This window comes from Echiichthys vipera (assembly GCF_963691815.1).
Source record: "Echiichthys vipera genome assembly, chromosome: X".
NCBI lineage: Eukaryota > Metazoa > Chordata > Actinopteri > Perciformes > Trachinidae > Echiichthys > Echiichthys vipera.
Genome location: NC_139825.1, coordinates 45,099,481 through 45,171,569, shown reverse-complemented (window position 1 = coordinate 45,171,569; position 72,089 = coordinate 45,099,481). Strand labels below are relative to the sequence as shown.

Sequence of the window (72,089 nt, the reverse complement as noted above, 5' to 3'; positions counted from 1 at the left end):
CAGTCTCTCAGTGGCAGCTCAGCCTGGTCTCACCAAAAGGCGTGTGAATGACACGCTATTTCTCTCAAGCCATCTCGCGTATAATTACAACGCATTTCATGATCTTTGCGTGTCATTTCACGCCATTTAGTCTCAATTGACTTGTATTGTGCAGAGATGGCGTTGTCATTTGACGCACAAATGTCATTGAGGGAAAACCCATGTGTCCAAGTGGTGGAGCTTTCTGTCAGAGGGTTGTTTTTAAATCAATATTTCATGTGAAGGATGGCTGAAATGACGGGCGTTAAATGACACGCGAAAAGCTTAATATGCGTAGACATGCACGCGAAAAGTCATTAAAAGTGGCGTGCTATTTATACGCCCTCCCATGAGACCACGTAGGGCAGCTTGTGGATTTGAATGCTAAATTTGTAAAACCTTTCATTTATTGATGCAATTTGCAGGATGCAAAATAAACTACACTGTGTAAGAATGGTGAATAATAAAAGTTCATGTCACAGCGAAGTAGTGTGGTGCATTAATGTGTTTTCAATATTTTTTGAACAACAGTAGAGCTCTGTGGCACAAAGGAAAATGATATATGAGGCTGCACAAACGGGGCCTCAAGATCATCAAGAGCCCCTTGCTGCCGTCTGGAAAATGGTACCGGGGCATCAGAAAAAGATCCTCCAGACTTGATAAGCGACAGCCTCATTCCCCTAAGTTGACTCCTTTATACCCTCAGGCTCAAGCGCAGACTCATGGACCCAATTATATTTAAATACTACAACATTTCAAATGAAAATACTTAAGCTGAGGTCCCTGAAATTGAAACCCATGTCTAGACCACAGGTATCTCAGAAGTTTTTTTTTTCACTTGCTCATCTCACGCAATAGATTGACTCTTAGTTAATCAATTCAGGTGTCTGCACCAGCTCCGACAGGCTCACGTCTCGTCTGCAATTCATGGCGGTAAACACGACCCTAAGCATTTACGGTTCAAGTTAATTTTTCCGACAAAATGAGCGTAAACACAAGGTGGATGCCCTGTTGTTGAAATTTTAGAGTCTGTATATGTAGTATAAAAGCGCTAAACTCCACATAGGGAGGTGGGTTTGGGTGGTGGATGGATGGACGTTCACTCTGGGAACCGGTGTTCATATCCTGGCAGTGTCCCAGAAGTATTAAGCCACACCAACACATTTTTGCTAATCCTAACCAAGTCATTTTGATTCCTAACCCTAACGTCTTTTGTCGCATAGACTTAACCATCACAATCCACTTCTGGTCTTTCATTTAATCAACGTCCGGTCACCAATTCCTGGCATTAAACAGAAAGTTTGTAAGATATCATACAAACCTGTTGATGAAAATACATTGACTGTTAATCTAGAATGGTGAACAGACACTTTCACTACTTAGTAGGTGTCCTATATCCTGGTTTAATGGACAACCTGCAGCCAATCAGAATTGAGTATTCAACCATCCTATGGTATAACCTTGGTCACAGTAGTGGCACTTGATACGCAATGTAATACGTTTAAGAATCATTGCACTATATGTTTGTTTTTGTTGCACTTTGTTTGAACCTTGTCTTGTATCTTGCTCTGTACTCACTTTTGTATTTTTGTTGTTTGCACCACATGTGTAGCCTTTTTGTCTCATCCGTTTACCACACACAATACTGTACTTAATCATTTCAGTGTTGGCTTCGGTTCTTACGTGGGATTTGTTAACGATAAGAAAAATACAGAGTATCACAAGACTTTGTCTGTTTTCATGAGAGTATAAATGATTAATCTACCATAAATCGCTCTTGAGTACCAAAAAGTCAACCACTGGAAAGTCAGATCTTTGCTCCTTTATATAGCAATGCGAGCATCAAGGCGTCCGCGGAAATCCATCAAAAACAGGTGAGTATTTACACAAAAGAAGCAAATAAATCATAGGGGAAAATCAGTCAAATTTGGATAAGACTGTGGCTGAAGAGACATGGCAGAGACACGACTGTAAACTCTTCAGCCAGAGCTGGGAGTCGCTGAGTGAGGTGAATTGGCTCCGACCTAAAACCTGATGAAGTGGAAGAAAGAAGAAAAATGTGTTTTTGCTTAGTGTTGAATGCTTGACCTTAACTGATGATGTATGAGCAGAATTTGATCTGGCTGTTTCCACATTCATCTACTGAAGGGAGGAAGTTTTCCTGTGATCACCTTAAATGCACCTGTTTCAAATGTTATTGTAGATCATAGTTTGGGTTAAAATACATTAAAAATGTTCGTGGCCTTTATTAAGAATGTGACGCAAGGTACCTGACATAAGAAAGTTAACTAATGTAGCATACCGCATTTTTTAAAAGTCCTTATGGGCAGTGACACCGCGAGTTTAAAGGCACATCATGAGCCAATATGTGCAACCTACACAAGTGTAATGTGGAAACTTCCTGCCTTCATGAGACCAGGGGGGAGGGAGACCAGGAGGGAGACCAGGAGGAAGGGAGACCAGGAGGGAGGGTGACCAGGAAGGAGACCAGGAGGAAGGGAGGGAGACCAGGAGGGAGGGAGAGAGGGAGACCAGGAGGGAGGGAGGGAGACCAGGAGGGAGGGAGACCGGGAGGGAGGGAGACCAGGAGGGAGACCAGGAGGAAGGGAGACCAGGAGGGAGGGTGACCAGGAGGGAGACCAGGAGGGAGGGAGAGAGGGAGACCAGGAGGGAGGGAGGGAGACCGAGAGGGAGGGAGGGAGACAGGGGGGAGGGAGACCGGGAGGGAGGGAGACCAGGAGGGAGGGAGACCGGGAGGGAGACCAGGAGGGAGGGAGGGAGACCAGGAGGGAGAGAGGGAGACAGGGGGGAGGGAGACCAGGAGGGACGGAGGGAGACCAGGAGGGAGGGAGACCGGGAGGGAGGGAGGGAGAGAGGGAGACAGGGGGGAGGGAGACCAGGAGAGAGGGAGACAGGGAGGGAGGGAGACCGGGAGGGAGGGAGAGAGGGAGGGAGACCAGGAGGGAGGGAGGGAGGGAGGGAGACAAGGAGGGAGACCAGGAGGGAGACCGGGGGGGAGGGAGACCAGGAGGGAGACCTGGAGGGAGTGAGGGAGACCAGGAGGGAGGGAGGGAGACCAGGAGGGAGACCAGGAGGGAGGGAGGGAGAGAGGGAGACAGGGGAGAGGGAGACCAGGAGGGAGGGAGACCGGGAGGGAGGGAGACCGGGAGAGAGGGAGGGAGACCAGGAGGGAGGGAGACCAGGAGGGAGGGAGACCAGGAGGGAGGGAGGGAGACCAGGAGGGAGGGAGGGAGACCGGAAAGGGAGGGAGACCAGGAGGGAGGGAGGGAGACCGGGAGGGAGGGAGACAAGGAGGGAGACCAGGAGGGAGGGAGGGAGACCAGGAGGGAGGGAGGGAGACCAGGAGGGAGACCGGGGGGGAGGGAGACCAGGAGGGAGGGAGACCAGGAGCAAGACGAGGAGGGAGGGAGGGAGACCGGGGGGGAGGGAGACCAGGAGGGAGACCAGGAGGGAGGGAGGGAGACCAGGAGGGAGGGAGACCAGGAGGTAGACCAGGAGGGAGGGAGGGAGACAATTCAACTTTACTTCTCTTGCTGAGAAGTAAAGTTGCTCTTGAAAACAATTGGTGTTGACTGGTTTACAACAATATAACACTAGTGTATATGATTTTATCTTCCACTGCCACCACCAGCTGATCCATGCTAACACGGACATCAGTCACAACAGCGAAATTAGAATAATCAGCCCAGCATTTGTATTGTATTGTTAGCTCCATGATAGAGAGGACACATGTTGCCTCACATGTTGCAGCAGAAAAGATAAATATGAGTTGCTCCTTGGGGGATAATGCTGGATACTGTCTACTTTAAAAAGCCTCCATCATCTTCAAAACCTTTGGGCCACAGCTTTGGTAGCATACTTGCTTTCAACAATCAATTTGGTCCAGCAATGAGTGCACCTGTAAACACATAAACTTAAAATCTAAAACACTTTTTTGCTTATTTAAAAAAATATATATTAAGGCTTCATACCATTACCTTTACATCCTTACATAATTTACCTTTTAGACCGAGTGAATGTGAGAAGTAAGTGCTTTAGAAGCTTATTGCAGCGTTTTGTTGATGCATTAGCTAAATAGAAGAAGAAGAATTACTTTATTTATCCCACAACGGGGAAATTAAATTTTTTACTCTTATTATTAATCATGTTACACACACAGGCCCAAAATACACACATGCAGAGACAGGATCTATATACATGCAATTAATGAGAGATGTTAGAGCGAGGGGGCTGCCAGTGACCGGCGCCCTGAGTAGTTGCAGTGCCCAGGAGATGAACTGGCACCTCTCCGGCCACCAGTCCACACTCCATTCATGGTCCACACAGGTACTTGAACCAGTGACCCTACGGTTCCCAGCCAAGTCACCTATGGACTGAGTTACTACCGCCCGAGGCAGGACCTGAACTTGTAACCTTGGCACCTGTACACACTTAATATCTTTCAAAACGTACTTGAAACGTGGGAAACGTGGATTCCATCACAATGGGGACCAAGTTACCAACACTGATAACTGAAGCACATAGTAAGGTGTTTTAGACTTTTCAAAGTTTTAAAAGATGGCTAAAAACACATTAACAATAACCCCAACATAAATTAACCAAACTTCAAATTTGATGTGTTGTAATATGTATGTTTTACTTGTCTTAATGTTTTTATTGTGTTGTATGTTGTGATTTCTATGTTTTGTAGTGTGTGTGGACCGCAGGAAGAGTAACTAATGGAGATCCAAATAAAGAATAAATCACCAGGTTCAACCAAAAGCTGTTTGGAGAGCATTGAACAAAACAAAGTAGTTGATCAGGGTAGAGTAGTGGAGCTGAGGAAGTTTACTAAAACTAATATTTTCTCACAAATAGTTTTAATTCTTACCTGGAATAGTTTGGGATATGTCCAGTGTTTAAACTTGTCACGGCTGGACAAAGAGGACCTTTTCAGAGTGCAACTTAGCTGACAGAAAAGGATGCATTTTTCTCATTGCTTTTGCATTGCTGTGGCTTAGTGGTAGGGTGGGTCGTCCTCCATTCGAGAGATTGGCAGTTCGATCCCTAGCTCCCCCGGTCCACATGTCGAAGTGTCCTTGGGCAAGACACTGAACCCTGAATTGCTCCCCTGTGCATAGGTGTGTAAATGTGGTGTGAATGATTAGATTAGATGGTTTGTAGATGTCCACTGCCATCAGTGTGAATGTCTGTGTGTCCATTTGCTAGCGTTTTTTTCCAGCTCTATGCACCTTGCATTTTTGCAGGAGCCCCCGGGATACATGAAATTGACAAAACTTCTGCTTAGAGTGGAGAAGTGCCCAACATCATTTAACTTCACAGCAACTTTGGTGGTTGCCTGGTAACAAGAATGACAAAAAGACACAGCTGGCAACACTGTCTGGGGGCTTAAATCATCATTTGATAAAGATGAAGTAGTAAGAGCAGTCACGTCACCTGTTTCAACGGCCAATCAGCTCGTAGCAAAGTCCGCACATCATGTCACTTATCAACTGTCAACTGGTAATAGGGAAGGTTTTCGTTGCCACCGTACTCTACGGGGGAATTGTTGGGTCTATGTTTATCATAGAGTGTGGTCTTAACCTAGTCTGTAAAGTGTCCTAAGAAAACTTTTGTTATGATTTGGCAATATAAATAAAATTGGATTGAAAATCGAATTGAATTGAATTGGTCAAAAAGGCAGTTTTGGACAGAGGCTCAATGAGCATGCCAGAGAGGAAGACAATAAGAGAGAGGGTCGCACAGAATACACTTAATTACTAGAAGGAGTGCCGTAATCTAGAACAAAGCAGTGAATCAGGGAAATAAAATGGTATTTTTGCTGTTTCATCACTATTAGAAATGCAGCTATGGCAAGTCTCTCACTATCACTGTCCTAATTGTATTTTATGATGCTACAAATTATATCCAGCTTTGAAAAAAGGCTGAAAAGTCAGAAGTTAGAAAGGAAAGTAGAGAGAGTCATGGCTATGGAGATGATACATCGTCTTGTCTCATCTAATTTGTCTGAGCTGTTGGGTTTCAGAACGTTGCAGACCTTGCACATTGCAAGTAGTTGCCGGCTTCAACTTGTCTCGTTGAGAATCTTTGGTCTGAACTGGGCTAAAAACATAATAGGTAACGTATCAAATGTCTCAGAGGTAAAATATCTTTAGTTCAGTTCAGTTCAGTTTATTTTCCGACATTTCAGACAAAGACATTTCATAACAAACACAAAAATAAATGTATATGGTCTGAAAAAAGGGAATAGGCAGAAGCTAAAGCTTATAACGCCGACCCTTTAAAATACATAAACTTAGATAGCTGCTGCTACACACAGGTCAAAATAAAATGTCTGATAATGAATTTATTGCTGCTGTCAGCAAACACAATCAACACATGTGTGAATAATGTTCCTCTTGAGAACAGTTTTAAAGTAAATTAATGTTCTGCAGTCTTTTAAATCTACGGCCAAATCATCCAAACATTCACTCCAACAACAGAAACACAATGATTTTTGCATTTGTTCTAACACTGGGCTTTTTTAGTTAGTTAGTTAGTTAACTCTTTATTGTCCACGGTGTGGAGATTCGTCTTTGGTCTCAACCAGCAGGACAACAACAGCGACAACAACAACAACAACAACAACAACAACAACAACAACAACAACATTTACACACAGACATTTTCAGGGCAAGAAGCAGGGCAGCAGTGACAGTATACACATCAGCGGGATGTGGTGTTCAGTACCCCAATCGCTTTCGGAATGAAGGAATTTTTAAAAATGTTACGATTTGCCCTTGGCACTTTGTAACGTCTACCCGAGGGAAGATGTTCAAGCTCCCTATGCAGTGGATGGGACGGATCGTTTGCTATTTTGACAGCTTTTTTCCTTAGCACTTCCTCGTACATACAACTTAATTGTTTCTGTTTTGTCCCTTTGATTTAGCACATCTTGCCCTCTCAGCAGAAAGGTACTTTCCCTTTCCTGAAACAGGTTCTGGATCAAAATGGGGAATTGAATATTCTTTATTTTAAACATAAATTGTGCCGTTCGAAAGTAAACTAAGTCCTTGAACTTCAAGGCTTTTGTTCGGATGAAAAGTGTATTTGTGTGTTCCCTATATCCAGCTTTATTTATAAGTCGCATTGCCCTTTTTTGGATCAAACTGATTGGTTTTGGTGTTAGTTTGGTATCTTTGCCTTCTATTAGGGCGTACTCACACTGTCCTTCTGGCCGGGGCCAAAACCGTTTTTTCAGCTAAAGCCTAGTACCTTTAAGCAGCGGCCACGGCCCGCTTGAAAGAGGTGGGCTTTAGCGAAGCCGTTTGCACATGTACGAGCACGAGCGTGCGCACGTGTGCGAGCACGAGCACGAGCCCTACGGCAGTAGCGTTATGTGCGCCTGTTCGGACATGTAAATAGAAGGACGGACCATGCACGGACATTTAACAACAACAACAATGGCGGTGAAAGGTTCACGTTGGTGTGATGCGGAGGTGGAGTGTTTACTGCAGATTTGGTCGGATGAAAATATTTAAAAACAGTCGACAAGACGCACAAAAACTCAGAGGTCTGTGGAAAGATTTGTAAAAAAAAGCCACACCCACGCGATCAATGCGTGTGACGCGTTACGGCGTGATGTCGTATGGACAGCAAGAAGCATTTGCGTGAGGCTCTGGCAGTGTGAGTACAAACGGGGCTGGTGCGCGGGGGGGAGAGGGAGGGGGGACAAGTACCCTAAAGTCCGGGTCACAGTACGGAAGGACAGTGTGAGTGCGCCCTTTGATTCCCAAAAATAATGCACACTGAAATGATGAGCAAGATTGCAAAAGTAAACGTATTTAGTCTTAGTAGAGACTGCCTTCAGTACTTATTTCATGTTGCAAGTAGTTTCCTTATGATCTTTTTCGTTTGGATCATTTTAAGCCATTTTTTGCTCACTCATCTATAAATGCCTACATGAGGAGGCTCCCCAGGTGCTTAGAGAACTTGTGGTTCCACTCAGAGCTTTGGGATCTGTAACATGTGGAGCATCCATCCAAGAATTGGTAGGTGCCCCCACGTAATTCCTCATTCTGACAAACAGCTTTTGTGTTTGGGGGATCAACATGTGGAATTCCTTACCTACAGAGTTTAAACTGGATCCAAAAGGGATTATTTTAAGCTGAAAAATAAACTGTTTTTAAAGAGAGACCAGTCCTTTAGCCAAGAATTTTCTGCTTTATTGTATTAGTTTATGCAGTGTAGTGTTTTATCTTTATTTTCTTGTTGAGTTCTGAGGCTTGTGGTTTTTAATGCATGTACTGTTACGACCATCTTGTGGTCGCAATGAAGGAGGGAGATGCAAACCAAACTATACGCTAAATGAAATGTATTCAATTAAATTAGAAATTATAATTACAATGAGCTCACAGCAAGAAGGTTCCAGGTTTGCATCCCAGCTGGGGCCTTTCTGTGTGGAGTTTGCATGTTCTCCCCGTGTCTGCGTCGGTTTTCTCCGGGTTCTCCGGTTTCCTCCCACAGTCCAAAGACGTGCATGTGTTAGGTTAATTGATGACTCTAAAATTGCCCGTAAGTGTGAATGGTTGTCTGTCTCTGTTCGTCTCTATGTGCCCTGCGATAGACTGGCGTCCTGTCCAGGGTGTACCCCGCCTCACGCCCGATGTCAGCTGGGATCGGCTCCAGCACCCCCCGCGACCCCGACCCCGGGATAAGCGGCTGAAGATGAATGAATGAAATACAATGAGGTGCAAAAGTCAGAATCAGTGATGCATGAGGTAGTATGAATGCAGTGGTAAATATGAGGTGCCTATCATCAGTGTAAAGCAAAAGACAGCAATGCAAGAAGTAACAGAAGGGCCCGGTGAAAGGGAAGGAGACTGATGCACTGGTGTCTAGGCAGGCATGTTTAAATCATTCAGAAATACTATCCAGGTGCTCCAAAGTTAGGGCAATCAGGGCAATGGCAATCACACCCAAACTCCACCCAGCCAGCACACACATACCAACACAGTCTCACACCTAACACCTCAAAAACTGACGCTTGGTTAGGGGCCTTTGGCGTTAGTTACTGACTAAAAACACATACCAAAGCAACAGGACTCTCTGGGGCTGTCTGTACCTTTTGCTGAGTTTGTGTTTTGTACTGTCTCTTATGTAAATGTCTTGGGTTGAAGTCTATGTATTAAATTTAACTTAGTCTATACTGTATATGCTGTGATGTGTGGCATTGTTTTCTGTTACATATATTGTCCCTATGTAAATAAACATTGAATAAAATGTTCCAGCTGTATTCTCCCCTAGCGTGCACGACTGTGGCGTCATCGACTGAATGGAAGATTCATCTTTTGAAGCAAAAAATATTTAATTCATTATACAATAGAGGATGGCACAATAAAATGCAGCTGTAGCTCCAATCACACTTTACCTGTTTGTGTAAAGATGTACAATATGTGCAATATAAGTCAATCAATCAATCCTTTATTTGGTAGGGACAGTGCACATTAATGAACAACGATAACAACATATCACTGTAAAAGTGCCGGATTATAGCAAAGATGCTAATTTGCATCCGTAGTCCCTGCTAAAAAATACAAATACTACTAAATAAATAGATAAAATACAAATAGAAGAGACAAGACCCACCGCACAATACATTACATACTCAGGAGGACACCAGAGCAAGTGCAAAATTAAAGTAATAGCACAAGAAAAATTAGGTTGAAGGTAGTTTGAGGGTGGGGTAAAAGTGATTGTTTGGTAAAGGCGATGTGCATACCAGCATAACAGCGTACAAGATGTAGTGTTGCAGTTTATGAGGAGAATTTATTGACTTTGGTGTGCAGAAGATAAGGTGGAGCTGAGGAGCCTTGCAGTCTGTGGCTATGGTAAGTATTGTCTTTTTAGTACTCTGGGTTCTTGGTTGTTCCCTTGACTACAAGTGATCATATCTGTGCAGTTATGCTTTTGAACTTGAGAACATCTGTTTCCCACTCAGCCTTTTTAACTGTTTGCACCTGCTGTTCTTCACAGCTAGCGTGTGGCTCATTCCACCTTCCATGGCAGCTACCATCAGATAAAATAAATATGACAAAGATGTCACAGTTATGGTTTGACTACTGCAAGCTGTGTTGTACATATAATTCAGAATATGTTCATATAAGTTCATACTTTAATGCGACAAAAATAACTTGGTGCGATGAATCAAAAGGGACATATCTGATCTTATGCAGGCTTCAAACGTGGTGGTGCATCTGGAAAGAAGTTACTTTGAGAAGCAACAATTAGCTCCTTAAGAACTATATCTACATCTTCGGAGCATTCAGCTTTAGGACATGGAAGATGTTCTTTTAGATTAAGATTCCCATATGGATCAAAATCTGTACCCAGGAATTCTTGCTGTGAGCCAACAATGCAAGCCACTGTCATCCAAGTTCAGCAGAGAAATGTTGTTATGCATGTTTTATTGCAGCCTGGTCTCACTAAAAGGCGTGTGAATGACACGCTATTTCTCTTAAGCCATCTCGCGTTTAATTACAACGCATGTCATGTTTTTTGCGTGTCATTTCACCCCATGTAGTCTCAATTGACTTGTATAGTGCAGAGATGGCGTTGTCATTTCACGCACAAATGTCATTGAGGGAAAACCCACGTGTTCGTATTTCTCCGCTACTTTCCGGAGAAATACGAAGTGGTGGAGCTTTCTGTCAGAGGGTTGTTTTTAAATCAATATTTCATGTGAAGGATGGCTGAAATAACGGGCGTGAAATGCCCTAACCCTAACCCTAACCCTTACCCTAACCCTAACCCTGGGAAACTACGGGCGTTAAATGACACGCGAAAAGCTTAATATGCGTAGACATGCACGCGAAAAGTCATGCAAGTCATGAAAAGGGGCGTGCTATTTATACGCCTTCCCATGAGACCACGTTGTTTATTGAATTAATCTCTGCATGTTTGGTTGAAGAGATCGGTCTTTTGCAATATTTAGTGAATTTTATATCTTTTTTTTATGCCTACATTCATGTCTGCACTGAGTAGGAGCTGCTTTTAATCTCATCATACTGTGTATAGTGAGAATAAAAGGCATTCTGCTGCTAAACTGCACAGTGCGTATTGTTGTATATTGTTTATACCTACGCTTAACCACGATGTCTGTTGCATTCTGTCACACTTAGTTCATTGCTTGATATATTTGATGTTAGCTTTATTTTGATTTGATTTATGTTTTTATGCTTATTGTTACTCTGACCCTTTCCCACCTTTGTATTGAAACTGTTCATCATTCATTCATTCATTCATTCATCTTCAACGGCTTGTCCCTGTCGGGGTCGCAAGGGGGCTGGAGCCGATCCCAGCTGACATCGGGCGTGAGGCGGGGTCCATCCTGGACAGGACGCCAGTCTATCACAGGGCACATAGAGACGAACAGAGACAGACAACCATTCACACCTACGGGTGATTTAGAGTCATCAATGAACCGAACACGAAACTGTTGCACGATAATTTCCCTCGGGATAAATTCTTGAATCTTGAATGAATCTTGAATTTAATTCTGATTATGATTCTGAGCTCCGACTTGAACAGAGGGCCTCTTACCTGGAGCTCAGAACAATCTTTAAATACAGAAAAAGAAGCAGCGTGGTTTAAAAACAACTCATTCGGTCATCAGTCTTATCATGAGTTGTTACTTTTGCTAAATTTAATGTAAGCTTTGCCTCTTGTGAAACTAGCTTTGTATATTATGGTTCAAATTATTCAGGTCAGATGTCATGGGGGACTGTTTAACTGGTGCTCTGTTCTGCTGGGAACATGACTGTGCAACTCTTGCCATGGATTCTGCTTGTTTTTAGAAAACTACCTCAGGATTAGACCTCCGGTTTAGAAAAATAGGCAGCTTTAATTGCTCATTTGGGGGAGCAGATGTTAAGAATTCAGGAGATTGAAGGTAGTTTAACATGACTTCATGGGTGGTAATAAATAAACAGGTTGGAAATTAGCTGAACTTTCCTGTGACACACGACACATGCGATTTGACTGGTCACATTCAGACACTGCCAAAATAAGAACTCATGCATGTTAGGTTACAGCTGGTGTAATGAGAGGGTGTCATTGAGGAAAAGCGTCTTGGTTCAAGTGCAAAAGAACCTGGCTGATCGGTGTCACATCATTTGATGGTCATAAAACACACTAGATATGGAGCAAGACAGAAGCAAAGTCAAGCTATGGTGGTCAGGATGTACAAACCAACAGATGTGATAAAATGGCTGCTTCTCCTCAGGTTGAGCAGGCATCAACACTGCGGAATAGGACAGTCAAGTATTGTATTAGCCCACAATGACTTCAGTTGCAGGTACTGGTGTGCTGGCTTGCATAGTCATAGTTGACATCTGTCAAATGCCAGCAAGGTTTTGTGTTTTAGTCTTTATTTATTCCCATAGAAAAGCTGTTAACCAGACGTGGACTTTACGAACCAACCAGTAAGTCTGCATGGTTGAAGTCTTTTCTCCTGTTAAAATGGATAAAAATGCAGTTTAAAAGTGCAACAAAGCTCAAACTTGTGTTGAGTTTACTAGTGTCTTGATCGCCTGATTGTGGTGCACCATGATGGGCTGACTTTGATTCCCTGAAGGCCTAAAATGCCCGCTGGTACATGTGGTAAGTTTTTATTTCTAAACAAAATTGATCTGAACAAAATCTCCTCCTCACTATTCGAACGATTAACAATCTTGAACAAAAGCAGAAACACAATGGTAGACCATGACATGATTTGGTGTGATCTGCTCTTTCAGCATCTTCAGCCCATCCTTTCCAAACTCTGTCAGTCTTCCAGTTGGCGATAATCCTCTTCATTCTGCCACGATTCTTTTCAAACTAGATAAACTATAAACTATAGTCTATAAACTCACCCCAGGAAGGACTGAAGCAATCGGGCAAAACTGCCTCAACCCAATAAAGTAAATCTGAATCAGGTAATGACAGGGAAAATCCTCCTTAAAGCTATAATCTGTAAGATTGTGGTGGTTAGCACTGTCGTCTCACAGCACGAGCGTTCCTAGTTCGAATCCCAGCTGGGGCCCTTCTGTGTGGAGTTTGCATGTTCTTCCTCCGGCTTCCTCCCACAGTCCAAAGACATGTGTTAGGTTAATTGATGACTCTAAATTGCCTGTAGGTGTGAATTGGTGTGTGAATGGTTGTTTGTCTCTATGTGCCCTGTGATTGACTGCCGTCCTGTCCAAGTTGTACCCGAGCCTTATGTCATTTATTGACCTTTTCACCTTCTTTGCTAGGGCTGAACACTTCACTGACTAAAGAATATGATACATTTAAAAGTATGTTAAATCCCTTTACATTAGGACGACTTACATTCTCGTTCATTCCCTCAGGGGCTGGAAAAGCTGCTTGATTCCGTCTATCTTTTAGTCATCTATCAACTCTTTTATTAGCACATTTAAGCAATATTATCTTTAAAAATAAAGACCATTACTACTCTTGTGTTGGGTTTTCCACATGGACTGTTTACTTGCATGCAACCATTGCATGCTCAAATGTGATTGGTAGATAGTATTTTCCAACTACAAATGGAAACCAGACTGCTTCCACTAATCGTGTCCACATTACATACAGACATACATATCTACACGGAATATATGTAAAGAGATTAATTCATTGCTAAATTAGTGTTTTATCAAAGAGTTTGAAGAGAGCAGTGGAAGGCAACCTACATTTTAAGCAGACTAGAATCTGTTGCACTTTACATCCATGTTTATACAGACTTAGATAGCATGAAGACTTTGAGGGAATTTAATAAAATAAGTTAAGTGTATGTTTCTGCCAGGGGTGCGCTTTGTCACCAATCCTGTGGCGTAGTCGTGGTGGGGAGGGGTTGCAGTTTGGTGGGCTGAGGATCTCGTCTCTGCTTTTTGCAGATGACGTGGTCCTGATAGCATCGTCGGTCAGTGACCTTCAGCATTCACTGGATCGGTTCGCAGCCGAGTGTGAAACGGCTGGGATGAGGATCAGCACCTCTAAATCTGAGGCCATGGCTCTCAGCAGGAAACCGGTGGATTGCTGTCTCCAGGTAGGAAATGAGTCCTTACCCCAAGTGAAGGAGTTCAAGTACCTCGGGATCATGTTCACGAGTGAGGGGACGATGGAGCGTGAGTTTGGCCGGAGAATCGGAGCAGCGGGGGCGGTGTTGCAGTCGCTCTACCGCACCGCTGTGAAGAAAAGAGAGCTGAGCCGGAAGGCAAAGTTTGGGGTCCCCTGTTAAAGCTGCTGCCCCTGCGACCCGACCACTGATAAGCGGTTGAAGATGAAATGAGATGAGAAGTTTATGTTTCAGTGAAATGTGAGTGCTTCAAAAACATCTCTAACCTGGCACCACAGTGCCCCCAATTCCATATCTGACCAAATGTCTCCCCTTCTGTTCCTACATTAGGGCATTCAATAATGAACAGAAACATAGTGATGTCAAAGTGAAGTTGATCTTCAAGCTTGGGAGAAATGTTGTCATAATTACTGTAGGAATTCTTGGGTTATGGGCAAAAATGTGTTTTGTGAGATCACAGTGTCTCTACCTTTTGATGTCCAAAGTCTGATCAGTTCATCTTTGAGTCCCAGTGGCCATATGTGCCACATCTGAAGAGATATGCACTTTTAAACCTCAATTTATACAGGCAAAGCCCACAAACAAACTCTTCACATTACATTGATTTAGCAGGGGGTTTTGTTCAAAGAAACTTTGCATTTAGCCTCTCGTTCAATCTCTGCAGTAACAGCTTGAGTTTTTTTTTCTTTTTACGCTTCGAGGACACATGTAAGCAACTATTTATGGAAACAGTTAGGACTAACATTTTGTTATTATTCACTATGGATTGCCAAAGGGTAGAATGTGCAAATGTGTTTATCATAATGTAGCAATATTGGAAATCATAGTCAGAAGGTCTTGCTGTGGTTGCTAGCTGTGGTCAGTAATACAGACGCAGAGGCTTTTGTCACATATATGGGGTTTGGTCAGTAGTGATGCAAAAAAAAAACCCCACCCCTGGGCCATCTGCCAGGCCACAGCAGTCAACCCAGGGAAAACAATAAACATCCTTCTGCTGTAAATATTCAGCGCTCAATTGTGTATTAATTCCCCACTTCGAAAAAGTCCCAACCATATTGTTTCCTCCTATATCATTTGAGATATATTTTTTTAAAGATGTACAACTCAGTAGGGAATGAGTCCTTACCCCAAGTGAAGGTATTCAAGTACCTCTGGGTCTTGTTCACGAGTGAGGGGACGATGGAGCGTGAGTTCGGCCGGAGAATTTGAGCAGCAGGGGGCGGTGTTGCAGTCGCTCTACCGCACCGTTGTGACGAAAAGAGAGCTGAGGAAGGCAAAGCTCTGGATCTACTGTTCAATCTTATGCCCTAACCTCACCTATGGTCATGGTCATCCGTGAGGAACTCGGAGTAGAGCCGCTGCTCCTTTGCGTTGAAAGGAGCCAGTTGAGGTGGTTCAGGATCATCTGGTAAGGATGAACCCTGGGCGCCTCCCTAGGGAGGTGTTCCAGGCACGTCCAGCTGGGAGGAGGCCTCGGGGAAGACCCAGGACCAGGTGGAGAGATTATCTCCGCACTGGCCTGGGAACGCCTCAGGATCCCCCAGTTAGAGCTTGTTAATGTGGCCCGGGAAAGGAAAGTTTGGGGTCCCCTGCTAAAGCTGCTGCCCCCGCGACCCGACCCCGGATAAGAGGATGAAGATGAGTGAGTGAGTATAACTCAGTTAAGTAGACATGGGATAGAGTCATACAGACAAAGTATCTCAAGACAGACTCACACATTTGTTGAGGTTGACTTGGTATTTTCCAAGGATTTTTGACACATTATCCTTTAAATATCCACTGGAGATCAACATTAGAGAGTATTAATACTTGATTTATTATGAAATAGTTTTATTGTTCAGAATTTGTTAGAATACCACTGCTGTGCTTTGTTTTGTTTTTTAATAACCAAGGCACAAAAAAACAACAATATTTCAGGATAAATCAAGTATTAAAACTTGATTCTCTAATTTGAATCTCCTGTGTATATGAATGTATATTATTTTGCTCTGGACATTAAATGAAACAAAAACACTGTTATATAAAATATAGTACAAGGACTTTATTCTTATAGGCATCGTAAAATAGTTGGTACAGCGCATTCTGTTTAAAAATAAAGCAATATAAAAACAATGTTTGAGCAAACATCAAATGTATGCATGCTAAAAGCTCAAAGTAAAATAACTTGTATTTATGAGTGTCATACCAGTCTTATAAGCAGTAGATTTGTAGGAGAGTTCACTGTGGGGCAGACCTCTGTAATAAAGTGCTTTCATGCAGAGACTTTTAGGCAAAGTTACAAACCAAGGAGGTGTACACTTGGTTTACTTCAGCATGAAGTTTTTGTTCCTTTGGCTTGGAGCTGGGTTGGGCTGGTGGAGTAGGCTGTTCAGCAGCGAGGGTTGCCCATTCGACAGAAACAGACCGTTCTGAAGAGCCGACACTGGCAGAAAGCACAGAAATCACAGCACACATTGCTCGGGGATTTACAGCTTCCCCACAAGGGAATGCAGTTCGCAGGAGGAGGGGGGCGCTTCTTCACACTCAATTTGTTCTGAGAGATAGAGAGGCAGTAACAATACATGTGATCACCATGGGAACAGTAAGCAATAAGATAAGATAGAGCAGATACATCAAAGCAATAGATAACACAGGAATAAGACGAATGAAAATGCTGGTTTGGCTGGATTTTGAGATGAAATACATATTTGTTTTGCCCATGGGAGTTATTTGAAAGATTTAAAAAAGCAGTAAGTAAACTTTTGATTTCAGATCATAACAATACACTCACTCACAAACTTTTAATGTGTATTTACCTTTTTTTGTTTCTTCGTCTTCATGTTCTTCTTCACGTTTCTTGGCAACTCTGAAAAAGAACATTAAATGCTTCACAGCAGAAAAAATGCATTATAAGCATAAACAATGGTACTGAAATGATAGAGATTATCAGTGTTATTTTCAAAATATAATATTCATGTAATATTTAATTTGAAGGTGTGAATAAAGCATTGCAGTACATTACAAATCCAGTGATGGGTGAGTTTGTATAGCCTAATGAAGGCTCTTCTCCGGAGCACAGATCTGGTCCATTCATGCATTTACATACAGTGATTACCAGTATGTATACTTGCAAGCTTACCTACAATAACAATAGGAGGTGGACCTATGTCAAAACTTTGAGACAGTGCATTATATACAACGACCCTATTGGTGGAGAGTCTCTCATCAGGGATCATGTGGGCAGAGGCAAGGAAGTACTCTGTCGTGGAGCAAAGGACGAAGCAGCCGAGCAGCAGAAGGGCATACATCTTTCTCTGGAACAGAAGTAATGACAAGGGATACTTAGAATTGATGTTTGTGTTGGCAAGTAAGAAGTACAATTTCCCCAGCAGGTGTTAAAAAACATACACATAAAGTATATTATTTATTATTAAATCAGTAAGTGATGTGGAACAATCTGACCACAGTTGATCTGTGTGAATCCAGTATTTCTACTGGCTTGATCTTAAAGTAAGTTCGTTCTGAAAGCAGTTACAGGCCTGTAGAACGACGTGACGCAAAGCAGGTTTCAGTTCACATCATCCCAAGGGCTTAATTAAACAATCCCTGAGTCTAAGTCTAAGTCTGTTCCTATGACGTGAGAGAAAATAGATAAGAATATGAAACTAAAACAGAATCGAATGTAACAGAATCACAAAAGCGAGTGAGTTCTCATCATAATCTAAATGCAAGGTTTGGTCACTGGTGGGAAATCTTTTCTACGGGAAACACCAGCCTGGTATCACCAAAAGGCGTGTGAATGACACGCTATTTCTCTCAAGCCATCTCGCGTATAATTACAACGCATTTCATGATTTTTGCGTGTCATTTCACGCCATGTAGTCTCAATTGACTTGTATTGTGCAGAGATGGCGTTGTCATTTGACGCACAAATGTCATTGAGGGAAAACCCACGTGTTCGTATTTCTCCGCAAGTTGGCGGAGAAAGAAGTGGTGGAGCTTTCTGTCAGAGCGTTTTTTTAAATCAATATTTCATGTGAAGGATGGCTGAAATGACGGGCGTTAAATTACACGCGAAAAGCTTAATATGCGTAGACATGCACGCGAAAAGTCATTAAAAGTGGCGTGCTATTTATACGCCCTCCCATGAGACCACGTAGGAAACACAACTTCTGAATTGATTGTTCAGTCCTAAACTTTGGTCCAAACTGAAATATCTCAACAACTGATGAACACATTAAGCTCCTCGTTGTGTCTGCAGCATCATGTCACACCCATCTGAAGCTGTTCCAGTGATTATGCAAGAGTTCGCTAAGTCCAAGACAGTTTCAATCAATTCCTTAATGCCTGTGGGGTTATTTTATCCTCAACATTTGAGCCCAAATAGCCTTATATTGCTGTTAGTCCTCACTTCAGACCACCCCAAATAGACAAAAAAGGGTCTGTCCTAGGGGATTTATTAGTTTCTGGAAAAGTCAATTTCCCCAAGACTACTATAGCCTATCTCTGAACTATCTCTGTAACCAAATCACACACATTAAGGCTATCTCCATGTGATCTTATTTTGATAACTCATGTAACATAATATTTTTTCCCCCTCCGCTCACTGAGCCTCTCCTGAAACAGCTTGAAGCCCCACAGGAGAGGCCCACCTCACTTTACTCTTAAACCTCTTTTTTTGGTGTCCTTTTATTTCGGTTCAGCAAATTTTCATTGTATCAAATTACGATAAAGAACTGAATGTCTTGTTGAGGACTCTGTGAATCACCTGCAGGTCTCTCTCAACCTGCGCTCACACTGGAATCCCATCAGATGCTGAGATCCGCCATCTGTCAGTAATCATCGGCTGCGTTTGGTGTCCGCAGCTGTCTGGCGTAGGACCCAAAAGATTTTGCTGATTCACGAATGATCGTGCAATATAACAGGATGTAGTTTCTAGAAACAGAACTGCAAAACCAACAACAGTTTGTCTCAACCCAGAGGAGTAGAATGAAAACAATTGATTTCCCTTTTTAGAGATTATTGTGATTATACTACGGTAAAGTACAATATTGTGAGCACAGTGTATTTAATCGTGTAGCTGTGCTCGACTTTTTGTCCAACACGATCTGCTCTGTGTTGAATTGCTGCGAACTCCACCGGCAAAAATATAAAACACTGCATATCTGCTCCGGAGGGCTCCAGATCGCCGGATCTGTGATAGAGTCGGATTGCAGTGCAGCCGGCGTCGGTGGAGGCACGAACATTCACTTTAACTGGAACTTATACGGAATCCGCATCTGGTGTAGTTTAGCAGTCAGTCAATATTACAGCGACAGACTTCTGCTGCTTTTTGAATAGCTCCAATGTGTATTGCCATCTGCAAAATCTACTTAAATAAATGCCAGGTGTTGTTTTGTTGAAACAATAACCAATCCCTGATGCTTCTCAGACTTATTCAAAGCTGTAGATAACAATGTGGTCATGTTTAGAATAAAGTTATCAAGTTATCTCTTTGCTGTTGCACGCAGCACTGCCACTTGATGTTGCTACCTGCTGATTAATCCCCTCAGGTCTAGCTGGTGGTAGCACGTCTTAGTAGTGACTACCGATATGGAAGAATTTAACACTTCTCTTGAAGCAGAAGCTGAAAATTGTCAGCTGACAGTTTTTGCATGGAAATGGGAAAATTATCAACATGCAAATACACTTTCACATTTATTATTTGTGGCTTTTAACTGTATTACAGTTTACGTTGCATGTTTTGCATCTCAAAATATTTTAAAATGTAATGCTATGACTACACACATGGTTAGAAGTGAACAAATATGTTGACTCCTATGAAGTTATTTATTTTTTCAGCTATAAATTCATTCATTCATCTTCAACCGCTTGTCCCTGTCGGGGTCCCGAAGGGGCTGGAGCCGATCCCAGCTGAAATTGGGCGTGAGGCGGGGTCCACCCTGGACAGGACGCCAGTCTATCACAGGACACATAGAGACGAACAGAGACAGACAACCATTCACACCTACGGGCAATTTTAGAGTCATCAACGAACCGAACACGAGCATGTCTTTGGACTGTGGGAGGAAACCAGAGAACCCGGAGAAAACCCACGCAGACACGGGGAGAACATGCAAACTCCACACAGAAAGACCCCCAGTTGGGATGCGAACCTGGAACCACCTAGCTGTGAGGTGACAGTGCTAACCACTACACCACCATGTAGCTAAACTAAAACTAAAACTTAAACTAAAGGCATACTTAACAAGGTTTTCATGCACATACAGCAGTTGCTGCTGCAGCGCTGCATGTCTTTCAACATTGAGTTTATGATAATGGCCATAAATAATAGGATGTTTAATTTCATTATGAATGTCATTTATATTTGTATCAGACATAAAGGTCGTACTATGACGTATGAAAAAAAATACAGACCCGGGGAAGAGGGTAAAATCTACAAGAATAAAAAGCAGATTCATGAGAATAAAAGTAACAAATGTACAATACAAAAATAGCAAATTCGGAAAAATACTGTTTTGTTTTACACTCCCTGTTGAACTACATCTCTTCAGGATCACCACAGATACTTCCACAGACGGTGCACTATGCCTGCAGCAAACTCAGACAAATACTGTGTTTTGAAGTTGAGAAACAACGAAGAACGCGCACAACGTCTGACGACATCAGTATCCCCCGTTGTTAGAGACGGCTGATTTGTTTCCGCCAAGTTTACAAGACTTGGCCAAAGATTTGTGGCAAACTAAGAAAAATGGTAAGAATAGGAACAGACAGCTTTCATCTTAACTTGTTTCAATAATTTGCTATTTGCAGTAGCGCACTGTGTGTGTTTGTGTGTTTGTGTGAAATGACGTTGGTGGATGAGATACTGCATTTAGAGAGAGCAGATTAAAATAGCACTTTTCTGCATGTGTATGCCTTTTCTCTATTCCTACTAAACTTCAAAACACAGTGTTTTTCAGAGTTTAACTGCTGCAGACATAGAAGCCTATATGGCACAAGGCAGCATCTGTGGTGATCCTGAAGCAATGTAGTTCAACAGGGAGTGTAAAAGTCAACACTATGTTTCTGACACTTTTTCTCATAATTCTGCTATTTTTTTCTTATAGATTTGCCGCTTTAAATCTCATAAATATTCTCCTTTTATCTTGTAAATTTCTCGATATATATTCACTGTCACTTTTTATTGTGAACCATGCAACTTAGGCTCCATCCTCTGTCAATATTACTCATGCAAACTGTGTGGCCCGGCTGTTATTTTGCTGTGTTCAAGGCGTTTCTGAACTCAGCAAATTCCCACAGGGTTGTACTGGTGCAGATGTTTATTGTGCTTTAGAACATAACCTCCGAGAAACAATCAGAAAATAAGCAGACTGACGGACCCAAATACAGAAACATGCAGCACGCAGGAGACGGTAACTAAAGAATAAGTACTTTCCAACAAGGAAAAACAAACTAGAAACACTGGAAAACTATAACAGGCTCAACATGAGGAGCAAAGATACGGCTTCAACACAAAGAACCAACAGGTAAAAACACACACACGCTAAGGCACAGCTGGAGTGGACACTACGATTAAATGGCATTACAATGAGGACTGGCAGCACAAAGGCAGGCTGGCGAGGCAAGACACAAAACAGGTGTACAAGGGAGAACATGCTGGGCAGGGCTACAGGGACACAGAGCAAGCACAGGAAACTCAACATATATAAAAACACAGCTACAAAAACAGTTTTACAGAAAACTATATAGCCAGTACAACGGCGGTGTCAGTGGGTGCACTGTTGTCAGCCATCCTCCGCTTCAGCGCATCATTCGGGGTTCGATTACTTTCCCCTGCACCTCCCCTGTGACCTATGTGACGTCATTTCAACACCTTTTCTACTCGTACCCACAAACTGAATTGGTGTTCACAGGGTGGACGTCGTAGTCGTAGAGATTAGAGTTGTACTCACAGCTTTCAGATTCAAACAATCCTAACCCGAACAGTTTCTCAGACTGTGTATGACAGCACTTTTTTTTTTACAAATCAGAATTATTAGAATCACGGACGAATCTTTTAATCATGGACACATCTTTTTGACATCTGTCTCACTCCAAACGTAACACAATCAAAAAACACCAGAACATAAATCTCAGACTACAAGTGCAAATGTTTTAATGACCATTAATCATCATGACAAAGATGTTTTATTCCTCTGACTCACTGCTTTGTTCTTACCCGAGTGTGTGTGTGTGTGTGTGTGTGTGTGTGTGTGTGTGTGTGTGTGTGTGTGTGTGTGTGTGTGTGTGTGTGTGAGTGAGAGAGAGATTTACTGCAAATCCTGAATGTTCAAATCTCCAAGTCCCCCCAAGAACAAGCATCTCCTCACGATAATACGCTCGGTGTAGTTTCTCTAAAAAGCTGACTGGACCTTCGCTGGACTGAAGCGTTTGGAAACTTGGATTTAAACTGTTGCGTGTGCCTAGCTGTACCTGTCCTATCCTTTGTCTCAAGATGGCACATCCCAGCATTTCCATAAAACATGTGAGTAAGCTGCAAATTAAAATAAAGAAGAATAGTATTTCTTTGACTTCCCCACCTACATGTGTATACTAACATCATCCACTTGTGCCATGTAGCTCTCTCTGAGGCCGGCGTTGAGTCCCTGACACTGTTAACCAGATCTAAACACAACAGGGTATATGCTCACATGCAGGGCGACTATCTTATTGTTATATCTAAAAATGAGCTGATAGGCACTTTAAATTGTGTTGAAATGTGTGATGAAGTGACACTGTGCAAATACCTAAAAGGTGTAGTCAAAAAGAAAAGGTATCGCTTTGTGGTTACCTTTGCATGCAGTGTTGCAGATGTTCAATGAGTAGACCATTGCAGTGTCATTGCTTTTATGCAAAATGCGTAATGTTATTGGGGAAACCATTACATTCATTAAATGAAGAAATAATATTTAAATTGTTATATTTTAACAGTTGATCTACAAATCCCTTGTGTTTGGTTCAAGCACACATTATATCCCACATACCCACTAAGCCGGTCTACGATCTACCGGTCAATCTTCGTTCCTACCCTCACCTATGGTCATGAAAGCTGGGTCATGACCGAAAGAACGAGGTCGCGGGTACAAGTGGCCGAAATGTGTTTCCTCAGGAGGGGGTCTGGAGTCTCCCGTAGAGAGAGGGGGAGAAGTTCAGCATCCGTGAGGAACTCGGAGTAGAGCCGCTGCTCCTTTGCGTTGAAAGGAGCCAGTTGAGGTGGTTCGGGCATCTAGTAAGGATGAACCCTGGGCGCCTCCCTAGGGAGGTGTTCCAGGCACGTCCAGCTGGGAGGAGGCCTCGGGGAAGACCCAGGACCAGGTGGAGAGATTATATCTCCACACTGGCCTGGGAACGCCTCAGGATCCCCCAGTTAGAGCTGGTTAATGTGGCCCGGGAGAGGGAAGTTTGGGGTCCCCTGCTAAAGCTGCTGCCCCCACGACCCGACCCCGGATAAGAGGCTGAAGATGAGATGAGATACCCACTAAATTATTATGTGTTTTCATGTTAATGTCAGTATTATATTTTTTAGTCACGTTTTTGTTTACACAGAAAAACTCACTGTAGCTAACTAATGTCTCAGTTGGCTCGTTCTGCGGGCTGCTGGTCAGAGTTCATTGAAACACAGTACACAGCTTGTTTAGTTAGCTTGTAAACTGTAGTCACATCAGTCATTGCTAGAACATGCAATATATCCTCACAATATTATAATAGCATTCCCTCGCCGTTTGTAGCACACACGTGATATTCTGGCACACAGAGAAGAAAGTTGACTCTACAATAATGCACAAACTTTTTTTACCTACTCAATCCTCCATCAGTCATCCTCCAACCCATAGTGCAACAACGCCCAAATCAGATAAACCTAAATCATGGTGTGTGGGTGTTTGGTGGCAAGCTGCTAAATCAAAATACATAATAAGTCAAAACAAATAAAAGGGGAACAAAATTTAACAAAAAAACACAGAATAAAAGTCAAATATTATCTCTGCGGTGGGGATATGTCACAGTTTAATCCAGATTATCTGTCAATGCCACAGAGCTCACTCAGAGATGCTATTTTCCAGTGCTGCATTAAGAAACTCTGCTGCTTTCACACACAAATCAAATGCTAAATATTAGTAATAACACTGTGGGATGAGCTGCTACACCAGATACTGTCTCGTATCTCGTTTTTGTCTTTTTCCCCTTTCAAGCACTGTTGATTTTCAGACTTTTCTCGTTATTTATTGCAAGTGATTATGACTTCATCTAGTGTTTAGTTGTGATATCGTGTTGTTTATTCATTTCCCCACATCTGGGTATTGCTGAGACACTATTTGATTTAATTTGATTCCTGGCCTGTTGGTTGTAATCTAATTTCCAGAGGGTAGACAAACACCTCCTGAAGTAATTACAAGGTTAGGTGTTGCAATCTGTGCTTTGCATTGGGAAAAGTATTGCTCCATTGTTATGTACCCTTTAGTGTGTGTCTGTTGAACACTACACTGAAGTCGTTTTATTTAAAGTAACATAGATTTATTTATAGATCTTGTAGAGACACGCTGAGAGATGACTTAAAAGTGCCAGTGTGAGGTCTTCACACACTGTCTCAGTGATGTCTGTACACCACAGAAATATTTTTTAATTTCTTAATTGTTTCCTATAACGACGAGGACTCGGGAACATGTGAGCAGCGAGAATTTATGCTCCTCACTCACAGAGCTGTTCCTCCTTTAACCCGCTTAAAGCCACTCCAGGCCCCTCACTCCCGTATCGCTCCATGCTCCACTCAGATCAGAGGGTGGGCATCATTCATCTGCATGTGCTGCCCGTACGGCAGTAACACCGAGACTCGAGGCTCGGGCATCCTTAGACATCATGGTGTGAGTGATCAGAGCGAAATTGGAGGGAGAGATAAGGTGGCGCTTCAACTTTGCTTCTTAAACACACTGAACAAACTCATAACGAAGGCCGGGTCTGCTGTTGGCTCTAAGCTCGTCACCCTGGAGGAGGTGGTGGAGCACAGGATGCTGCAAAACTGCTGGTGATCATGGACAATGTCTCCCATCCCCTCCATGAAACCCTGGACGAGCTTCAGAGCAGCTTCAGCAGCAGACTCATTCAACCCTGCTGCTTAAAGAACGGCACAGGAAATCATTCCTACCTGCTGCCGTCAGACTTTACAACGCTGCACAACAACACTCAGGGATAAACTCACACTACTCAAAGTGACCTATCACTGAAATGCACCTTTCTCTCTCTTGCACATTAAAATCCACAGAGCACATTGTAATATAGTGTTTATCTGCGATACTGTTCTTTTATTGTATTGTTGTTCATATTTTGTATTTTATATTTTATCTTATTTTTAGTACTTCTGATTGCTCTGTACCGCTGCTACAATGACCTCATTTCCCCTCGGGGATAAAGAAAGTTATCTATCTATCTATCTATCCATCTATCTATCTGTCTATCTGTCTATCTATCTATCTATCTGTCTATCTATCTATCTATCTATCTATCTATCTATCTATCTGTCTATCTATCTATCTATCTATCTATCTATCTATCTATAGTAGGTTAGTTTGTTTTTGTTTTTGTGTATGGTGAAACAATATTTTCTAAAAACCTGTTCTATAAAAAAATATTTTGAGTGAACATTTAGGTGACTGTGGCTCAGTAGTAGAGTGGGTCGTCCTCCATCCGAGAGATTGGCGGTTCGATCCCCACCTTCCCCCGGTCCACATGTCAAAGTGTCCCTGGGCAAGACACTGAACCCAGAATTGCTCCCCGTGCTTTGCATGTGTGTGTAAATGTGGTGTGAATGGTTAGATTAGATGGTCTGTAGATGTCCACAGCCATCAGTGTGAATGTCTGTGTGAATGGGTGAATGTGACAAACACTGTGAAAGCACCTTGAGTAGTCAGAAGACTAGAAAGGTGCTTTATAAGTACAAGACCATTTACATTTTTATAGTAGGGCTTCCCCCGACTAAGGATTTTCTTGGTCGACCAGTGGTCATCATTTACAGCGACTAGTCGACTAATTGTGTGTGCTTGATTACGACATTAGAGGGATCTGGTGTGTGGGTGCTGGGTGGCAAGCTGCTAATCTTACTCAACCACCAGCTCCCTGTGTCAATGTTCTGTATTTGGGTTCAGTCAGTTAATCCTGAATAGCAAATTAATTTTCTTATTTTTGTGAATTGAAACATCAGATTGAGGCCCCCTCCCCACCACCCTCACAATTAGTTTATTCTGCCCCGAACAAAACTCCAACATGGCCGAAATAATCTGTGCTCAAACTGAAGCTGAAAAGACACACGCAACCACAGCCCACACTATGAAACTAACCAATCAGAAATATTGCATGAGAGAAAGATTTTTCCAGAGATATATAATGATAATAATAATAATAATAATAATAATTCTCCTCTAGCCTCCTCTGTACCTCAGGTCTCGCTGCCCGGCCATGTCTCTGTAGTGACAGCTAGTGTTTGTGTAGGTGTGAGTGTTTGTGTATGTGTGAATGTGTGTATGAACGTATACATATGTATGTGTGTGTGTGTGTGTGTATCTGTGTGTGAGTGAGAGGGAGACTTACTGCAAACATCTGAATGTTCAAGTCCCCCCCAAGAACAAGCTTCTCTGCACGATAATACGCTTGGTGTAGTTTCTCTAAAAAGCTGACTGGACCTTTGCTGGACTCAAGCGTTGGCCATGTCTCTGTAATGACAGCTAGTGTTTGTGTAGGTGTGAGTGTGTGTGTCTGTGTGTCAGCGTGGCCGTGTGTGTATGTGTGAATGTGTGTATGAACGCATACATATGTGTGTGTGTCTCTGTGCATGACTGTGGGGGTGGGAGGGTTCTTTTAACTTTCTTCTCCTGATTTTATTTGATGTTTCTCTTTTTCTGTTCATCTCTGTAACTTGGCACTTTGCGATACTTTTCTGTATGAAAATCCCCAAATAAATAAAGGTTGATTTGATTTGATTTGAATAATAATAACCCATGTTTGCTGTGTGGTAGTGATGGTTAATGTTGGGAAGGCACTAATCCAAAATAAGTATACGTTTTCAAAAAACACCACACTAGAAAAACATACACAAGAGTAAAAATGTGGAGATCTAAGAGATTTTGTTGCCTATGTGTTTAAACAATTAAGGGCGGTAACATGTTGACTCATTTTTCATCCATGACAGTCTTGGAATCAAACGTAACATACGAGCTGACCACACTCACCGTTCCTTGTAAAACGGAAAACAACAAAACTCTTTACAGGCATATTTGAAACCCTTAGGGTATAAGTGTTTGACACTCAAAAGATATATTTTGGGTGGAGTGTCGCTAAAGCATTAAGCAGTCCCTTTTGAAAGCAGTGGACGCATCGCGCAAGAATGTAAAACATATTGTAAATGTTAACTAGCACCTCAAACCACCTTGATACATCTCCTGCCCAGCGTCTGTTTCGACTTTAAAGTGTCAACAGAGGGGTTGAAGTTTCTCATGAGGGTTTTGGAAACCACACTTTAGTGCATTGATCCATTTCAAAGTGTGATGATTTAAAGAGGTGAAACAATGACAGAAAACTCAGTGGGGAAGTTAACAAGCAACAAAAAACATGTGCAGATGTATTGGCAAAAGTTTACAGTGTTGCTCTGCTGTCCAGATATGAAATGCAGAGGATAAAACAGCGCAGGCATGAGAAAAGAAATCATTATTGTTTCAGTATTTTCTCAGAAGAACGATTAATCAGCTCTAGTGATTTATAGAAGACATACTTTATTCATCATTCCTGAGGAGAAACTATTCACACACTGGCCTGAAATACCCATAGTAACCGACTGTTACGCATGGATTGAATGGATAGATCATCAGAGCGAAGGAGCCGTTGGGAGTTCGGTGCCTTCCTCATGGGCACCAAGGCAGTGCCCAGGAAGCGCACTGACGTCTTGTCAGCTGAGGTTCTCCTCTCTCCACGGAGGAACGCTGGAGCTCTGACAGAGTGACCATTGGTTTCTTGGTCACTTCCCTGACCAACGCCCTTCTCCCCAGATTGCTCAATTTTGACCAGGGGTGTCAAAGTCAAGGCCCGCGGGCCGGATTTGGCCCGCGAGTGAATAATCCCGGCCCCCGGGATGATATTTGATTAGTATTAGAACCGGCCCGCACGCCACAGCCGCCTGCTGGTGTGTTTTCACGCACCAAAACTACATTACCCACAATGCAACGGTAGCCCGCAAACTCACTGCAGTGCCGCAAGTGGGCCGCCTCGGTTTCATTATTCATCAGCATTCAGGGCAGATGTCAACTTTCAGCACACCCCCCCCCCCCACCACCACCCCAATAATGGCTAAACGTCAGGTGTACGATGAGCACAGGGTGTTTCAAGCACATGTTCACAAAGCTGTGTGTCTTTATCTTGATATTAAGAAACTTAAGAATATTTTATTTTATTTTTTGCTGTTTGCCTGTTGAAAATGTTTTCCTTGAAATAACTAAAGTCATACATAAATCTTGGAGTATTCATTTACTCATTAAATAAAATACGGTACACTGTGTTAGGTCTTGGTTCAACAGGTGATATGCATCATTTTAATATGTTTTAATAAACATTGAACCAGTCCGGCCCTCGGCTTGTACCAAATTTGTTTTTTGGCCCTCTGATGTGTTTGACTTTGACAAACCTGATTTAGACGGCCGGCCAGCTCGAGGAAGAGTCCTGGTGGTTCAGAACTCCTTCCATTTACGAATGATGGAGGCCACTGTGCTCATTGGGACATTCAAAGCAGCAGATATTTTTCTGTATTCATCTGAAACGCTGTGAATACTTTCCGGATGCACTGTGTTGTTAGCTAACTGGCAGCACTCTGGTTCCCGAACCCCCAATTCCCAACAGGCTGAGCTACCGCTGTGCCAAAAGGTTTATATTCAAACAACAAAATCAGGCTAAAAAATCAGTCAGGGGATGCAAAATCTGTTTACTGTAAGGGCGCACTCACACTGTCCTTCTGTACCGCGACCCGGGCTTTAGGGTACTTGTCCCCCCTCCCTCTCCCCCCGCGCCCCAGCCCCGTTTGTACTCACACTGCCAGGGCCTCGGCCAATGCTTCTTGCTGTCCATACGCCATCACGCCGTAACATGTCACACGCATTGATCGCGTATGTGTGGCTTTGTTTACAAATCTTTCCACAGACCTCGGAGTTTTTGTGCGTCTTGTCGACTGTTTTTGAATATTTTCATCCGACCAAATCTGCAGTAAACACTCCACCTCCCCATCACACCAACGTGAACCTTTCACCGCCATTGTTGTTGTTGTTAAATGTCCGCGCATGGTCCGTCCTTCTATTTACATGTCCGAACAGGCGGACATAACGCTACTGCCGTAGGGCTCATGCTCGTACACGTGCGCACGCTCGTGCTCGTACATGTGCAAACGGCTCCGCTAAAGCCCACCTCTTTCAAGTGGGCCGTGGACGGCCTGCTGGCCGCAGTTATGTGCGGAACGGGTGCACTCACACTGCTTAAAGGTACTAGGCTTTAGCTAAAAAAACGGTTTTGGCTCGGCCAGAAGGACAGTGTGAGTGCGCCCTAAGTGTCAAAATAATATTTTCAATCTATCAGCTTCTAATGTTTCGTCTCACTCTTGGTGGGAAGCGAGCGTGTGACCAGAAGGTCGGAAAGTGAAAAAATAATCACTTCCCCCTCCCTTATTACCACCACTGAGACGCCCTTGAGCAAGTTACGTTAACCCTAACAGCTTCATGGAGTTGCTCAGTGGCAGCATGTGTGACCGTGTAACTGATTTTTATCTAAATATAATGCTCTATTTCAACTAGTTGCTGTTATATTCATGTATATCTATCTGATGTATGTATTTTGGATCCATGCATCCTCGGCTGTAATCTGACATTAACTATATCTCGTTTAGCTGTTTATCTGTGGAAATGTATATTTATGGAAATTAAGGCTATGCTTTATGCAACAGAATTGCACTGTTGCTCAAAAATGATTGTTTCTTTCTGAATCTGTAGTTAATCCTTCATTTTTGTAATGTTAATTTGTCAATCCTGACATCAAGGCCTCTCAGATTTATGAAAGTTTAACCTCTAAAATTCACTGAATACAACTATTAATTGTGTTGCAACACAGGTGTAAATAGATTTAAAAATATGTAGAGCAGAACATGTCATGGGCATGACCACTGAAGCTGTTGAAAAGGTACAAAGATGTAGCAAAGGAGTTTGATTGATAGGTAAAATGTTTTTGTATAGTTGCACGTTATTTGCTGCTCTGTGTGCCCTGAATTGCCCCCCGGGGACAAATAAAGTTTTTTGAATTGAATTGAAGATCATGAATAAGTCTGTCTACAAAAGTATTCTCGCCTATACTTTTACATCTGGATGTAAAAATTAAATTTCATGTCCTAAAATAAAAAAATCTTGAGATTTAAAATGTTATCGGGGTTAAATGTCACATACATTTATCATCAGTTTGATTTTGAGTCATTTTTAAATAATTACTAACAGTAAATTCAAGCGACTGGATCTGGACACTGACTTAAATCGAAGAAAATACAACAAAATACAATCATTTTACAGAAAACTAATACTTTTATGGCACATTAAATTCTTTTTTCTAGAGCAGATGGAAAGGGAAACATTAAATGCCTCTCTTCAGGTCATCACTGCCCTAGAAAGCCTAAGTGCAGTAACTACGATTAACAATTAAGCCAAAAAATGACTTTAAGTCTGTTTACAAACCCAACAAGTGGATATTTCGCACATTGATGATGGTTTACAAGTTTACGATTTAATAGAAATGTAGAAATCCTGTTATTAGGGGTTTCTTAGTTGCTGCACTTGGGCTTTGCAGTATAAACGTCAAGAATGCTGTTCCAGATATTATACTGCACATCATTTGACCTCTTGACCTAGTTGTTTTGTCACACACTGACTGCATTATGTAATTTATGTACCATAGCTGGTAGCTGGTTGCACACAGGGTTACACACACACACACACACACACACACACACACACACACAGACAGGAAACGTATTTTTCTGAGCCTGAAACTGCACCCGATAAAAAGAAAATACAAAAAACGTTTTAAAAAAAACGCTTTTGGCAGTGATTGTAATTCATTCATTCCGCTTATCCCGGGGTCGGGGTCGCGGGGGTGCTGGAGTCGATCCCAGCTGACATTGGGCGTGAGGCGGGGTCCACCCTGGACAGGACGCCAGTCTATCACAGGACACATAGAGACGAACAGAGACAGACAACCATTCACACCTACGGGTGATTTAGAGTCATCAATTAACCGAACACCTGCACGTCTTTGGACTGTGGGAGGAAACACCGTGTAGCCCCATGATTTTAATTAATAATACAAAATAAACAGGCTGAAAAACAAGTCATTAACTCTAGTATGAGGTCAATTTCCTTATTTCTTCACCTCGGACGTTTGCATTTAGCCATTGGTACTCCAGAGAGCACAGGTACACATGCATGTTTCCACTGTAAATCATTATTATATTATTATTTTTTAACTGTTAATCATTTATCTGTGAGTGTATGCTGCCAAGGGGGTAAAGATATGCTATAACAGGTGCATATGTTTTATTATATTACGTTACGTTTATTAGATTAAAGTCAAGAAATCACACACAGACCTGAGCAGAACAACAACAGATGGAAGTGGTTTCAGACAAATGTGTTAAATAATTGTCTCTTGCCATAAAAGTTTTCACACTGGTGCAGTAATTTTAAATACTATTAATATAACAACAGGAATCTAGATCAAAATATGTCAACGTTGCTGAACATCACTTATGAGAAAGTAAACACACGCGTGATTAAAAAAGTACGGAGTGTGTTTAAGATGGTAGCTTGACGTGTTAATTAAGAAGAATATGAAGAGCTAAGACAGAACATCTGACTCTCATTAGGGAAGATATAAATCCAAGGATCCTCCACACACACACACACACACACACACACACACACACACACACTCTTTGTAGAAACATGTCCAGGAAGTGTGGTAAAAAAAACACACAGACGTTGATCTGCTCTGTTGCAGACGCTGCGTTTCACACACAGGCGAACATAATTCATTCTCTTTTTTTGTTAAATGTGGTTTTAAAAATTCAGAAACAGCAGGAAAACACACACAACATGCAGCATTTCACCCCAAAAAGTTGTGGCTAATCTAATGTTCATTCTTTGTTCCCTGTTTTGTTTGGGCTTTAATGATCTGTTTATTTTACTACTTGTTGTACTTATATTTACTATAAAATATTTTACTATATATATATAGATATATATATATATATAGATATATATATATATCTATATATATATAGAGAGAGGTTCCTTGGCTTCACATCATGTGCAATAACGAACTCTAGAGGACGTTCACACCAGATCAGGCAGTCCAACGACGCGAGTCCTCCCATTCATTTTGAACCGGGTTAGTGCGCTGAGGCTTTGGCGGTGGAAGCTGCGAGGCAGTGCCGTAAAAAAACAGCAGCAGGCTGCGGTGGAGTATTGAGACCAGGGGTCGTTGAAATTTTAATGTAGTGTTTGAAAAGTGCTTGAATTTTGGATAAAGTGCTTGAAAATGCTTGAAATTGTATCTGCGTTTGAAGGGTTAGGGTTGGATTAGGTGAAAGTTTGCTGGTGATTAGAGTCTTGGATTGGTGAAAGATTAGCAAAAATGTATTTGATTGCATGAGTACTTTTTATGCGGTTCAAGATACCAACTTTGGACACCTTCGCGGCTCATTGACTTCCATTATAACCACATTTTTTAAAATCTCAGTGCTATTACAGAATAATATCAAGCTTTCTGTAATGTAAGCTCTTCGCTCCAGGTCTTTCTCCTTCTCTGCTTTTTAACTGCCAGGTGCACAAACACACTAACAGTTGTTTTTGTTTAGGGGAGCAGCAAAGGCAGGTGGCCAGCACCTTCAAAAGACACATGAAACACACACAGACACACACACACACACACACACTTGGACCCCCTGGTAGTGGCATGGCTATGTATGAAGAGCTCTTTTCCAAAACGAGATAAAAGCCAAATTTAAAAAAATTAGTTTGAGCCACTTTGCTGTTTACAGAACCTTTTCACTGCTTCATCAGTGTTTCTGCCAAATCGCTATATTTCCTTGTTTAAAATGGTCTCAAGATGCAGTTCCTTTCCAAACCGCGACCAGCGCCAAACCTATTTTTAGCCTAAATGCGATACGTCCTCTCGACCAATCAGAATTCAGTGAGCGTTCTATGCGATCCAACATGGCGGCGCTCTGAAGCGGGAGAGTTTTTTGTGTCGTCCGTCTACAAAAATGAGTGCTTCACACTACATTAACGCTGTTGATGGCCTGGATGAGCCAGTGAGACCTACGCCTGGGGTAGAAGACGCCGACTGGACCGACACGACCACAAAAAAAAACCAACAAAAGTAGTTTCGTCACTCAGGTGTCGGGTTAATACCCACAGTGGGATGCGAACACAAGGCTGCTGCGACCGGTTTATTATCAACAATATTGGTGTTTGATTTAACAATCGTCCTGTCCAGGGTGGACCCCGTCTCACGCCCGATGTCAGCTGGGATCGGCTGCAGCCCCCCCCATATATATATATATATATATATATATATATGCTATATTATTTTATAAATGCTGAAGCAATGCCACTTATGTCAGTACCATTTACATTATGTGCCTTACTCCAAATGTACACGTACACGTGCAAGAGCGCTCTACAAAAGCCCGCCTCTCTCATGCGGGCGGTGGACGGCCCGCAGACCGCAGTTATGCGCGGAGCGGTTGCACTCACACTGGTCAAACGCACTAGGCTCTACCCGCAAAACCTGTTTTTGCCCGGTGCGGAGGGACAGTGTGAGTTCGCCCTTATTTGTAAGAGTAGATTGTGGGACCTATATTCATCTGCATCTGTTACTGTCCTTATACACACAGTGTTTTGTTGTATTACTTTTATTCACTGCTGCGTTGCTGATTTTATGTTTTCAGTTCAAATTATACCAAAAGTTTAAATGATCATGATTGAAATATAACCTCTAAGTGAAACCTTGATGCCTTAATTTAACAAATAAAGTTATTTTAACAAGATTTAAAACGACGATTATCAATCAAATCTCTAAAAATGGCGAATTTTATAACGATATTTTATTTATATATATATATATTATAGATTTTATGGTTCTTTACTTTTAAAAGGAAAACCATTACACAGATAAAAATACATTATTACTGACTGTTATACTATTATATTATTTAATCTACATTCAGTTTTTAAAAAGGTCTCTAAATCTAAATCTCTAAAAATGGCGATTTTTATAAATATACATTTTATGGTTCTTTACTTTTAAAAGAAATTTTTTTTAACAGATACAAGTTAATGATTACTGATACTATTATATTATTTAATCTACATTCAGTTTTAAAAAAGGTCAAATCCATTTGTATTGTTCGTATCCAGAAGTCAGAAGTTTTGTTACTCTTTTATTTTCCGATGATTTCAAAATTTAAGATTAAAGTTTAAGATTGAATTCCCTTTTTTCTCATGCTATTATAATTATAATTGTATATTTTCTGTCTGTGTATCAAGTAAATTCATATTTATTTAACTACAATATAAGTGTTTTTATTTATTTTCATAAAAACCCTTTAATGTAACGCTTAAAATACAATTTCTAAATATACTGTGACTGAACAAAACTATATTGAAATGTCAATAAATAAAAACATTTTAAAAGTGCACAATGAAGTTTTTAAGCCTTTTAGCGTTAAAAAAAATAGATTTCACACGTTTACACGTACAAAATATAAAAAATACACGTTCAAAGTGTTGAGTGCACCAAGAGAGGCTTACAAACAATGTCTGTAACAGTCAAGGGTTTTGTAAAACAGCAGAGTTTTAAATTGTAAAATACCTTTTTAATGTGTTTTAAGGAGGGAGTTCGCTCTTCTAAAGGTAATTTCACCAAGATCTGGGATTAATTTAAGTAGTCGAGCTGCCAAAATGCAGATGAGAATAGATTTAATTATTACTTTTTTTGCTTTGTTAGGAAGATTACTACCTTTGTAAACACTAATATATGTGTTTTATAGATTATATTTTCTTTATTTAGTCAGGAAAGTCCCATTGAGATTAATGTTTCTAGGACAAGAAGAAGAATTACTTTATTTATCCGGCAACGGGGAAATTTTTTTCACTCTTATTATTAATCATGTTACACACACACACACACACACACGTAATTAATGGAGAGATGTTAGAGCGAGGGGGCTGCCAGTGACCAGCGCCCCGAGCAGTTGGGGGTTCAGTGCCTTGCTCAACAGCACCTCAGCAGTGCCCAGGAGATGAACTGGCACCTCTCCAGCCACCAGTCCACGCTCCATTCATGGTCCACACAGGGACTTGAACCAGCAACCCTGCGGTTCCCAGCCAAGTCACCTATGGACTGAGCTACTTTAGCGTTTAAAAAATAGATTTCACACGTTTACACGTACAAAATATAAAAAACACACGTTTAAAGTGTTGAGTGCATCAAGAGAGGCTTACAAACAATGTCTGTAACAGTCAAGGGTTTTGTAAAACAGCAGAGTTTTAAATTGTAAAATACCTTTTAATGTGTTGCAAGAAGGGACTTCGCACATCTAAAGGTAATTTGGGATTAATTTAACATGAACCACATGTTTCTTTGTGCAGTAATGATGTAAATACAACAGGTGCCATGGATAATAATACAGTAATAATATGTTTACTTAATAAACTACAGAATATAATCCTCATCCTAATTTCATCGGCACAAATTGTTTAACTTAAGTTTACTTCTCCCTGAGCTTCTGAATCAAGGTTTGTTTTGTGGTCACATCTGGCGTTCAACTTATTTACAGATCTAAATTATTTCCGTTGCGCTCTTCACCGCACATCTGTCTGCAGTTCACATGGTTAACCGTAACATGCTGTTTGTCTTTCTTTGTAGTTCGGTGCTAATGTGGAGAGAGAGAGAGGGGGAGAGAGAGAGACACACATAGAGAGAGAGACAGAGAGAGAGAGAGAGACACACACACACAGAGAGAGAGACACAGAGAGAGAGAGAGACACACACACACAGAGAGAGAGAGAGAGAGAGAGACACACACACAGAGAGAGAGAGAGACACACACACACAGAGAGAGAGAGAGAGAGAGAGACACACACACACACACACAGAGACAGAGAGAGAGACAGAGAGAGAGAGAGTGACAGAGAGAGAGACAGAGAGAGAGAGAGAGACACACACACACAGACAGAGAGACACAGAGAGAGAGACACACACACACACAGAGAGAGAGAGAGAGACACACACACACACACAGACAGAGAGACACAGAGAGAGAGAGAGAGAGAGAGAGACACACACAGACAGAGACACAGAGAGAGAGAGAGAGACACACACACACACAGAGAGAGAGACACACACAGAGAGAGAGAGAGGGGGGGGGGGTTATAACACTTTTCTTTTTTTTAAGAGAGGAATATTTCACAAAAACCAAATTTTGATTATCAAACACTCGGCCCCTGTTTGCATCTTTTTCATTAACGCAGGACGGCAGCTGTGATGGATTCCACCGACGCACACACATTTATTTTCTTTACATATCTATGGATATTTAATTAATTCAATTTCAATTCAATTAAATTTTATTTATAGTGCCAAATCATAACCAAAGTTATCTCAGGACACTTTACAGAGTAGGTAAAGACCACACTCTATGACTTATTTATGATTTACAGAGACCCAACAATTCCCCCGTAGAGTACGGTGGCGTTGAAAACCTTCCCTATAACAGACAGGAACGTCAGACAGACCCAGCTCTGTGGAGGACGCACATCTGTCTGCACCGGAGAGAGGAAGAGAAGGAGAGAGAGAGAGAGAAAAGACGGACAGATGGACAGAGAGAGACACACTTCCAGAGATGCAAGCAAGCAAAGCCTAACAGTTACTATAATAATATTTATAGTAATGTGAATATAACGTATATGTTAAGACAGTTAATACAACAGAATAGTAGAAACAAGCACAGCTAAGGTGATAGAATATGAAAATTATAATAATTATGGCAGCCTGGTCTCACCAAAAGGCGTGTGAATGACACGCTATTTCTCAAGCCATCTCGCGTATAATTACAACGCATTTCATGATTTTTGCGTGTCATTTCACGCCATTTAGTCTCAATTGACTTGTATCGTGCAGAGATGGCGTTGTCATTTGATGCACAAATGTCATTGAGGGAAAACCCCCGCAAGGTGGCGGAGAAATACGAAGTGGTGGAGCTACACGTGGGTTTTCCCTCAAGGACATTTGTGCATCAAATGACAACGCCATCTATCTATCTATCTATCTAGTCAATTGAGACTAAATGGCGTGAAATGACACGCAAAAATCACGACATGCGTTGTAATTATATGCGAGATGGCTGTTGGTGGAAGTGGTGGAGCTTTCTGTCAGAGGTTTTTTTTTAAATCAATATTTCATGTGAAGGATGGCTGAAATGACGGGCGTTAAATGCCCTAACCCTAACCCTAACCCTGGGGAACTACGGGCGTTAAATGACACGCGAAAAGCTTAATATGCGTAGACATGCACGCGAAAAGTCATTAAAAGTGGCGTGCTATTTATACGCCCTCCCATGAGACATATACATACACACGTAGCAGCTGTATACATAACTTCACACTACACCAGATGCATTCAATTAGTCCTTTATTAATTTCTGACCAAAATAAATGTAAAATACCCAAAACTGTGTCTCTGATTTTGTTTCTTTAAACAAATTTAGTTTTTAATGTGTGATCTTATTTTGATAACTGATGAAATAACTACATAACTAAATAACTGAGACTCCCCTGAAGCAGTTTGTAGCACCATTGCAGCTGCAGCAATGCAACTGGTGTGATCCATAATGATAGCTATAATAATAATCAGCACTGTCGCCTCACAGCCAGAGGGTTCCTGGTTCAAATCCCTGCTGGGGCCCTTCTGTGTGGAGTTTGCATGTTCTCCCCTTGTGTGCGTGGGTTTTCTCCGGGTTCTCCGGTTTCCTCCCACAGTCCTCCCTTTCTTTCCCCCCTTCCTGACACGCGAAAAGCTTAATATGCGTAGACATGCACGCGAAGAGTCATTAAAAGTGGCGTGCTATTTATACGCCCCACGTAGATTATGGTGGCAAACATGATCAATGATGAGTAGCGGGAATAGCAGCTACGATACTGCGAGACAAACCACTGGTGGTGTTTTTATGGCTTCAAATTTTATAGTTTATAAAATTATAAAATCAACTTAACTTGATCACTTTCGACTGTGTTCAGCATGTTTTTAAGCTAATTGTAACCAGTTGCGGAGTGGTATCGTTTGGTTTTTGGCGAGAAACGCTGTTTGTTGCAGCTGGAAACAGGTTAACGAGAGCACCGACACTTAACCAAACGTACAATAATCCAAAGTTAACATGCTATAAAAACCATAACCAGGAGCTAAAAACAGGCAGATGGGTGATACTTCGCTGCGGGTTCTTAACCACAGCTCTTTGCACATTTACACATACGTCAGCTGTAACACATATGGGTTGATGGGGCTTTAACGGCTTAATTGCGTTGAGAAACAACCCAAGAAAACGTTACGGTGATAATCCGCAGTATATATAAGTGCTCATAACTCTTCTCTGGCGCGTCTCCTGAGGGACGGGTAAACATCGCAGAGGTTTACGACCACGAAACCAGCTGGAAATGTGAGAGAGTTCAGATTTCTCTGCACTGTAATTTCTGCTAACCTCAATTGTTTGCAAATGTTGTAAAAAAAAATAAAAGAAATCCTGAAGAAGGCTCATTAGAGGTTTTAGTTTATGTAAAATAACACTGTGAAATATATAAAAAGCTCATCTTAACCAAAATAATATTATATTATTCTTTTAATAATATTGTTTTTTATTATTATTGTAAATTATGTTTACACATTTAAATCTAATCTGCTCAAAACAAATGCATTTTTTATAAAATGGCTTATTTTCTATGTAAATCTTAATTAATTTTTAATTATATTCAGGTTTGACCCTTTAATTGAAAGCTTTCGCTCTTTTTGCTTTTACTTTATATTCATATTATTATTTATTTTATGTTATATATGGTATTATATGTTATTATTAGCTTACTGTATTAAATGTTGAATGTGCAGCAAAGTGAGCTCAAGAAGGCAAATTAAAAATACATAAAATTATAATCAGTGTAATTTCATCTTAACCAAAATAATATTATATTAGGATTATTGTTTTTATTAATGATGGTTTATATTATTATTTTTTAATCACTTTGAATCTAATTTTAAATCTAATCTGCTCAAAACAAATGCATTCTCTATAAAATAGCTTATTTTCTATGTAAATCATAATTATTTTTTAATATTATATATTATATATATTATTATATTAGGATTGTTTGATTAATATTGTTTTTATTATTATTGTAAATTATGTTTACATAACACAACAAGTTCATCTTAACTCAAAAAAATATTATATATTATTATTATTTTATTATTCTTTTATTAATATTGTTTTTTATTATTATTATAAATTATGTTTACACATTTAAATCTAATCTGCTCAAAACAAATGCATTCTTTATAAAATAGCTTATTTTCTATGTAAATCTTAATTATGTTTTAATTATATTCAGGTTTGACCTTTTAATTGAAAGCTTTCGCTCTTTCAGACGTATTTTGCTTTTACTTTATATTCATAGTATTATTTATTATATGTTATTTATGGTATTATATGTTATTATTAGCTTAGTGTATTAAATGTTGAATGTGCAGCAAAGTGAGCTCATGTAAAATAACACTGCGAAATATATAACAAGTTCATCTTAACCCAAAAAATTGTATATTAGGATTATTGTTTTTATTAAAGATGGTTTATATTATTATTTTTGAATCACTTTGAATCTAATTTTAAATCTAATCTGCTCAAAACAAATGCATTCTTTATAAAATAGCTTATTTTCTATGTAAATCTTAATTATTTTTTAATTATATTCAGATTTGACCCTTTATTTGAAAGCATTCGCTCTTTCAGACGTATTTTGCTTTTACTTTATATTCATATTATTATTTATTATATGTTATTTATGGTATTATATGTTATTATTAGCTTACTGTATTAAATGTTGAATGTGCAGCAAAGTGAGCTCATGTAAAATAACACTGTGAAATATATAACAAGTTCATCTTAACCCAAAAAATATTATATTAGGATTATTGTTTTATTATTATTGGTTTTTATTATTATTGTAAATTATGTTTACATATTTAAATCTAATCTGCTCAAAACAAATACATTCTTTATAAAATAGCTTATTTTCTATGTAAATCTTAATTATTTTTTATTTATATTCAGGTTTGACCTTTTATTTGAAAGCTTTCGCTCTTTTTGCTTTTACTTTATATTCATATTATTATTTATTATATGTAATATATGGTATTATATGTTATTATTAGCATATTGTATTAAATGTTGAATGTGCAGCTCAATTAGCTTAGGAAGGAAAATTCAAAATACATGAAATTATAATCAGTGTAATTTCATTTTAACCAAAATAATATTATATTAGGATTATTGTTTTTATTAATGATGGTTTTTATTATTATTTTTGAATCACTTTGAATCTAATTTTAAATCTAATCTGCTCAAAACAAATGCATTCTTTATAAAATAGCTTATTTTCTATGTAAATCTTAATTATTTTTTAATTATATTCAGGTTTGACCCTTTATTTGAAAGCTTTCGCTCTTTCAGACGTATTTTGCTTTTACTTTATATTCATAGTATTATTTATTATATGTTATTTATGGTATTAAATGTTATTATTAGTATATTGTATTAAATGTTGAATGTGCAGCAAAGTGAGCTCAGGAAGGCAAATTCAAAATACATAAAATCAGTGTGAGTTCAAATGTTTTATAGGAAAACAATGTTTAATTAAGATTGAATTCCCTTTTTCTGTATTCTATTATAATTGTATATTTTCTGTCTGTGTATCAAGTAAATTCATGTCTATTTTACTACAATATATATGTGTTTTATTCTTTATGTAACGCTTAAAATACTACAATTTGTCTTTAAGCTAACATCTCATCATCTTAACCAACATAATAGTATATTAGGATTATTAAGTTTTATTAATGATGGTTTTTATTATTATTATAAATTATGTTTACACATTTAAATCTAATCTGCTCAGAACAAATGCATTTTTTATAAAATAGCTTATTTTCTATGTAAATCTTAATTATTTTTTAATTATATTCAGGTTTGACCCTTTATTTGAAAGCTTTCGCTCTTTCAGACGTATTTTGCTTTTACTTTATAATCATAGTATTATTTATTTCCATAGGTTTTATTTGTATGATATGTTATTATTGGCATACTGCATTAATTGTTGAATGTGCAGCACAATTAGCTCAAGAAGGCAAATTAAAAATACATAAAATCATAATCAGTGTAAGTTCAAATGTAAGTTCTTCTTCTTCTTCTATATAGGAAAACAATGTTTCATTAAGATTGAATTCTTTTTTTCGTATTCTATTATAATTGTATATTTTCTGTCTGTGTATCAAGTAATTTCATGTCTATTTAAGCACAATATATGTGTTTTATTATAAAAAAAACTTTTATGTAACGCTTAAAATACTACAATTTGCCTTCAAGCCACTCTGTGAATATTTTATGCACCTTTAAAAACCAATAATTCCTCCGCACACCACAGAACGACGCTACGGATCTCCTACTTTACTTTATGATCCTGGAAAAGTCAAAGTGTGGAAAATACCCTGCATGGAAGAACTATTGACGCAGGTCGGAGAAGATCAGATGTAGAAATCAGTTACTTGCTTAATGAAGCAGCTTTAAAGTAAACTTTAAGGTCTGAGGACGAGAGACTTCAGGCCGACATCAGGAGGATAAATCACATCTGTGACGTATTGGGCTGCTCGCCTTTCATGTGTTAGTGCTTCCACAGGTAGACGTAAATCATTATAATCAGCAGAGTAATCCTCAAAAAAAGGCATTTCTTCTTTAATTCCTTCGGCTTCCTGTAACATTTTCTGATGTTTCCTTGTTATTTAAACACTTAAACATAATATCTGACTTCAATTATCTTAAGAACAACGTGACAAAGTGGTTTTTCTTTCATGTCATCCAGCATATTAAAAATAAACCTCCTACTCAGCCAGTCTTTTCTACGGGAAACACCAGCCTGGTCTCACCAAAAGGCGTGTGAATGACACGCTATTTCTCTCAAGCAATCTCGCGTATAATTACAACGCATGTCATGATTTTTGCGTGTCATTTCACGCCATTTAGTCTCAATTGACTTGTATTGTGCAGAGATGGCGTTGTCATTTGACGCACAAATGTCATTGAGGGAAAACCCACATGTTGGTATTTCTCCGCCACCTTGCGGAGAAATACGAAGTGGTGGAGCTTTCTGTCAGAGCGTTGTTTTTAAATCAATATTTCATGTGAAGGATGGCTGAAATAACGGGCGTGAAATTCCCTAACCCTAACCCTAACCCCTAACCCTGACCCTAACCCTGGGGAACTACGGGCGTTAAATGACACGCGAAAAGCTTAATATGCGTAGACATGCACGTGAAAAGTCATGAAAGTCATGAAAAGTGGCGTGCTATTTATACGCCCTCCCATGAGACCACGTAGTCCTACTCTTCAAACTGTTTATATTTCATAAATCACGTCAGGATGTCAAACACACTCCACGGGGTGAGTCTGAATTGGACACAACTTTAAAAAAAATAATAATTTAAATGGGTTTTATGTCTCAAAGTAACGTGAGAAAGACGAAGAGCTGCGGTTGAAGTAACTGTGAAAAGACCCAGAAGTATAAACAGGAAGTGGCAGCCATGATAAGAGCGGGTCAAACTGTCCAAGTGATAAGAAAGCCAGAGCGTCCTTAATTACCTCCTTTAGCAGACGATGCACTGGACCATCCTTTACCAAAGGAAAGGCTGTCCCACAATTTAATGCGGCAGCAACATTTAAAGCGATGCACAATTTTGTAGAAGAAGAAGAAGAATTCCTTTATTCGTCCCTCGATGGGGAAATTCATGTTTCACTCTATTTTTTCATATTACACACACACAGGCCCGAAATACACACACATGCACACACAGGACCTATATACATGCAATTAATGGAGAGATGTTAGAGCGAGGGGGCTGCCAGTGACCGGCGCCCCGAGCAGTTGGGGGTTCGGTGCCTTGCTCAACAACACCTCGGCAGTGCCCAGGAGATGAACTGGCACCTCTCCAGCCACCAGTCCACACTCCATTCAGCCAAGTCACTGATGGACTGAGCTACTGCCGCCCGTAGCTGTTCGTACATATAATTTACCATAATGCAGAAGCCATATGGGTTTCTAAACCATTCATTCATTCATTCATCTTCAACCGCTTGTCCCTGTCAGGGTCGCGGGGTGCTGGAGCCGATCCCGGGCGTGAGGGGGGGTACACCCTGGACAGGACGCCAGTCCATCACAGGACACATAGAGACAAACAGAGACAGGCAACCATTCACACTGTGGTTTCTAAACCGCAGAAAATAATTAATTTAGCTGGGTATGCTGGCTGCAAGTGGATTCAGATGGTGTTAGAGCTGCGTGTGTGTGTACAACTAGCACATATTATCATTATTATTATTATAATTATTATTATTATTATTATTAAGTTTCAAAATCTTAAATTAAAGACATCATGTTGCTAAGAAGTCTTATTTCCCCTTTTCCTGTTTGACACATTTCACTCCTACTCCACCAGTCCCTGTAGGCAACAACATTTATTTTTAATTATTTATTGTATTGATGAGTGTTTTCTTCATTTACTTTATAAATATAAAGGCTGCTAAATGTTTATATGTGCACAGTGATATCAAATATCATGGGACATTTTTGTAAAACAACAAAAATAATAGGTTTAGCTGCTGAAATAACCAATGAAGATGCTGCCGCTGCTGTTCCTGGTGCGTTAAAGCAGCAGCAGGTGTAATAAATATTTAAAAATATATTTATTATTCTCATTAATTATTCCACCCACCTGAAAGTAATCATGTGGGTAGATTTGTAGGCCTACCATGTTATTCATATCTTTTATTAAACCATACTAACTGGGATTCATGTGGGAACATGAGTGGACAGGAGGGTAATAACACACTATTTCATACCACAAATAAACTACAGCTCAATCCACAAGTGTGCAAAAGTAAGGAACGTAAACAACAAAATGAAGTATCCGCAAGAAAATAACATGCACTGAGCACTAGAATAGACATAGTAACGATAACGCAAAATAAGATAAAAAGTATGGAAAAATAAGGAACGTGAATAAAAAGGAAAGCTAAGATAAAACTCACTACAACTGACGCACAAGGATGCCAAATGCATCTGGCTTTCAACCGTAAACCCGTCCGCGGTGATACTAGATACTCAGAGCAAGTGTTCAAGGATTAAGAGCACCAAACTCCGGATATGAAGGCAGGTTGTGGCGGGGGATGTGACAAACCGGGCAACAAGACTCTCACCCAGGAGACTGCGGTGCATGTGCCTTTCATGTCATGGTCGTTATGTTACAAACGCACCTATTTTGCACTGAGCACCAGAATAGACATAGTTACAATAATGCAAAATAAGATAAAAAGTATGGCAAAATAAGGTACGTAAATAAAAAGGAAAGCTAAGATAAAACTCACTACAACAGTAGCCTTGCATACACCGACTGCTTCAAAACATTAACTACAGAGATAGAGAGCCATGATTCATCCACAATATGATGGAAAATGAAACGATAATGAAGTTTTTCTACGTTTAAAGAAGCTGCATGAATCAACACGGTGAGAATGCACAGAGTGAAGAATCTAACCAAGCTTTTTTAGTCCAATTCTGAACATTGTTGCTTTACAACAGCTCACACACACCTCAAGAACATCCGTCATCGCATGATTACGTAGACGAATGTGTAAGTGGAGTCGAGAACAGGCGTCTTTTATGCATTTGTCCTTGTCTTTCCTTGACCTCATGATCCATCAAAGCCGAGAAAAAGTGCTTAGGAAAAGGCAATTTGCTTCACTAGTCTACCGCGGACTCTACAAAACACCGACGTCATTTTTGTCACTTCCCCCGTAGGATTTTGACGAGGCGCTGTGAAGCTCAATGTGCTCAAGGATCAGTATATTGTTGGTTTTAATAGTTTCACTACAAATAAAGAATATGACAACACTTCTCTTTAAGACAACATTTACACGAGGGACCCAGTTTCCTATGGTTAATTTCCAGCTTGTTCTCATTCCCAGGACATCAAATACCGTTGGCACTGACGCACAAGGATGCCAAATGCATCTGGCTTTAAACTGTAAACCCGTCCGCGGTGATACTAGATACTCAGAGCAAGTGTTCCAGGATTAAGAGCACCAAACTCCGGATATGAAGGCAGGTTGTGGCGGTGGATGTGACAAACCGGGCAACAAGACTCTCACCCAGGAGACTGCGGTGCATGTGCCTTTCATGTCATGGTGGTTATGTTACAAACGCACCTATTTTAACTGCAACCACAATCTTTTCCCTAACCCTAAGTTGCCTTAACCTAACCATGTCTTTTAATGTGAGTTCACAGCGTCAATAATATGTTCAGCATGTTTAAAAACAGAGACCGGGAAAAAGGCTGAAATCTCTACAAAGTAAAGTTGATTTCGCCAAAAGAAAGTCGGATTTCAAATCAGCTTTTTTAACGAGCAGGAAAAAAAAAAGCTCAGAGAAGGAAAATTACTCTGTGAAGCAGTTTTACCTGTGAATACTCTGACACCTAAATGGCCGCAAAAAGTCTAAATAACACACACACACACACACACACACACACACACACACACGCACACACAGTCAGGGAGCAGTATCTTGTATCTCTTATACACTGAAATAAATAAGCCATAAAAACCATATTATTACAAAACTAGGACATTACTACCACTGTTTTCTACTCTCAGATCAGTCTGGTAACGTGAGGCAGAGAAAATTTGGAGAAGTTTGCCCAGCGACCGAACCAATCAGTGTTGTTTCTCTGGATCCTTCTGTTGAATATGGACCGGGCTCCTGAAATTGGGCCTTTGATCCGTAAATTCATGAGAGTTCCCAGATGGATATGCTGAGCAAATGCGAATAATGAAAATCAACTCATCTGGCGGAGTCAGGTTAGCTTTCATCCACAAAAGCTCCGAGAAGGAAAATATCTCTGTGAAGCAGTTTTAACAATGGATAGTCTGAAAAAGACTGACACCTAAATGGCCGCAAAAAGTCTAAATAACACACACACACACACACACACACACACAGACACGCACACACACACACACACACACAGACAGACACAGACACGCACACACACACACACACACACACACACACACACACGCATACACAGACAGACACAGACACACACACACACACACACACAGACACAGACACACACATACACACACAGACACGCACACACACACATACACACACAGAGAGACACAGACACGCACACACACACACACACACACACACACACACACACAGTCAGGGAGCAGTATCTTGTATCTCTTATACACTGAAATAAATAAGCGATAAAAACCATATTATGACAAAACCAGGATACTACAAGTGCATGAAAGCGCAATTTTGTGTTTAACCAAAAACACAATTTTCTGCGTAACCTCATTATTTTGAATCCTTCTTCGGTAAAAACTGATATATAATTTGTTAATATATCAAATTTTAAAATGTTTCAATCCACACACACACACACACACACGCACACATGCACACACACACACACACACACACACACACACAATAAATAAGCCATAAAAACCATATTATTACAAAACCAGGATACTACAAGTGCATGAAAGCGCAATTTTGTGTTTAACCAAAAACACAATTTTCTGCGTAACCTGATTATTCTGAATCAGTAAAAACTTATATATAATTTAGTAATATTTTAAATTTAAAAATGTTTCAATCCAACCATTCAGCTAGTTGTTCAATCTTCTTTAGTACGGTACCGTCGCCACACACTCTCGACAGCCCATAAAGAAAACAGTCGCATGACGGCACCGACTTTTATCTGCTTTTCACAGCAGAAAGCACAAAGTTTCACATCTGGACATAATTGTTCAAAGGTCAGGGTAAGATCACATCGATTCCTCTGATCCTCTGAATTGTCTTTGTTAGATGTCGATTATGATAATAACACAAAAATGTAAAACATGTGTTTTATTCATGTGTCATGTGTGCCGTAGGATTCTGCTTTCGAGGGATAACTTCAGTCAACCATCAAGTTGCTGACTGAAAAGACATTCTTTACCCAGCGTTCGTGATAACCATCATGTAACATATGTCGCTGCAGGCACCAACGCTATAATTTAATACAATATTTCAGACACAGAGATGATTGTTAATTAAAAGATATCTACAGTATATCCCTTTTTATCATTGTGCATTGCAGCTAAATCATAAACGTGCACTCTATACTTTATAATGCGGATGTTTTACAACTAAATCTTTAACTCTAATGTTGTTTTTACTCTATAATTACAGATAAACATCACATGAGTTATAACAATGCATGTTTTTTATATTGTGAATTATACATAAAACGTCACAATTTCTATTTTATTTAGTATCTAATCAATTTAAACTGCTGTTGAACTGAAAATGCACATGCATGTGCAGGTATAAAGTATTTCCTGGTGTTGTTTGCTTTGAACGAAAATGGATTTTCTGATTTAATCAACGTGCAGGAATCACAGGACAAGCCCTGCAAAATCATAGTGCTGTGTTTGCTAACGCACATTTGTTGTTTTCATTGCCGCTGTAGCACTTTGATGTTAGAGACACGAGGTTTGAGAGGGTGCTGCTTATTTTGTGTTTTCTGTTTATTGTTGAATTGGATCTTTTTGGAACTGGTTACCTCTCAGTTTGGAGAGACCTCTTTAAGTTATATTTATTTCTTTGATTTGCGCTTTTCCCTGTTCTTTTTGTTGTTCTGCAAATAAATAAGTTGCTATTTTACCAAAAACATTCTGGTTTATGTTGCTTCCCTTTTCCCCATGAGCCGGGTCGTAACACACACCGTGAGAAAGATTAATATTTTGTGCAGTATTTACTTTAATACATTAAAACTGTTTTACTCTCATGCTTTGACTGGCATACTTATGAGTAGCTTCAAATTAGTTTTGCAAAAGAAGAAAATATAATAACTGGATATAAATCACATACAAAACTGTACAATTTAACATGGTTGATCATTTATCTTGCTTAAAAAAGTAACAATCCTGGCGTAGCAACCATTGCAGATCATTTAACTGGGTCGGCTGTGTTATAAGTCCTCATTTAATTTCTTGCGTGACTTATTTTAAATTCAAATATGTGATATATTTTTTACCTTCTGTATGAGTTAAATTGTTGAAACACTCTCAAAACGCAGTGTTTCATTGACTTTTTTTAATTAAATGTCTGTAAAACTTTTGGTTGCAGAGATTAAACACAGTCATGAAACAGCTCCTTGACATTTGATCAGTGTTTGAAAATATAATAAATGTATTTGTGGAGTTAAAGTGCGCTTTTACTAAGACTACGAAGACTAAATTTATAATAGGATATAATAAATGCAGATGTTATACAAACTATCCCGTGCAATTCTGTGCATGTATTCTTTGCTATTCTATTTATATTTATATTTTGTAAGTATGATACTGCTTCACATCATGCGTGTATTGCAATTATAGATAGTCCAGATCAGCATATACACAACATGCATCATCGTCCATTGTATAGATTATATATATATGTATAGATATACATTGTATAGATCCATTGTATAGAACATCGTCCATTGTTTACATATATGTAAAAAGTCAAATGTCTTTTTAATCTTATCTGTATTTCTGTCCGTTTCATATTTCAGTCACTGTTTTTCCTTTGCTTTTCTAAACTCTTGAGCTGCTCTAACGTGATTTTTCCCAAGTGTGGGATCGATTAAAGTTTATTTTATCTTATCATCCTATGAACACAGTGTGTGTGTGTGTGTGTGTGTGTGTGTGTGTGTGCGTGTGTGTGTGTGTGTGTGTGTGTGTCGACGGCGCATGTTTCATATCAAACTGAATCCTGCGTTTAAAAATGTTTTCAGTGCAGCAGCTTTGACCGCGGTCCAGAACAGGTTCTTATCTCTGATCAGAAATTGTGTTAGAATAACAACATGCTGTTCCTGCTAAAACTCTGCTAAGTCCTTTAAATATATTTTTAGAGCGCGTACAAGTGCAACTGCTTTCTTTCCTCCCTTTCCTCTTTTCATTTTAGCAAGGCTGTCGAGACGTTCGTAAGAGATTGCTGATAACAAACCAAGACTGTGCAGTCGATAGATGGAGCCCTAACAGTGTCTGTGCATTGCTTCGAACTCATTCAGGAAGAATATGCTCATATTTGCTGCACGTTATAGTAAACATTAATCATATAAAGAGGTAAAGAAATGGATTTACTTCAACTGGGATTCACTGTAAAAGGTTATCTAAATGTTCCTGATCAACCTCACATCACAGAAGTGACGAGAACATTTAGACACATTAAAAAAAACAGCTTCTTTCAGTTTAACTGTGACAGCTTTGCCTCATTTGTCCCAGATTTTTATTTTAATTGTGTAACTTAATGAGTTGCACCCAGCCTAACTTTACAGGCCACAGCTGGGGAAACCCTTTCAAAGCAGTTTGCACACAGGAAAAAAATGTTGTTAACAAGCTCAGAGAGGATGACTTCAACTAAATGCAACATTTCGTTCTCTACCATCACGGTATCCAGGCATGAGGACCATAAAAGAAGTGTGTGTTGTTATTTCCCATACATGCTATAAGAGCTTGAGCCTCTCTGTGTTGTGCTTTCTTCGCTCGTGCATTACGTCGCTCAAACAATTTCCTGAATATGTTTAAACTTGACCAGTTAAGGACAAAATATCTGTTGGCCTTACCTGTAGTTTCCGGGTCAGCTGTCTATCACACTCTCAGTTTCTATAGCGCTCTTCTTTCGCCTTTTTCTTTCTAGCCACACGTCTTTATTTCTCTGCCTCTTTGGTCCAGAAGTCACCACTCTACTGTTCCCGTCCTCCCTCCCTCTTTCTGCACTTCACCTATGATTTTGCGGCTTTTATCTTGTTTTTGCACTTTTCCTCTCTCGCTGTCTATATTTCCCCTTCTCTCCGATTCTCTTGCTCTCTCTATTAAGTTTTTTTTTCTTCTCCAAACTGCCTTTAACCCCCCCACCCCCCCGTCCTCTGTTTCTTCTTTTCCCTCTGCTTAAGTAGCAGTACCTTGCTCTGCTGCTGATGATGAAGACATATTGGGAGGTTTATACTGGAGGCGGGACCAGCACTGCAGTGGGTTGGGGGATGGGAAAGGTCAAATTATGCAGAAGATGGGCAAATAAATGTGAACCAGACCCTCTTGTGATGTGCTGCCTCTGGTAGATGTTACCTCATAGCCCATATCGGAGGCCGACATTGGCCTTTAAGGAAAATTCCTCCCTTTCACCTGTTTGATCCGTCTGTGACACTCAGTTATTGTGTGACTGTGTACTGTACGGCTACACGATAGCTCAATATGATGATTTATCGTCTTCCAGTGGAATCGTATTGTGATGAAACCACTTATTTAAATATTGTGATGCATTCTTACATCATCTAAACTGATAATAACAAGCACATACGGACTCGAATTTCTAAAAGTTCTGAATTATTATTTGTCTGAGTTTACAAAAAATAGACTTTACCTTAAAGTTATTTCATTATTCATCTATTGAAGTACCAGCAAACATGCTGCATGGTGATATACTGTATAGTGTTCTTGAGCAATTAAATTACCAATATCAGGATACAGGATTTAAGCCCTTTCACCCAACCCTACGTGGTCTCATGGGAGGGCGTATAAATAGCACGCCACTTTTCATTACTTTCATATTAAGCTTTCCGCGTGTCATTTAACGCCCGTAGTTCCCCAGGGTTAGGGTTAGGGATAGGGGTTAGGGTCAGGGTTAAGGGTTAGGGCATTTCACGCCCGTTATTTCAGCCGTCCTTCACATGAAATATTGATTTAAAAACAACCCTCTGACAGAAAGCTCCACCACTTCGGAGAAATATGAACACGTGGGTTTTCCCTGAATGACATTTGTGTGTGAAATGACAACGCCATCTCTGCACAATACAAGTCAATTGAGACTAAATGGCGTGAAATGACACGCAAAAATCATGACATGCGTTGTAATTATACGCAAGATGGCTTGAGAGAAATAGCGTGTCATTCACACGCCTTTTGGTGAGACCAGGCTGCCCAACCCTATTGTGACCTGAAGATGGCATTAGACAGGTTGTTCTCATGCACTTTTCGTACATAACAACTAAAAGTAATGCGCAGTATTTTGTGTGTATTCCTCGTATTAAAAGCAGGGGACATATAAGACTGCAGATCTCTACTTAAGGAGGCAGGTTGGTGAGGTGGACGGGTCCCTGTGGACAGGACAGACAAGACCGGGCGAGCAGGGTTCGTTTCCCCACCACAAAAAAGCAAAAAGCAACCGCTGTGGTCGACTTCCATTGCCCGTTTCGTAACATATAGGAATTTTTGTGCAGAACTTTTTGTACCATTTTACATGAACCTGTTGTTGAGAATACATTGTGCTAAATGGATGGAAGGACATAATGAATGTACCACATTTTCTAGTAAATCATCTAAAAGTTCATCAAGACATTTCACTAATGGTAAAAATTAAGGACATCATCATTATTTGTGGACCAGAAGTGTCTCTGCGAAATGTCATGGTACTGAATCTTAATATCAGTGTCTAGAGGAAAATGTTGGATCGTGGATCTTGGATCGTGGATCTAGGATCGTGGATCGTGGATCGCGGATCATGGATCTAGGATCGTGGATCATGGATCTAGGATCGTGGATCATGGATCTAGGATCGTGGATCTAGGATCGTGGATCATGGATCTAGGATCGTGGATCATGGATCTAGGATCGTGGATCTAGGATCGTGGATCTAGGATCGTGGATCGTGAAACGTGGATCGTGGATCTTGGATCTTGGATCGTGAATCGCGGATCGCGGATCGTGGATCGTGGATCTAGGATCGTGGATCTAGGGTCGTGGATCGTGGATCGTGGATCTAGGATCGTGGATCATGGATCATGGATCTTGGATCGTGGATCGCGGATCATGGATCTAGGATCGTGGATCATGGATCGTGGATCGCGGATCGTGGATCGCGGATCTTGGATCGTGGATCGCGGATCGTGGATCGTGGATCGCGGATCTTGGATCGTGGATCGCGGATCATGGATCTAGGATCGTGGATCTAGGATCATGGATTGTGGATCGTGGATCTAGGATCGTGGATCTAGGATCGTGGATCTAGGATCGTGGATCGTGGATCATGGATCGCGGATCGTGGATCGTAGACCGACCGACTAACCGACAGCTAGCATAACTCAAAATATGGTATATATAATATATAGTGTTAAAAAAACCTTTACTGTGCATGTTTTATAGTTTCTGTTTTAATTTTGATTCGGTGTTTTGTTGTCACGTTTTCACAGGTCACAACAAAATTATAATTTCTTAACAAAGGACTTTACGATATCCGTCCTGCAAAGATAATATGTAGTAGACTACGACAGGTGGGGGGTGTTGAGGTATAGATGAGTTTAAATGCTTTTCTTTTATTCCAGACACCATAAAAGTCATCTTACCTGCTGTTTTCAGATCAGCCAGTCAGTACCTGAATGTTCATAAATAGATAGATAAATAATACAATGGTAAACCACGAAAAACAACAAAAGACATTTATTTCTAAATTAGCCGGCCTGAACGTCTTAAACAGCACACACATAGTTCAGGTATTTTGTTGCGTTTCAGGTCCCTCGGGTGCCTAAATAAGGATTTACTATTCATAAATGCACTGATTGATCAAATTATGCACTGTCTCCCAAAAGCCTCTTTGAGATACGAGAATGATAAAAAAGTATTTTACAAATATACTTAAATCCTTCGCCCCCAAAATGACCGTTACATGTTACACGTGTACATCAGTTCCTCACTGAGAGTTGCCTTGAATCCTACTTTTTTTTCTCACATGCCTCTACGCTGAAATAATAAGGATCCACCTTTAACAACAGCAAAACTATATCAAAACATCTGCACACACACTCGCACACAGCCTGTGCATTATGATCCAATATCTCGTTAATCTAATCATTAATAGGGGGAGAAGTTCAGCATCTGTGAGGAACTCGGAGTAGAGCCGCTGCTCCTTTGTGTTGAAAGGAGCCAGAGTTGAGGTGGTTCAGGATCATCTAGTAAGGATGAACCCTGGGCGCCTCCCTAGGGAGGTGTTCCAGGCACGTCCAGCTGGGAGGAGGCCTCAGGGAAGACCCAGGACCAGGTGGAGAGATTATATCTCCACACTGGCCTGGGAACGCCTCAGGATCCCCCAGTTAGAGCTGGTTAATGTGGCCCGGGAAAGGGAAGTTTGGGGTCCCCTGCTAAAGCTGCTGCCCCCGCGACCCGACCCCGGATAAGAGGCTGAAGATGAGATCTCGTTAATCCAGTAATTTGCTCCCCAACACATGAATTTACACCAACACCTTTCTGTTTCAGAAAGCAGGGTGATTGGAAACTCTTTGTAAGCCTGACATGAGGGTAACTCTGGATTTTCGGTTATCTTAAACCCTGGATGAGGCACCGAGATAACAGACTCTGACCTGCCAGCAAGGTTTCCTCCAACAAACCCTGAGGTTCTCTCTGTCTCCTCCCTCTAAAGAGTCACTTTGTCATTGATTCACTCCAGATCAGAGCGCATACTTAAAGTTTACTGTATGAAGAACCAAAATCCTGGTCGGGAATCAGTTTGTTACTCAGGTCTGTCTAAAGCTACAGATGTTATTTGCTGCCAGTCATTTATTTGCCCTCATTTTTAAATATTAACAACATCAGGTCACTCTAATATAAAGTCACGCATGTCTTCTTTTAATGGAGTTTTTTAACAGCTCCGGATGGTTAGAGTAGTTTCACTAAAATGTTTATTGCATAATATAGAAACTGACTTACACTGGTATAATGGTGTCAGGGTTAGTTTAAAAGTGAGTCTTAAATATGCTGCATATTCTGAATGAACAGCATTTCAGTGACTGTGTGTAAAGAAGTAAGTAAAAGTATACAAAAAAAAGACTTTAGCTTAAGGTTATTTCACTATTCATCTATTGAAGTATCAGCAAACATGCTGCATGGTGATATACTGTATAGTGTTCTTGAGAAATTCAATGACCTAAATCAGGATACAAGATTTAAGCCATTTCACCCAACCCTATTTTGACCTGAAGATGGCATTAGACAGGTTGTTCTCATGCACTTTTCGTACATAACAACTTAAAGTAATGTGCTGTATTTTGTGTGTATTCCACGTATTAAAAGCAGGGGACATATAAGACTGCAGATCTCCACTTAAGGAGGCAGGTTGGTGAGGTGGACAGGTCCCAAAAGACAGGACAGACAAGACCGGGCGAGCAGGGTTCGTTTCCCCATCACAAAAAAGCAAAAAGCAAACGCTGTGGTCGACTTCCATTGCCCGTTTCGTAACATATAGGATTTTTTGTGCATAATCTAGTACCATATTACATGAACCTGTTGTTGAGAATAAATTGTGCTTGTGAGTAGTTCCACTAAAATGTTTATTGCACATAATATAGAAACTCATTCAAGCATTTCATTGACTGTGTGTAAAGTCACTACAATAGTTGAAGCAGCTGAAATAAAGTCACTGAATGCTGTTAACCCTATAAAACCATTTGTATCATATTTGCTACGCTAGTTTCTGAGAGATCTATTTTATCAACATTATCAAAACTTTCCTTAAAAACCTGTTGTATACGACTTGATACCTGTACTCTGCCCCCTAGTGGATTATCATTCCAACGCAGTCATTGGAGGGGCTTTTTTTGACCTTTTCAAAATGGCTGCCGTCATCAGATCAGCCACACACCTTTTCAAAATGGCTGCCGTCATCAGATCAGCCACACACCTTTTCAAAATGGCTGCCGTCATCAGATCAGCCACACACCTTTTCAAAATGGCTGCCGTCATCAGATCAGCCACACACCTTTTCAAAATGGCTGCCGTCATCAGATCAGTCACACACCTTTTCAAAATGGCTGCCGTCATCAGATCAGCCACACACCTTTTCAAAATGGCTGCCGTCATCAGATCAGCCATTTTCAAGAACTTACAGTCAGAATAAAAACATTTTTGTTACTAATTTCTCATGATAAATATCTTCTGTATTGAAACAATGCATAATTATTTAATAATTCATTCTTTATATTAGAGTTGAATCGTGTTAAAAATTAGTGTATCAAATTTGATACTGTAGGTATATAAAGTAATTTATCCCTGAACTCTCATGTCACAATTTTGTAATATAATCTACATCAATACATGTACTACAATACACAGACTATCTTGATGATTTGATTATTCTAATTAATGGCTGAAATGCCATCTTAAATTACATTTTATGTGGAGAAAAATAAATATCAATCAGTCGATTTCATTGCATGTGTTGAGGAAGGCACAGGTGAACGCTGTGACAGGAGCAAAACTACCTGAAATGTTCTATATTGTCAAAATGTTGTGGGAAAATCTGTTTTTGTATCTAAAATTAACATAAGTTGTGAACAAAAAGTTGCCAAAACAACCCCTATGTATCAAATGTGATACAAAAAAAAGGGATTTTGTTTGAGGCTATAATAAACATTTCAGTGCCAAAAAATTAGAATTTTCTGACTATTTTTTCATGGGTCAGGCTTTACAGGGTTAAATATCTCAATTAATGTCTAATATTTTCAAATTCTCAAGCACAAATCTCCAAACACATCATTACTGGCTAACTCAAAAGGGGAAATTTGCAATTTTTATTGAGTCATGTTGATAAAGCACAAATGTCTAAACACATCGTTACTGGATCAGATTGCGAGCGTAGAATCATGTCTCGAGTTTCTTATCTCAGGGTTTTTTTTACCTCAGAGTTTAGGATTACAGCTGGACCACACTGCTAGCATCAGCGTTGTGTGTGCATTGCCAAACCCGAGCATGTAAGCCTTGCCTATCTTTTACCATGAGACACAAGCAACTTGGAGGAAAACAAGACAGTGAAATGGTCTTCAGACAGTCATATTAGCATCATAACAGCCCTTTCACTGCAGTTGTGATGGGTGTGTATAGGTATAATGTGACAGACATGAACACAATGCAGATATCTCTATTTAACTCAACACTTTCGGTTTCTGTTTCATTTCTGTGATCAGAATTTCAACCGTCTCTGAATTATAAAGACATTTGTAATAAAATTAAATTAAACATCCTATTATTTATAGCGGGCTACACGGTGGTGTAGTGGTTAGCACTGTCGCCTCACAGCAAGAAGGTTACAGGTTCACATCCCTGGGCCTTTCTGTGCGGAGTTTGCATGTTCTCCCCGTGTCTGCGTGGGTTTTCTCCGGGTTCTCCGGTTTCCTCCCACAGTCCAAAGACGTGCAGGTGTTCGGTTCATTGATGACTCTAAAAATTGCCCGTAGGTGTGAATGTTTGTCTGTCTCTGTTTGTCTCTATGTGTCCTGTGATAGACTGGCGTCCTGTCCAGGGTGTACCCCGCCTCACGCCCGATGTCATCTGGGATCGGCTCAAGCACCCCCTGACCCCGGGATAAGCGGTTGAAGATGAATGAAAGAATGAATTATTTATAGCCATTATCATAGGTATATATTAATGTAGAAAGGCAGGCAGCGCTGTAGTCGCCATGCATTGCTCAGGCATGCAGTCTGGCTCGACCCGCTCAGGCTAAACTGGCTTTCTGAAACAGGCAGATTATACTGCAAGAGTCGTGAGAGTCAGTAAACAACAGTCGTTGTTAAATGTCAGTAAACAGATGTTTTCATGTAGTTTTGCTGTTGTTAAATGTTGTCCCTTATTACTTCAATTCATCAAGACGTTTCTCCGTTTATGGATTCTTCAAAATATGTGGTTAGGTACAGACAACAAAAAAACTTGGCTAGGGTAAGGAAAAGATTGTGTGAAGGGTTAAACGAAGTGCGTTTGTAAGTACAGTGACCTTATGGGACACCAACCGCAGCCTCCTGTGAGAAAGTCCGGAGTTCGGATCAAATGCCAAGAGCCGTGACGAAACGACAGTATTTGATGCTCTGGGAATGAGAACGGGCTGTGGAGGCATACGACAAGAACAAAGTTTTCTTCAAGAATTTAAGGCAAAGTCGAGGAAATTGATACGTAACATGATGATTACATTTAACCCCGCTTTATAACCGGAGTCTCTCAGAGCCCAAACAGAAGAAATGTGTTCTCAGATGCAAAATAGCAAATTGCACTAAAACTCAGATCAACTCGGCTGGCGTCTGCGGTCTCTTGATCTTGATCAGTCTAACAATCCTACTGTGAACATACATACATGTTGGTCTCGTTTTTTGTTTATTTAAAAAAGCATTTTTAATGTTTTTGTTCCATAACAAGCGGTGAGCCTTGAAATATTTGGCCGGCCTTCATTTCCCCTCTCGTCAATTATCCCTGTTTTGGATCCAAAGTCCTCATGTGGCCTTCAGCTGCTTTTTGGTCTGCTTCTCTAACTCAGAGCCACCCTCTGGGCTTTATTTTAATCCTGACATGTCTGTAATGAAATACAATACAATACAATTTGGAAAGTGTGACGTCTACTCATTTTGTTGCCCGCATGAAAGTGATCGTTGAATGAAAGTCGTCTTTCCAAATATTTTGCTAAATAAACAGATAAAAGGTGATCACTGCGGTAGTTTCGGGCTGATTTATCCTCCTTAAGGGCGCACTCACACTGTCCTTCCGCACCGCGACCCGGGCTTTAGGGTACTTGTCCCCCCTCCCTCTCCCCCCGCACCCCAGCCCCGTCTGTACTTACACTGCCAGAGCCGGCCAATGCTTCTTGCTGTCCATACGCCATCACGCCGTAACACCTCTTGTCGACTGTTTTTGAATATTTTCATCCGACCAAATCTGCAGTAAACACTCCACCTCCGCATCACACCAACGTGAACCTTTCACCGCCATTGTTGTTGTTGTTAAATGTCCAAGCAAGGTCCGTCCTTCTATTTACATGTCCGAACAGGCGGACATAACGCTACTGCCGTCGGGCTCGTGCTCGTACACGTGCGCACGCTCGTGTTCGTACATGTGCAAACGGCTCCGCTAAAGCCCACCTCTTTCAAGTTCAGTTATGCGCGGAGCGGGTGCACTCACACTGCTTAAAGGTACTAGGCTTTAGCTGAAAAAACGGTTTTGGCCCCGGCCAGAAGGACAGTGTGAGTGCGCCCTAAGAAGAAGAAGAATTACTTTATTTATCCCGCAACGGGGAAATTTAATTTTTTTCACTCTTATTATTAATCATGTTACACACACAGGCCCGAAATACACACACATGCACAGACAGGACCTATACATGCAACTAATAGAGAGATGTCAGAGCGAGGGGGCTGCCAGTGACCAGCGCCCTGAGCAGTTGGGGGTTCAGTGATCAATAGCACCTCGGCAGTGCCCAGGAGATGAACTGGCACCTCTCCAGCCACCAGACAATGCTCCATACATGGTACACACAGGGACTTGAACCAGCAACCCTACAGTTCCCAGGCAAATCACCTATGGACTACTACTATGGCTACTGCCGCCCAGTCGTCCCCCTAAATCTGCCTCTCATATTTAAAGTCACATCACTGACAGGCAAGATTACTGACAATACCATTTGGTCTGAAGAACAGAAGCTCGAGACAAACATGTGTTGCATACGTGCTTCACCTTTGACCACTTTCACAATGATTTCTTGGATCGTAAAATAGGAGATCTGGAGAGTCGACCTTTGCTCAGTGCTGTGAGGTCCGCTCAGTGGGAAAGCCTGTAGTGACACTAAATTCTGACCTTCACATGGGATGCTTTAAACACTGCCCATAAGTTTTTAGTATTACCATTATATTGTAACTGTGTTGATGTTCTCCCAGTGGGCAGTCTATTTTTATATGTGTCACAATACCAAAATTATGACTTTGGTACAATACCTGTCCAAAAATATACAGATACAGATACTGAAGCGATAGCGAGGCGGGAAACTATAACATCATCAAAAAGTAAAGGAATAAAATATTAGGGTACAGATTTTAGTATTTAACCCTCCTGTTGCCCTCAAATTTTACTAACACCATTTATTCTTGGGGTCAATTTGACCGTAGCAGTTTAAACATCTGGAAAATGATCATAATCAATGTGTGACTCAAGTTAAGTCGGGTACTTTATGTTTTTATTTAACAGAATGAAAAATATCACTGATGTTAAACTGCATGGAGGGATTTCTGTGTGTGTGTTTTAAAGTAAGTCTGTTATTTTAAGTGCTATTTTGTGTTATTTGTAACATCTGGAATGAAAGTAACGTCCGTTATCAAGGACAGCAGCGTGAATTTGACCTCATATAATATTTGAATTATAAAATAAACAATTATAATAATGATTAAATCATCCAGATGATCAAACTGACCCAAAGGAACACTGATGCCACAAGTACATGTACGATAAGAACAATAAAAACATATATATAATCATGACAATTTTAGGTTTTTTATGAGTCGTCCCCATAAAATGAGGAAAAGTCATAAATATAAAGCAAAAAAACAAAAATGACATTATTTAGAGATGTTAAACATTAAATGGGGTCAAATTGACCCTTAGGAGAACAGGAGGGTTAATTTATTTTTTGATAATTTAAAACACTTAATAAAATCTATTTTGTGTAAAAGCTGCCCAGCTGAATAGCTCATAAACAGTTTTGATTTATAAAATAATATAATCTTCTATTCTAATCTTCCCACAAAGGGGAAATTTGAGTCATGTTGATAAAGTTCAAATCTTGGATTATCAGCCTGCACACTACAGTAGTGCACTATAGCACAACGCAAATGACGTAGACCTGGTGGAGGTCTGTGCTGTAACCAGACCATTTTACACTAATGTAAATTACAATTTGTATTATAAAGTATTGACAAAAATGTACATGTTATAATTATATCACCAGTTCTGACTTAAAATAGATTGTTTATAACTGGTGTTGTTGATCAGCATGTTATGGTTAAGTTAATGTTACCAGTGTAAGTGTTGTGTTTGCAGAGAGAGATGTTTGAACCACATGGGACAATTAAACAGTTAGCTTTACCCCTGACTGCCTTGTGCAACTGTGATGGTTTAAAAGTTCACTTATCACAAAATCCTCGCTTGAGTTAAGGTTACACCTGGGGGATATTTATTTCAGCTATCTCTAACCAGCATCTCTCTGAACTCTTTGAACAGGTCCGCATGTCTGTCAGCTCGAGGTTTCTCCAAGTTGGACGTGTTGGCTCCCTTGGTCTGTATCGATTTAAAGCATCGGGCTGTGTGGTGTCTGTGTCTTGCCCTGAATGCCGACTATTTCACTCCATGCTTCTGCTTATAAACAAGTCTGTCTTGCTCTGTGACTGTCTGTCACTATGAAACCATACCCACTCTGTTTGCAGGCAGTGATGAAGCAGAGATAAGCTGCCCACAGACACGCTGCGCCGCTGTTACACTAAGTTCAGAAAGTACCGATACCAATGGGGCGGCTGTGGCTTGGTGGCAGAGTGGGTCGTCCTCTGTTTGAGAGATTGGTGGTTTGATCCCCATCTCCCCCCCACATGTCGAAGTGTCCTTGGGCAAGACACTGAACCCCGAATTGCTCCCCGTGCTGCGCATGGGTGTGTAAATGTGGTGTGAATGGTTACATTAGATGGTGTGTAGATGTCCACTGCCATCAGTGTGAATGTCTGTGTGAATGGGTGAATGTGACACACACTGTGAAGCGCCTTGAGTAGTCAGATGACTAGAAAGGCGCTTTATAAGTACAAGTCCATTTACCATAATGAAAAAATTAAACAGCATGGTACCGCGGTACCTTTCTAGTATTGGTTTACCGGGCAACACTACAATATATATTTAATTCATAAATGCAAATTTATGCTTATGTCTTTCTTTTGCCTAATATTTACATGCTTATCAACATTTATTGATGGATATATATGTACATACATATGTCTACAATATAAGCATATACATATGTACATATATTAAAATAATCACTTTTTTATGGTATTAAAGTTTATTAAAACAACATATACCGTATTTTTCGGATTATAAGTCACAGTTTTTGTCATAGTTTGGCCGGGGGTGCGACTTATGTGTGAAATTATTAACACATTACCGTAAAATATCAAATAATAGCCCGGGCTGTTATTTATCTCAATCACGTAAGAGACTAGGCGTATATCAGCAATCGTCACACACACACGTCAACCAGTCAAAATTCGGCGGGGGCGGGTCATGGCAGAAGTGGGTTGTGAAATAAAGATGCTACCTGCTAATGCTTGAGCTAAGCGGCGCATCGTCTACCTTTGGAGTTGGCGGAGTTGTTCAGAAGTGACACCGAGGAAGAAGAGTTCAGTGGATTTAGTGATTAGCAGTGACAGAGTGTTTGGTAAACGTAGAGCATGTTCTATATGTTATAGTTCTGTGTGATTAGTGACAGAGTGTTTGGTACACGTAGAGCATGTTCTATATGTTATAGTTCTGTGTGATTAGTGACAGAGTGTTTGGTACACGTAGAGCATGTTCTATATGTTATAGTTCTGTGTGATTAGTGACAGAGTGTTTGGTAAACGTAGAGCATGTTCTACGTGTTATAGTTCTGTGTGATTAGTGACAGATTGTTTGGTAAATGTAGAGCATGTTCTATATGTTATAGTTCTGTGTGATTAGTGACAGAGTGTTTGGTAAACGTAGAGCATGTTCTATATGTTATAGTTCTGTGTGATTAGTGACAGAGTGTTTGGTAAACGTAGAGCGTGTTCTATATGTTATAGTTCTGTGTGATTAGCAGTGACAGAGTGTTTGGTAAACGTAGAGCATGTTCTATATGTTATAGTTCTGTGTGATTAGCAGTGACAGAGTGTTTGGTAAACGTAGAGCATGTTCTATATGTTATAGTTCTGTGTGATTAGTGACAGAGTGTTTGGTAAACGTAAAGCAGGTTCTATATGTTATAGTTCTGTGAATGACTCTTACCGTAACATGTTACGTTAACACACCAGGCACGTTCTCAGGTCGTTGTTTATGCGTCATATAACGTAAACACTTATTCAGCCTGTTGTTCTCTGTTCTAGTTTTATTTTAAATCGCCGTTCAAGATGAAATGTCGTTTCTTGGTGTTGGATTTTATCAAATACATTTCCCCAAAAATGCGACGTATACTCTAGTGCGACTTATATCTGTTTTTTTCCTTCTTTATTTTGCATTTTCAGCCAGTGAGACTTTTACTCCGAAAAGCACGGTACCAAAAAAATGTCATATATTGATGGGCATTGGGATAAATATATATATATATATATATTTAAAAGCTGTTGTATAGACAGCAGCAGAACAGCTCAGCAGGTAGATCACTAACTTTGTCCCCAGAGAACCAACCTAAACTAAGCTGAATGTGATGTAATCGTACTACCACACAACACAAGAAGGAGCATATAAGTAACGTACCCAACTTTAATGTGCACACCATGTTTTTTTTTGTTTTCTTTTTCTTAAATTGAATTATGCAGACAAGTACACAAGAAAAGGTATGATAGGTGCACAATGTGTCTGCTTTAAGGTGAATAAAAAGAACAGAAATACTCCAACATGAATCCCGCTATCCGTCACAATAACCAACCAAGTAATTGAACAACATGTAGCATAAGCAGATAGGTAAAGTAAAAAAAGCAAAAATGAATAAAGTAATTCATGAAAGAGAAAAACAACAACAACACAAAATAATAATAATAATAATAATAATAATAATAATAAAAGAAGGGGTGAGCGGTGTTGTCTCTCTCCTTCCAGGCACTAGGAAGTGTCCTCAGCATCATCAGAAGTAACAGTAAGACTATTTTGATGATTATGAGTCGGTGTATAAAACATGTTTCAATTTTAGGATAATGTTACCTCCGGCTAGCAGGGTGGTAAAGGCCACGGTGCGTTGTGTAGCAATGGGCAGAGTTTTAGACAGAGGGAGCCCAAAAAGAGCCGTCAGAGGATTGGGTTACAAATGTGTTTTAAGAGCCTGTTTGAGAGTTTGAAATATATTGAACCAAAATTCAGCACGCTTCGGGCACGTCCATAACATGTGTGCGTGGTCGGCTGGGGACTAGTTACAACGGTTACAAGCATCGCTGTGACTAGGGTATATCTCAGCCAGTTTAGCATTGGTGAAATGGGCTCTTTGGAGCACCTTCCACTGTAAAAGGCCGTGCCTGGCACAAATCGAGGATGAGTGGACGGGTTTAAGAAATGTCCCTCCACTGGGCCTCAGTAATGTCTACCCCAAAATCCTTTTCCAATGCATTTTTGGGTGATACAGTGGGGACTGGGCTCAGAAGAACAATCTTATAATAAATGACAGATATCAGTCGTTTGTGTTGTACGTTGAGAGCCAGGGATTGGTCCATCTCAGCTTCAGGGGGACGGTTCAGAAAATGTGGGAATTGCTTTTGGATAAAATGTCTCATTTGAAGGTACTGAAATAGTTTCTATTGGACAGGCTGTATGTCTGACATAAATGCAAAGGACACAAAAACGCCTTCGTCATACAGGTCATTAGGCGCTTGAGGCCCTTATCTGACCATATGCGGAATTCAGGGTCGGTGCAGGAAGGGAGAAACACATGGTTATTCAAAACCGGGCCAAGGATCGAAGCCCTTCGCAAGCCATACTGCTTCCTGAACTGGATCCAAATTTTAAGAAGAAGAAGAAGAATTCCTTGATTAGTCCCGCGAATGGGGAAATTAAATTTTCACTCTATTATTTTTCATTTTACACTCACACAGGCCCAAAATACACACACATGCACAGACAGGACCTATATACATGCAACCAATGGAGAGATGTTAGAGCGAGGGGGCTGCCAGTGACCGGCGCCCCGAGCAGTTGGGGGTTCGGTGCCTTGCTCAACAGCACCACACAGGGACTCAAACCAGCAACCCTCTGGTTCCCAGCCCAGTCACCTATGGACTGAGCTACATACCGCCCCAATTTAATGGTATTAACGTCAACCGGATTAGGGGAGACCTTGGATGGAGTAAGTTCCCTCAAGTTTCACCAGTTTCTCTGCCTTTTTCCACCAGCCTAGCCCATTCAGCCCCTATAGGATATATCCCTGTCCCCAAATAGTAGCTTCAAGCGCTTCCCATAGAGTGCAACTGCTGACGACAGGCGTGTCATTGAACTCTATGTGGATCGCAACAAAATCTTTAAACTTACTATCCAACAGTAAGTGTGAGCTTAACCTCCATTGTGAATGTGGAATTGTATCCCGTGGAAAACTAATGTCAACTTTGGCAGGAGCATGGTCAGAAGTGACTATTAGGCTATATTCACACGCATTCACACAGTTGAGGAGGTTGTTATCGAGTAAAAACAAATCTATTCGGGAGAATGTCTGGTGTACATGGGAAAAAAGGAGAAGGCTTTACCATGGGGGTTTCTAAACCTCCCAGGATCTGAACCAGGTTGAAGTCCCCACCCATGTGGGGGTGTGCACATAAACCGAAACTAAGACCACTGGTGTGTTCTGAAGTGTGCCCGAAACTATGACATAGCGGCCGTCATTTGTCTTGGGGTCTTGTCATGCCTCAGAAATTTGGCAATGTATGCTAAAGTTACAACAATTTCCTGTTTCATAACCTGACGCACTTCCTGCGTCCACTGTGGGGGCACCAGAGAGCACCTATCAAACTTGCTTTGCCTTCCTGTACATCAAACGAAGAACAAACATTGAAAATTTGATGTGAATCAGATGAAGTTTGTCATATAATGCTGACTTCCTGTTGCCAATAGGTGGCGGTCTCATTGTTAGTCAATATTGCCATGTAGGTTTGTTCAGAGGAGGGCTCTTTTCATGCATAACATATAACATGGAGACTGGGTAATTTATGCTTAAGTTATAGCTACTTTTTTTTCCTTATATAACGCCAATGTTCATTGCCACCCCAAGGCCATACCCTCAAGAAAACTGAAACCTTATCAGGTAACTTAAAACACTAAGGTCTTTGGACGGTACAGGCCGATTTTGAAGCCTATCAGGTTGAATCTCTAGGAGTTCATAAAAAGTATGACACCATCAAAAAGCCTCAAAAAGCCACATATTTCCTGTCGCCCATGGTGGGCGCTCTGACTTTAAGTGAATATTTGGTTGTGGTTATGTTCAGGACGGGAGCCTTATCAACCATCAGAAGTTTGGTGAAGATTGCACTATGTATGCTCAAGTTACAGAAACTTCCTGTTTCTTGACCTTCCCCACTTCCTGCATCCACTGAGTGGCGCTGGACGGCACCTGGGCATCAATATTCCCCGCCAGGCCACGGCATCAAAAAGCCGAAATATTTCCTGTCACCAATAGGGGGCGCTCTAACTATGAGGGAGTATTGTATTTTGTTCAGGGCTGGACTCTCATCAGTTTATCCAATCTTTAATTGAACATTATATCCTCAAATTACAACAACTTCCTGTTTTATAACGTGATGTCAATATTCGCTACCACGCCACAACCACATGCTCCAAAAATATAAAAACGATATGAGGTCATTTTGATCAAACCAGTCTTTAGATGATACTGGTTTTGAAGTCGATCAGGTTAAATCTCTAGGAGGAGTTTGTTAAAGTATGACACATGCAAATGTCCGAAAATGGGCATAAAATCGAAAATGGCTGACTTCCTGTTGAGTTTACGATTTTGCTCCAAGAGGCTTTTTTGTACGACTGGAGATGTTAAATATGCCTACCCATTTTCATAAAAGTACATCCACCCTGGAGAAGGGGCTGTAATTTGACCCTTTGAGGTCGACGCCCGTGCTGGCACGTCCTTGTGATGTTTTTTCAGTGTTCATATCAATATCTTAGCGATTACACAGCGTACAAATGTGGTCTATATATTGCCCGACTCCCCTCTTCCGCCTTATAATCCGGTGCTCCTTATATATGGACCAATATTGAGCCACAACAGGTCTCGCAACTACGGTGAGCAGCCGCCGAATCTATTTTCCCCCGTAGAAGAAGTAACGCGCAGTGCATGTTGAGATATGTGACTGCGCGAAGCGTGCCGTTTCATTTCCATGTGTGTGTTTGTGTAAAGAGCCCAAAATGGCTCCTATTAAGAGACACGCTTACGACGCAGAGTTTCCACTCAAGGCCTTAAGTCACGCAGCAGAACACGGGAATAGAGCAGCAGAGAGAGAGTTTAACATGAACCAATCAATGGTGCGGAAGTGGAGGAAGCAACAAGATGACCTGCGCCAAGTAAAGAAGAGTTTCCGAGGGAACAGAGCGAGACGGCTACAGGTGGAGGACAAACTCAAACAGTGGGTTGTTGAACAGAGAGCAGCAAGTAGAAGTGTCAGTACAATCACTATTCCACTGAAGGCAACAGCGCTAGCACGCAAACTTAACATCAATAAATTTAGAGGCGGTCCTTAACGTAACCCCAGCCTCGACTGTAGCGTCTTTTCTATGCGCCTTATAATGCGGTGCGCCTTATACATGAAAAAATTCAAAATAAGCCATTTATTGAAGGTGTGCCTTATAATGTGGTGCGCCTTATAGTGCGGAAAATATGGTATTTAGTTTTTTATTATTGATTAGTGAGCTTCGGTGTCAACTGATCCAGTAAAGTGGCTGCAGGTTTTCATTCCAACTGAGCAAGAACACATCTGACTCGACTTATTCAATCACCTGAATTGTCTTCACACAGTTTTGTTGGATCAGATGTGTTTTTGATTGGTTGGAATGAAAACTTGGAGCCACAGCGACCCTTTACTGGATCAGTTTGACACCCCTGGTCTAGATGAATGGATCTGTTTTGGCCACTAGTTCAGCACACTGTTCTGTGCCGATGAAACTGTCTTTCATAGAAAGGCATTTCTTTATTTCTATCTGATTTTTATACTGAATATTACAGTGAAACCCTTTTCTGTTTGCCACCAGGAACACATCATCCTGGTCCTGTGTTCCTTGTCCTGTGCCTGCACCACAGCCATCACCACCTCGCCAGCACATGGCCCCGCTGAATAAATGAAGCATAAAGACATTCACATTATGTAAATATTGTAAATTGTGGGTTTCTTTTTGTATATAATGAATATTTGATTTGGAAGAGAAATATTTGTATTGCTATTTTTCTTCATTTGCACACATCCCATGAAGTTAGATATGTAGCATGAAGTCCCATTTCATCTCAACACTTTTTCTCAAAAAAGCGATATTGACAAAATTCCACTTCAGACATTTATTTTACATTTATCTACTATTTAATTCATATATTACACTACTTTTGTGAACCTAAGACTTTTGTCAACTCATTACAAACACAAGAACAGTTCGTCCACATGAGTAAAGGTATGTTTTCATAAGAGATATGAAGAATTTGAAAAGGCGGAAATTCAATTTTCAGCGTTTGGGCCAAATAATCTATTTACACGTTGCCCTAGGACAAATTTGGGCCTCACTGTACATAAAGGTGAGTTTGTTTTGAACATTTTCATATAAAACACTTAAAAGAGGACTTTACAAAAGTATGCAAGGTCGAGAAAATAACCTACGAGGGCTAAGGTGTGCCAGTAGGGGGTGCTCTAAATTTTTGTCAATGATGTCATCTAGGTTTGTTCAGGGTGGGGCTCTTGTAATGCATGAGACATTTGGGCAGATTGGACAGCTATTGCTCGAGTTATAGCTACTTTCTGTGTTCTGCCGGACTCTCATCGACATTAGAAGTTTGGAGCAAATTGGACAATTTATGCTGACGTTATTAGCTACTTTCTGTTTCATGGAAACGCGCCAATATTCACCCCCACACCACGGGTAAGTGCTTCAGAAAAATGCAACAAAATTAGGTAACTTTAATCACAAAGGTCTTTAGATGATACCGTCAACTCGATCAGGTCAAATCTCTAGGAGGAGTTTATCAAGTACGACACGTGCAAATGTCGGAAAATGTCCATAAAATCCAAAATGGCCAACTTCCTGCTGAGTTTAGGATTTTTTGAGAAGAGGCTTTTTTGTACATCTGGAGGTGTACATGCCTGCCGATTTTCATAAAAGTACGTCCATTCTGGAAGAGGGGCAGTAATTTAAGGTGTGCCAGTAAGGTGCGCTCTCAATGTTACGCATTATTGTCATCTAGGTTTGTTCAGGGCGAAGCTCTTGTCATGCATGAGATGTTTGGGGCAGACTGGACAATTTATGCTCAAGTTATAGCTACTTACTGCTTTCTGATGTGACGCCAATGTTCACCACCACGGCACGACATACCCCCTCCAGAAAACCCAAAAGATATGAGGAAACATTGATCACTAAGGTCACTAATGGTACAGGCCAATGTTCTGGTGCTGCTCCACCACCTCTGGTGCATAATTCTCTTGTATGGTAATGGGGGAGCCTCTGTACTGCAGCTTCCCTCTCCTGGCGTAGGCTTTGGGTATGATTTTCTCCTTCACCTGATATCTGTGCAGTCTAATAATAACTGGTTGTGCTCTCTAGCCTGTCCTCGGTCGATCGGATAGAATGCGCTGAGCCCTGTCACATTTTCGCGGTTAGTGTTAGCCGACACTCATCTTCTGAGCGTGGTCGGACACTGTGGCATGGACGTGGTCCAGCTTTGCTTCGAGAGTTACAACGGAGGCTTTGAGATCAACGGAGAGGGCTTTGAACTCGGCAGAGAGGGCTGTGCGGTGCTCCGCCCAGGGGTGAGCAATAGCCGCCATGCTAATCTAACCGCCTGCCTCGTCTGCAGTGCTAGCCTTTGTTGTCTTTTACAGTCGGTCTGGTCACATACATAGGCATATTTCAGTGGTGTATCTGTCTAACAAGATCATTTTACAATTGGAAGTGACTTTCGGGGTACTGTAACGTGAAATTATCAAAAGTTTCTGGAGCGAGACTTGATGCGTGTCTACTCCATCTCAGCGCAGTTTTTTTCTCGCACACCATGTTTTATTAATTAAATGCATACTGTATGTGCACTTTGTATATTGCACATATATGTATTAATAATTATATATGTGACATGCATTGCAATAAATGTATTATACACGCATACATATTGTATGGATAGACATATACAGTATGTATTTTTGAATAGGTTTCAAATATAGTTTAAACTTACATATATAAGTCCCTTCCTATATTACACTTCCCATGTACATATATTTCATATATCGAAATACAAGATACGTACATAAATTATATTTGCATATGGGTAGATCGGAGTTCAAGCTTTAGGCTTTAAATAATAGAGTTACTAGAGTAATCTAGTAACAAATTGACTGTAAAACTGGCCTAAAACTAAAGACTAAAGTCTAAAAATATCTTGTGCAATCAGCAGCAGAATTAAAAGTAGACTGAATAGACTTACATTCATCAGATGACACAAAAGTGAATCCAAATGAATGCTGATGTCGCTCCGTGTCTGCTGGATGAGTGAAGAGGCAACTGTCTGCTTGCACATTCATCACAGAAGCTTTATAAGGTGAGGTTTTTAACCTTTTGCACAAGTTATAAATGTAGCCAGAAATCATACTGTGAACCGGTAGGCTACAGAGAAAATGAAGTGGGCCCACTTCCAAGAATGTAAGCAAATGGCAACAATTAAATTTAGTCGTTAGACAGCTGGCAGTATGACTGCAGCAGGGCAGCATTACCCTAAACTCTCCCCCTATCCTACATGTTTTGATCTCCCCCCGCAGACACAGCTGATTCAAATGATCAACTCGTTTTGCACTCCTGAAGCTGCTTGATAACCTAAGTTGATTATTTAAACCAGCTGTGTTGGAGTAGATCGAAAACATGGAGGACAAAGGGAGGTTTCAGGAGAGGTTTGCGAAACGAAGGCCTGCAGGACACCATTCATCTTGGGAAACATTTCACTGTTGCTTAACTTTATGTCCAGTACTTCATCAAGTGACAAAAAGCCCACCAGCAGTTGGCGGAGGGTTTTTTCCATCACTTGATGATTTTATGGGTCATGGAGCAGCTTTGTTAGTTTAAACTTTGTGAATTTAAGCATTTCTAAGTGTCTTTGTGTTTTCATTTGTCTCTACTGTTGCTGCACAATGTTAACAAATGTGGGACCAGAGGCATAATGACTAAAACTGAAGACAGACAGAAATAGATTATATTCCTCAGTTTGAAATCATACGTATGCCTGATTCAGTTTTATCAATCTCAGTTGTGGAACTGGGTACTCATGCAGGAGCCTAATTTCCACTCCCACAGTTAGTGTTAATATTCAGACTGCAGCAGCATTAGTTGTAAAACGTTCTATTACTTCACTGATAGGACTGAGAAAAATATACACTAACTTACAAAGGGTCCCACATGTCCTCTAAAGCGGGGAATTTAGAAAAATTGTTTTCCAGTCATTTAAACACCTGTAAATTGAGATATCCTGGGAAAAGATCTATGTTGTCCTAGAAAATAAGGAGGATAAACTTTGCAATATAAGACTTCAAAGCAGGTTTTGCAAAAACAAACAAAAACATTGGATCTTTTATGCACTGCCTCAGTTAAGTGGTGAAAATATTCTAAATATAATATACATATACACCCCCAAAGTAATTTCAGTCAAAAGCAACTGGACTTATTTGTCTAGGAAGACGTTTCACCTCTCATCCAAGAGGCTTCATCAGTTCATGTACGCATCTGAGAGTCCAGGCCTGAGGAGTTAGCTCTCCTTTGTTGGGCCATGCGTTCATGCAGTGGTTGTTTTGTTTCTCCAATGTAAAGATCTTTGCGTTCCTCGTTGCATTGGACAGCATAAACCAGGTTGCTTTTGTGGGTGTGTGGTGTTTTGTCCTTCGGATGTACTAGTCTCTGTCTGAGTGTGTTGCTGGGTTTGAAATACACAGGGATGCAGTGTTTGTTGAAGCTCCTCCTGAGTTTGTCTGATACTCCAACCACATACGGAATTATGTTGTTTCTCTTGTTTTCCTTTTCTTTTTCAACCACTTTGGTTTTCTTTCTTGAAGCAGCTGCCATTTTCAGTCCAGCTGGGGTAGCCACAAGTTGTGAGGGCGCCTCTCAGGTGCTGGTGTTCTTCCCTTTGGGCCTGTGAGCTGGTGGGTACGTTATCAGCTCTGTGTTGCAGGATTCTGATAACTCCAAGCTTGTGCTCCAGGGGTGATGGGAGTCAAACAGTAGATATTGATCCGTGTGAGTGGGTTTTCTGTTAACCCCAATATGGAGGCTTCTGTCATTCTCCATATGGACATCACAGTCTAAGAAAGGCGAACTATTGTCCTTGACTTCTTCTCTGGTGAACTTGATGTTTCTGTTCACAGAGATTATATGTTCAGTAAAAGTTTGCACCTCTTTGGATTTGATCTCAACCCATGTGTCGTCCACATATCTGAACCAATGGCTTGGGGTTACTCCTTTGAATGAGTTAAAAGCCTTGTCCTCTACCTCCTCCATGTATAGATTTGCTACAATAGGGGATACTGGTGAACCCATGGCACAGCTGTGTTTTTGTCTGTAAGAAGTGCCATCAAACTGGAAATATGCGGTGTTCAGGCACAAATCCAGAATCCAGTTGTCTGGTTTGAGATTTGTTCGGTTGTGCAAGGAGTTGTCCTGTGTGAGCCG

The 72,089-nt window shown here is 40.6% G+C and overlaps 1 protein-coding gene across 1 annotated transcript; it reads right to left on the bottom strand.

The window, feature by feature from the left end:
- Window positions 1–16,159: 16,159 nt before the first annotated feature.
- asip1 (agouti signaling protein 1) lies at window positions 16,160–50,525 on the bottom strand. Its single transcript, XM_083938841.1, has 4 exons — window positions 50,261–50,525; window positions 17,250–17,424; window positions 16,927–16,976; window positions 16,160–16,664 (listed from the first exon to the last, which is right to left on the bottom strand). The coding sequence occupies exons 2-4, from the start codon at window positions 17,416–17,418 to the stop codon at window positions 16,500–16,502; spliced, it is 384 nt and encodes a 127-aa protein (XP_083794967.1). The 5' UTR covers window positions 17,419–17,424; window positions 50,261–50,525; the 3' UTR covers window positions 16,160–16,499.
- Between the last annotated feature and the right edge of the window lie 21,564 nt (window positions 50,526–72,089).

What these genes read in the sequence shown, in the direction of transcription:
- asip1 (XM_083938841.1), bottom strand. Translation starts at nt 17,418, where the DNA reads ATGTATGCCCTTCTGCTGCTCGGCTGCTTCGTCCTTTGCTCCACGACA. An exon ending in ACCTCCTATTGTTATTGTAG is followed by an intron (nt 16,977 to 17,249) that starts GTAAGCTTGCAA and finishes GTTCTTTTTCAG; the next exon opens with AGTTGCCAAGAAACGTGAAG. An exon ending in AGACGAAGAAACAAAAAAAG is followed by an intron (nt 16,665 to 16,926) that starts GTAAATACACAT and finishes TCTATCTCTCAG; the next exon opens with AACAAATTGAGTGTGAAGAA.